The following is a 60,948-nucleotide window of genomic DNA, read 5'->3' on the forward strand; positions in this document are numbered from 1 at the left end:
CCGTAGAGTCAATAGATAGTCTCACATGTTTCACGATTATATCTCTTTTTTTAACCTACGATTATGTCTCTTGCAACAATAAAGCTGTGTTTTTTTTGCCGGCCCAAACTACTGCTATCTAACTTATATTGCGGGCTTCCTATATTGCGAGAGGCACGCTAAAGATTGTGGCCCGTGGCCTGTTATTACTCTCTACAATGGCCAAGTTGAAGGGCGCAGACTACATGGGACACATCGTCCCAAAATTCTTAGCCATTGGATTCTTCGATCAACGCTCCAAATTCACTCCACCTACTGCTACAGTGTGCAGTTAAAAATATCTCTTGGGTCACGTGTCCACTTGTACCCTGTTTGTGTTTTCTTTCTCAATTATTTGTGCTGCCCGCTGTGTACTCTGTTCTAGATAATAAAAGGGAGAAAAAAGAGGGGCCTTTTATATTTTCTTCTATCATCTCGGTGGTCAAGCGAAGTACCAACAGAAAACAAAAAAAAACTGCCACCGCTTATTTTCCCCATGATTTCTCATCTCTCTTGAAGTCATCTGAAATGTTTCATTGGCACACGCATCTTATTTATTTTTTTATCAAACAATAAAATAAATAAATCATTATAAAAATATATCTAACAACAAAATAAGTCATAAATAAAAAATAATATTTATTATATTTTTGAATAAGACGGACGGTCAAACATGAATCATAGAAGTCAAAGAAACGCAATTATTTGTGGGATGCAGGTTAACCCCTCAAACTATTTAGGGTGCAATACTTCATCCCTAAACTATAAACCGGATATTCTACACCCTGAACTTTTAAAACCGGTTAAATAACCCGTGATTTTAGAGGGTGGTTTTGTCTTTTATTTATTTATTTCCACTGAATATTTTAAAAATTGTAATAAATCACAAAAAAAATATAAAATAAAAAATTCAATTTTGTTGGGGTCCTGATGAGTAGATCTACGGAATGAATATATAATATGATATACTTTAGGCGTTGTTTAGATCTAAAATTTTTTGGGATTCTAACACTGTAGCACTTTCGTTTTTATTTGACAAACATTGTCCAATTATAGAGTAACTAGGTTTAAAAGACTCGTCTCACGATTTACAGGCAAACTGTACAATTAGTTTTTGTTTTCATCTATATTTAATGCTCCATGCATGTGCCGCAACATTCGATGTGACAGAGAATCTTGAAAAGTTTTTTGTTTTGGGGGTCAACTAAACAAGGCTTTAGTACAAAGTTTTTGTTGTAGCTTTAAATCTATGTTTTTCTATAATTAATAAGAACAAATCATATATGTACTTTATATTGTTTATTTGTGGTAAAATTTTTATAGTGGGCTCATTATTATATGTTTGAATAAAGGTAAAAGTTTCGTACTCATTGGATTAGGTATAACATTTATTTAGCTTTATTCTTGTTAAATCTATACTTTCTTCTTCTAAACTATCCACCAATACTCAAAGCCTACATGTAAGAGACACGTATTACAAACTCCCTAACCCAGTCATAAAAAAAGTAAGATCATACATCTAGATTTCCTAAATAGTTTCATATTTTCTTAAATATAGAAAGATTTTCGCCGGTGCGGAACTCAAGCGAACATGAATTTAGCTGCGAATCCGACCGCAACATGAACTACTGATCATCCTTCTATGCAGCTTGAAAAGAAACACAAAATAAACGCTATGTTTTTAGCCAACCGAAGACCGCTTTTACCTTATGCCATATCATCGCAGGTGTACAATACTTTTGTAACATATGCCTTGTTTAGTTCCAATTTTTTTTGCAAAATATGAACAATAGCACTTTCGTTTGTATTTGACAACTATTGTCCAATCATGGACTAACTAGATTCAAAAGATTCTTCTCGCAAATTACAGATAAATTGTGTAATTAGTTATTTCTTTTATCTATATTTAGTGTTTCGTGCATGTGCCGCAAGATTAAATGTGATGGGAATGCGAAAAATTTTGCAAAATATTTTAGGAACTAAACAAGGCCATACTATCCTTCCATGTACCGGTTGACAAACTCGATGATTGTTAATAAGCATGACTATGATATTTAATATTTTCAACATATATCATTATTTATTTTTAGTATTGCTCAAAGCACCGTTGTATCATTTGCTCTTGCGCGCCGGGGCGCGCACAATCCACTAGTTACTCATCATCCTCATCCCGGTCTGCTCCCGGCCAATGGCCAAGATATTTTGCAGGCAAAAGCGTCTCTTCTCGGGTCTCCATCGAATAAATGGATACGTTTCTTTGTGAGGGTTTAGTTCTGAAATTTTTCTAGTTTGGTTACTATAATATTTTTGTTTGTATTTGATAACTATTATTCAACTCTGAACTAACTAATTTTAAAAAAATTATCTCATAAATTATAACTAAACTATATCATTAATTATCTTTTATCATGTTCTATACATACATTAAAAAATTTAATATAACAATAAATCTTAAGAATTTTTGAACTAAACCAGTCCATTTATGTGCGCACATGGGGGCCGCACATGCCGACCAGCAGCCCTCGCAACTTGGAGCAGCAAGTTGCATCCAATTCAGACGGGAGCACGGAGCAGCAGCCACTGTCTCACGCGCGCTATTTGAGCAGACCTGACGGCCGATTACTAGCCACAGAACAGAACAGGTTCCGTCCGCTCGCCATGGATTATTATTACCCAATGGAAATGGAGGAGCATCCAGGATTCTTCCGGCCGGCGCAGCTGCCATGGCAGTGGCAGTGGCAGTGGCAGTGGCGCCTCTTCTCCCTCCTCTCGTCCCAGCCGCCGGAGCTGCTCCCGCCGCGGCGCCCCCCGGCCAACCATGTCCGCTGGGAGGAGACCGCCGCCGCGCACCTCTTCTCCGCAAGCCTCCCTGGTAACCCCCACTCGATCCCTGACAGACTCGCGCGTGCTGCTCGCCGTCGTCGGTCGGTGCAGCCACCACCCACCAGCCAGCCAGCTGAGCTGAGCTGAGCCGAGCAACTAGCAAGGTCGCCTTCTTCTTCGGTTTGGCGTTGACGCTCGCTCTGTCTCTGTGTGTCCCCGTCAGGCGTGCGCAAGGAGGAGATTCGGGTGGAGGTGGAGGACGCCAGGTACCTCGTCATCCGCACCGAGCTGGACGACGACGACGACGCGGGCGCGAGGAGCTTCGGCCGGAAGTTCCGGCTGCCGGGGATGGTGGACGTGGACGGCATCGCGGCGGCGTACGCCCACGGCGTGCTGACCGTGACGGTCCCGCGGATGCACACCCGGGCCAGGCCTGTTGCCGGCGTCCTCGGCGCCGGCCCGGCCCGCGACCACGCGGCCCGGGCGGCCTGATTCGTGATTTATGGGGCCTTGTTGTAGCATGTACACGTGATGATTTGGTTCATCCAATTGCAATGCAACTCATTTGCTTGTTAAATTAAAAAATAAATAAATAATCTTATGTGTCATGGATCATGGTGCGCTACCTTCACTGAGCCCTCCTAATCAATTATTTTATTCCCTCTTTTATCACCGATGCACGCGGAGCCGCACAAAGATATCGGTCTTAGGCCTTGTTTAGTTGCGACAAATTTTGGAAAATTGATAATGTAGCACTTTCGTAATTCGTTTCGTAAATTCCGACCAAATTGTGTAATTAGTTTTTATTTTCGTCTATATTTAATACTCCATGTATGCGTTTAAAGATTCGATGTGACGAGAAATATGAAAAAATTTGCAAAATTACAAGGCCTTATCTCCTCCCGTCGTTCTAGCTCAGGCCTTATTCCGACCGCGGACGTGCATCCGCTTGCTCCCCAGCCGCGCGCGTCGCCCTGCCCCTGCATCTCGCCACCCGTGTAGCCGCCTCCGCCTCCCCGCCTCGCGCCTCGTGGCTGTGCGGCCGTAACCTTGCCCAAGCCTTCGCAACTCCCCGCCTGCACCGCCCCCACCTTGGGCTGTCGTCCGCGTGCACGAGAAGGGTGTTTCGAGGAGGGCCCACACACACAGAACCTTGTTTAGATTTTTTTTGAATTTTAATATTTTCGTTTTTATTTAACAAACATTGTTGAATTATAGAGTAATTAGAGCTTTGTTTAGTTCCGAAAATATTCTTAAATTTCGGTACTGTAGCGTTTTCGTTTTTATTTGACAAATATTATCCAATCATAAACTAACTAGACTTAAAAAATTCATCTCGTGATTTATAGGCAAACTGTGTAATTAATTTTGTTTTTTATATATTTAATGTTATCCACAAGATTCGATATAACGTAGAATCTTAAAAAAAATTTGGTTTTTGGGATGAACTAAACAAGGCCTATGCTTAAAAGATTTGTCTCGTGATTTTCAACTAAATTATACAATTAGCTTTTTTTTATTTATATTTAATGTTTTATACATGTGCCACAAGATTTGATGTGACGGAAAATCTTAAAAAGTTTTTTGAGGTGAACTAGACAACCCCCCAGAAGCTTCTGATGAGTTTGGAATTGGAATGAGATGGGAATAGTGATAGAAATAAAAAAATATTATATTTAGTCATTCATTCTTTACATCTTTATTAGGTTTTTTTTTGCACGGCTCCACTTCGCTAGCGAAGGTGTTTTTTTAGACTTTAGCTCCATGAATAGCTCTATCGGTGGAGCTAGAGCTATTTTGATATTTTTTTTTAGCAAAATAGCTCTTTCCATAAAATGCGCTCTCACGGAACGTCATGTAAGATGAGGTAAAGCTGAAAGAAGCTATTATTTTTGGCTCCGCACGCCAAAGTTTTGTAAAAGCATATTTTTAGAGGTTTTATTGGTGGACCTATTTTATTTTATTCTATTTTACATAAAACAGTTCCAAAAAGCTCTTGAAACCGTGAATAAACCTGCCAAACACGGCTTTAATATTAATAATTTATATTAATTTCCTTCTTCGCAGTCTCACCCCTTAAGCCCTTGTTTAGGCCTTGTTTAGTTAGCAAAAATTTGGGTTTTTGGCTATTATAGCACTTTCGTTTTTATTTAACAAACATTGTCCAATCATGGAGTAACTAGGCTCAAAAGATTCATCTCATAAATTACAGATAAACTGTGCAATTAGTTTTTATTTTCATCTATATTTAAAGCTCCATGCATGCGACCAAAGATTCGATGTGACGGGGAATCTTGAAATTTTTTGGGAACTAAACAAGGCCTTAGTTCCCTTAAAAACTCATTTTTTTTTAAGATTCTCCGTCACATCGAATTTTACGGTGCATGTATGGAGTATTAAATATAGATAAAAAAAACTACTCCCTCCGTCCACGAAAGAGTCAATTTCTAGAGTTGTCCTAAGTCAAACTTTTTAAACTTTGACCAAATTTCTAGAAAAAAATGCTAAGATTTATAATATCAAATTAGTATTATTAGATTCATCATAGAATATATTTTCATATAATGTGCATTTTATATTATAGATGTTGTTACTCTTTTTTCTATAAAGTTAGTCAAACTTTAAAAAATTTGACTGGCACAGATTCTAGAAATTGATTCTTTCGTGGACGGAGGGAGTAATTGTACAATTTGCCTGTAAATCGCAGAATGAATCTTTTAAGCCTAATTATTCTATGACTGGACAATATTTGTTAAATAAAAACAAAACTGCTACAGTATTTCAGGCCAAAAAATTTTTAGAACTAAACACGGCCATCCCAATATATCAAACGGGGCCTACTTCTCCTTCCAAATTGCACAAAGGCCCCTCTCTGAAACCCGAATCCCGCAAATCCAAATCGAGCGGGAGAACCCCGAAATCCAAAATTCCCCAAACCCCCTTCTAACCCTAGCCGGCTAGCCCCCTCTTCCCATTCACACCTCCGATTCCTCGCGCCCTCGTCTGAGTCGTCTCCCGCCCAATTTCCAGAAGCTTCTGGAACCGGGTTTCTAGCCCTAATCCCGCAAAAGGATGCTTTCTTGCGCCTAGTAGCCTGGGACGGAGGCATGGACAGCGGCGGCGGGGAGGTTGGCTCGACCGGCGGGAGGTTCCCCATTCTGCAGGCGAACAGGGACCCCGAGTCGAATTGGGAGCTGGATGTTGCCAAGAGCCTCGAGGAGTACCTGCTCAAGATCTGCTCAGGGGAGGTCTCCGGCGAGGACGGGGCCCACTCCGTCAACTTTGCCGAAGGTACGTTGGTGCGGAGGGCCGGGGTTTCTTGCGGTCAACGTGCGGCACTTCTTTACAGCGGGTGTGCTATCTGTAGGGGTCTGGAGAGCTGAGAATTGGGTGTGTGAGGTTAGAAATTTTGACACTTTGGGTGGATTGACTATGGATGGAGGCTGGTTGTGGACTTGATTTTGGGTGGTGTTATTTCCTTTGCCTGAATAAATGTTAAAGGAAGTAGCTTCTTTCTAGTTGTTTAGCTCACCCAAGGTTTGGCCTTTCTAAGGACAATTTAATATGAGCGTTGCATCAGAATGAAGTTCTTTTCTGTTTTCAAGTCAGCAGTTGCCCTGTTAATTTGTGTTTTCTTATCTGCAGCGGCGTTATTACTCCAAGGATCGGTTCAAGTGTACAGTAGGAAGGTGGAATACTTGTACTCATTGGTGCTTCACGTGTTAGAGTTCCTCTCGCAAAAGAAGTAAGGAAAGATTGATGCTGCTTTCAGATTTATCCGTTATGTACTAATTGCTTCCCTGGACACTGTATGTAATATTTACCTGTCGAATGTGGGCCTGAAACCGACAGAGTGACAAATGCATTATACATTTTTGCGCATCTTAAATGAGTAGGCTTTAAAAATGTCACGTGGCAGACAAACATTTGCTGCTTGGTTCGGAAACCATAAAGTTTCAAAATAAGGCATCTGTATCCCCCTTATAGGAACCTCGATGAAGTATGCCTATTTCAGATGATCTCCGCATTGGCACCTTTCATTCTTCCTCTTGGCACTCCATCGTGCCGGACATTTTATTATCTTAAACTCTATATGTAGCTCCCAAGCATTAAGCTCAATTAGATGGCCCAAATCCATGTTCACTTGGTTAGATTTACTCTGTGCTCAAAGGGATCAATGCCAACATATTTCTAAACGAAGGCCTTTCTATACTTTGGAAGATAGTTATCTAATCATGGTACTAAGGCATCACCTAGGTGCAGGGGTGGAGCTACAGCTTGCCCTCGGGGTCAGCCGACCCCGACGAAGTTTGGAAATTCCGATGGAATATTACTTTTTTTTTTTCCGAATCGAGGACATCCCCATTTCCATTCACAGAACGGAAATACAAGCGTTTGTGAGAGTTTTAAGAAGAAAAGAGAGAACACAGAGTTGCGCTTAACCTCCAGCGCAAGAGGGACCTACCCAGACACCAGACTGCGCTTGACCTCCAGCGCAAGAGGAAACTAGCAGAAAAAAACATAAAAGGCAGACTTGCTTCAGCGACTATGACTTTCCTAGTCAGAACTTGCAACCAGATAGACTAACATCAAAACCCGATGGAATATTACTTGCCATTGGTCAGCCGACCCCGACGAATTTTTGGAAATTCCAATGGAATATTACTGTGTGTAGAGCTAATAGTTCCTAATGGCCATGCCATTGTCAGACAAGACCCTCATGGTCATCTGGCCCAGATTCACCCCTGCCTAGGTGTTGCTTTTGGCATATATGGTGGTCGGCAGTAACTTCCATAGTTGACGCTTTGCCTAATGGTTGCATGGAGAGAAGGGGAGGAGATGAACACATCTATGTTATTGCAATTTGGGCCTCCTTGCAATGCCAATTGCCATCCTCTGGGGCTGAAGACTCATGTGGATGGAAGGAGAGAAAAGAGATGAGATGGAGAGAAGCAAAGACGCAATGGTAAACAGGTGAGGCCGATGATTCCTATCATGGCTCACCTGTAGCTAAATTGCCAGTGTTTTATGCGGGCCTTATAAATCCTGTCCTTTTACCTTTTTTTTTTCTTTTTTTATCTGAGCCAACCTTGCCGCTTCCACAATACCAATGACTCCATTGCCTCCTCCTTTGTTTCACCATTGCTGCTACTACTCTTAATATCACTGGAAGCATGTCCTCCTTTACTGCCTTGAACCCTGTTGCACCTCCATTCTAGAGAGGAGGGTGCACATTGCCTCATGTACACCTTAGGTGCCTAGGTGTCAAGGTAGTTGGCAGGTATGCCATCTTGCCTTACTGCTTGATTACTTCAATCCTACATTGGAACACTCTTTAAGTAGTGGGAAAAATGCTGCAATAGTCTGATAAACATCTTGCAACTCTCAGCTTATAGCACTGCTGGGAGAAAAGAATTCTGATTCATCAAGTTGTCATTGTCTGTACAAGGGTGGTTCTTATGATTGTCTAGATCAGCGTGATACCTTGGGTGTTCAGCATTTAAATGATATTTTGAGGATTTCTCTAATACTATCACATGCTAATCTTTTCTTATTATTAGCTACAATAGTCTAAATCATTATAACTATACCAGGCAGGATCAACTGGAAAATGGCTTGGTTCAAGCTAATCAAAACGACCCTAGCATGATTCCCAGTGAAGAAGATGATATATTTATGGGGTTAGATGATGTCCCAGGTAAGTGGATCCTTCACTGAATGAGCTTACTTTGAATGTCATGGAGCTAAGAACATTTGTCTAACCCTTTTTAAATTTACCAGTGGAAACAAGGACATCTCTGGATAACAATGTCAATCGAGATGATTTACAAAGAAAAAATGTGAGGCCACCAGCAAATCTACTGGTGTTTGAAGGGGACTGTCTGGATAGTGAAGCGAGTGAGCTAGACACATATTTGGTAAACTTTCTATCCCTTTTATTTCAACTGCAAAACTGACCACTTTTTACTTCCATACTGAAATACTCATAGTTATATATGTATTGCAGTTAGCAACATGTGATTTTTATGGAGATTTCCTTCTGCTGGATCCTTGTGATGCACCAGCTATTTTTGACTTTCTGCAAGGAAAACATTCTGGTAAAGAAAATAGTGTGGCTCATCCAGGCAGTTCAGCACCTTCTAAAAGCCGAGCCAATGTTTTCAGTTCCCCAAATTTAAGATCAGCGGGCACAGGTCGTAAATCGGCCGCTGGAAAAGTCCTAGGAGGTCTAGATCCAACCCAGGAGAATCCGGACCAATCAACTCAAGGAACCAGTCCGGATAACAACCATTGGTCTGATCCTGTCGAACCTAGCTTTGCTGATGATGTTGAAATGCCTAACCCAGATTATATAGAGGATCCTGTTGGAGATTATTCTGATGACGAGGATCCATGGAAACCTTTGAATCCACATGAACCTGGCAACCTAAAGATCCGGCCTTACAGGAGAGGTACAGGAAGCTGTTGTTTATGGATATCTCTCTTTCGTTTAGTGCCTTGTAAAGCTATTTTGATGACCTATGTATTGATCTGTCTTTACTGATCTGTTTTGGAGCAGTGAAAGGTTCTCCACGGGGGGTTATTGGCACTCAGAAAAAGAAAACTCTCACATTTCTATTTCCTATGGCAAAGATGGATGGCGTCGTCATACCTGAACATGCTAAATCTTTTGAAGCACAGCAGTGTCAGCAGGAGGAACATTATGAAAAGGTACTCAGTGTCCATGTAAATTAGGCATGTCTAATCTTTTGATTTGACTTATTTAATTTATATCTTTTTGGTGAAATAGAAATTATTTAATTTTTTAACCATCCAACATGCAGTTTTTGAGATCATTTGAATTTGGAGAAGAAAATCCCAATGTGTTTGGAGATTTGAAAGATGACAATGGATCAAATACTGGCATTAATTTTGATGATGATGATCCAGACATGCCAAACGACATAGATGTTGATCCTGATGTTCCAGCATATCCTGACGAGGTTTATTTTATTGACATTTTTGTTTGTTGGTTGCTGTGTTAAGCTATCCAACATTTGGGTAATATTACATTTTTATTTTTCGTCTGTTCAGCCTATTGCTGCAACTCCCAATGGTACACAGGATGACATAGATACACATGCAAGCCTTGACGACTTGTGTCGGTCACATCTGGTGAGTTTTTTAATGGTTCTATAGTCCATTTACATCTATGTCTTGTGCGGTTACAAGCATCTTGGTGCCCTGTAAGTCAATATGTTAGCTAAATGTATGTTAGGAGTAAGCATGTCAAAACATGTTAGGATAAAGCTTACTATAATAGATTATTGCTGCAGTGGACAAAATTACCTGTAGGATTAGTTGCAATATCTTCCGTCTTCCCAGGTCCCAACAATTCTGATCTTGAATCTTTGTCATGTGTTGGGTTTTACAGACAAGTTTCTGGAATAAAGTGTCATGAGGAACTGACTGCGATTAGTAAATTCCAATATCAGATGTGGAGTTAGATTCTTAGTAGTAGGTCACTTTTTATTTTCTTTAGCGTAACAAGCTCTTTTGATTTTGGTGCCGCCTAAGCCCTTTTCTGGCTTGGACATGTGTGTGATCGCACTTTCTATCCCACTTAATGAAACATATACATGTTCAGGCGCGTTTGTGAAAAAAACACCTAATGTCTTAATTGTTGGTACTCACTCACAACTGACAGATAGAGGTAGAAGAACACTGAGAACAGAGCACACACAGCACCAGCACAAGTCTGAATGTGCAGCAACTGAACTGCTTTATTAATGGCATGATGTTAAAGCGAAGCTCTACTAACTTAGCTATATTACACATCCACCCACACACATAAAATCTCCAAAACATACCTGGAGGTGATGCTTCAAAGCTTTTATATGATTGGAAACTTCATTTTGCCTGCTGATTTCTAGAATCCAAATTGCAATTGAGAACTTTAATTTTTAGCTGCGTCCTGGATTTGCCTTTGCTCTTCAACTTCCAAAACTGACAGATAATTCTTCATACAGAATGCTCTCCTTGCCAGCATCGCTGAGGTTGAAAAGCAGAGTGAGATGGATGCTCGAGTTTCAACATGGAAAGAAAGAATTGAGGATGCCTTGGAAGAGCAGGTTTGTTGCTGGCTTGAACTGCTTAGGGCGTCCGCAATGGTATTCAATTGCTAGCTATTTGATCTCTAGGAAGAATGTTGTTGGCTCTCAATGACAATTTGCAAATAGCTAGCTTAGAAAGTCACTAGCTATTAGGAAGTTACTAGCTATTGTGGAGAGTATTGTGAGAGTTATTTCTAGAAGATCGTGCTAGATTAGCTATTTATGAGTCGCTAGCTATTAGGAAGTCGCTAGCTATTTGATCTCTCTCCTCGATAGCCAATGAGAGTGCTACTTTTTTATTATTTTTATACATCATCTCGCTAGCTATTTCTAAAGTGCTATTGAGAGCCAATAGAATTCCTTCTAGCTAGCTATTTGATAACCATTGCGGATGACCTTACAATTTTGCATCTATGAACTTGTTTAGCGCTCACCCCAATATCCATCTCTTGTCAGGATAAAAACCCACCTTTTGATATCGGTTCATATGGGGAGCAAATTCTTGACACACTTTCATCTAGAACTGACAATACAGGAACTGCATCTTTTAGTGAGATTGTTAGCGGCAGACCAAAGTATGAGGTTGCCAGAACATTCTCTGCCCTTCTCCAGCTGGTAAACTTCCCTTTTCTCCCAGTTTCATAATCTGGTCGTCTGGTGCAACCCCAAGCATTTCTTAGCCATGTGAATGTTACAGGTGAATGGCAGAAGTGTTGATCTGGACAAAGGACAAGCCACAAATGAGTTGGTGTGTTACACAGCAGAGAATCCATTCCATGTAAGGCTCATTGGTCCCAACCGGAGGCCAGAAATGGAGGCACGCTTTGCTCGGAAGAGAGTCAAGTCGCCACTGCAAAATACAGGCAAAAGCGGTGGGTCCTCCCTGGCACAGCATGAGTGCTCCAAGAAGCCGTTGCATAAAAATGGCAAGATTCCAGTCAAGACAGCGATCAGGCTTACTCCAGATGGGAAGCGAAGGCGAAGGTCAGCCACTCACCTAATGCAGCCGATCAATCTGGAATACAGCGGATGAACGCCAATGGCAGACTGACTCATGGGCATCTAGAGTCTGATTCTTCTAATTGTTGTGACTTCAGTGGCGGCTTCATAGGCAGGACGAGCTGTGACCTGTAAGTTATGACATAGGCGTAGCTAGCAGGTGTACATGTACAATAGTTCATTGTGCTGTTTTGTATGTATATTGGTATCAGCTCTCAAGTGTAATGCTAACAGGGCAAGAATTGTTGGACGGACTTGCCCTTTCATAGCGGTACAGACATCGATAGATTCATTTCTATTTCTAATTCAATAAACTAGCACTATGCCGAGTCTATTTTATGCCAGTTGCTGGTGCTTTTATACTGTTGTTAAAACTGCATGATTCAACCACTGGTACCTGGCTACAATGGATGCCCTCCCTCTGCAATTTCAGATTTATGTTATTCTAAAAAATCTATGCAAAATCTACTTTTTTTAAAAAAAAAATCCATCTGTATCCCTAATCATCTGTCGTCTAAAGCAGCCATGAAATGGCAACCAGAAAGACACAGAACACGAATAAACAATTTCTCTCATGCACATTCAGGGGTGTTTTGTTTGCACTCGTTTTTTTGTTTGGTATGTGAAACTCATAAATACTAAACACATCAAAAGCTGAAGCTGAAACTCATAAATACTAAACACATCAAAAGCTGAAGCTGAGGACGACTCAGTGACAAATGGACTTCACTCTTTAAGTCTTTTTTTTTAACATCACTCTTTAAGTCTTAACCAAGACATCAAGCCGATGATTCTCACACCTGCGATACAAAATAATCACAAAACAAAACCATCCTGGCTACCTAGAAAGATTTTCGACAGTTGCACCGTAGTCACCTCCAGTTACATGAAAACCTTCTACGACCAAATGATTGTACAACAAAACGTCAGATTAGCCTTTCAGCTAGCTATACTGCCGACGCGTTAAGTACTAGTGAGTGAGGAGATGATAGAGAGTGGTGGCCTCCCGAAGCCGCCGCAGGTTGTTCGCCTTCGCAGCTCCGGTGCGTCCATTCCTTGCAGAAACAAGAGCCCGTTCAGCGGATCAGACATCGGCAAGGGCAATTATGATTCGAAAAAAAAAACCCAACAACCTAGCATCAACGGAAGGTTACGAACTGATGCATTGCATTACCTCTTGTCGAGCTCCACCTTCTTTTCCAGGTCTTGCACCAGATTGTGCAGCCTTTTGATGTGGTGACTCAGCGCTTGGACTGTTTCATGGCCTTCCTTGGATTCACATAGGCTTTTTAGAATATCAGACGCGATGAAGAACACGTCTGCTTTGTTCCTAAGCACATCCATCCCACCATATAAGAATGGCATGCCCCAAAACACAGCTTATAATACAGACAAGTATATGATGCTCACAAACCAACAAACTCTAAGCTGTATCCATTCTTAATCTAGTATATGCTCAAGATCTAGAAGAACAGAGCTTTGGAGGGAGGCACTAACTACAGCTAAGCCTCTGTTGAGAGAAAAAACACCAAGCAGATCATAGTGAATTAGTGACACGAATATGCAGCAAGAAACTAACCAGGCAACGTAAATACAGCATGTGAACTTGAGCATTGCATAATGCATACTACATATACATACCTCAGTAATTCCTGGAAGATGATTTTAGTAAATTCTGGAGTGCTGGATAACACCTGTCTAAGATTTGCACAGCGAGCAATGTTCCTGAGAGTAAGGAACACTTGCTTCAAGACTTCCTGGTCAGCAATCCCACGGTTCAGCAAATGGATTTGCTTCAGCAATATATCTACAGCACCAGCAGTGACTAGTGTCTCGCAGCATTTCTTGGAATACTCTGTAGCACTACCTGTAGGAGAAAGAACATATAACCTCTTAGCTCTTGAACATATAACTGGCAAGTTGATGGCTAAACTGAGACAACTGGGAGTATGATATCGCAATCTTATGCCCCATGAATAATCTAGGTTGGAGGAAAAAAATAGAAAAGGGAGCACAGGGCTGTATTTACTCAATGTTGCACAAGTTTGACGAATGCTGTGTATGCTCCGACAGTGATGGAGTTGTGACAGTGCAGACACCAGTCTGTTGATTAGGCGCATACTATCATCAACTTGTGAAGAAGACTTCTGCAGTCTAGATCTTATCTGTGCAACTGCTTGCTTCGAGGCCTTCCTCACAAGGTAGGCTTTGACATAGGACTGCGACAATCAGTTAGATAAATGTCAATGAGAAAAGTGAACTTAATTACAATTGTTTTTCTATGAATAGAAGGATTTTTGCGTAATGAAATCATGTTTCATACATTTGGTATCTAAATAGATCCATGAATTTGATTTCCATATATCCAACTAACAAAAACACGCATACAGTACCTGTATTGTAGTAATACTTTTTCTAGTTCTAGAAGCAACTTGCCGTGCTATCCAACCACGGAAATGAGCCTGGATAACTAAAACAGCTTGCTTCCTCAATTTAATGAACAAAACCTTTCTCCACCATCTCTGCAAACAAATTTATCAAGTATGAAATCATTTAGTAATCTGTGTATATCAAATAATAAGAAAAGAAATTTGCAGAGATCAGTCATCGCCTCTTTGTGTACCTGTATGTTACTAATAGAGATTCTAGTTCTGATAGCATCTTGTCGTGCAATCCAACTACGGAAATGAGTCTGGATAACAATTGCAGCTCGCTTCCTCGAGTGGAGAACCTTTCGCCACCATCTCTGCAAATAAATGGACCAGATTAAAGTAACTCTTTTGATACTTAAATTATGGTACTACCCAGTCTACAAGCATTTTGAAAAAATAGCATACATACTTGAATAATGTTTATGCAGCAGAAAGTTTGATTTAGTTTTTTCCGTGCCAAACAGCCACGGACAAAAGACTGGATTGAGATCACAGATGTTTTGACTGACTGATGCATCAGGAACTTCCTCCAGCACCTTTGTAGCCTTATGACAGAATCTAGCACAATGTTCAACTCAAGGCTTTGATAACATTTTCTCTTTTGACTTTGGTCAACTACACAAAGTCTTGTGTAGGTTCGCAGTGAAGAAGAACCTATATAAGTAGCATCAGTCAGTAATACTTAGATAATGCAATACAAATCACATCTTAGCAACTCTACATCCATAACACAAATGCCATAACAAAGGTCAATATGCAACAAAAATATATCAAGGACAATCTAAGATGTACAAACTAACCTAACAGTCTCTTTCTAGCCAACCATCCTCTGACAACTCTCTGAATCAGTACTGCAGCGAGTCGGTGGCTTTGCAAAGCTTGGAGGCACAAGAATACTCTTATTGATGTTTGGATTCCTACAATAGCCTGAACTTGCTTTGTGAAGCCCTTGCGTACTGAATAGCAACGCCACTGGCTCTGGATTTTAATTGCAGCAGTTATCCTGTTTCTATTGTTCAAATATCTTCGGTATGCATTTTGTATCCTTTGAGCAGCAACTAGTTCCTTGCAAACAGGGAAATAAATACAGGTAGATACAGGCTTTAAGAATTCCTGAGAAGAAATATTACTGCTGCACTCCATGTCATCCACACTCACAAGCATACTGATGGAAACTGCATTGGATGTCTCAACCACACATGACTGACAATTGCTCTCAAACATATCCAATGGAGATTTGGGAGGAGGTATAGACTCATGCCCACTTTTCCATAGCTGAGTGGTAGAAGTTATAGAGTTGCGTTGACTGCCGCTAAGCTGCAGTGGAGTTGTTGAGTCTAGACTATCCATGCCATCAAAACATAGAATATGAGGAGCAACAGAAGCTCTCAATGTATCCTCATCCTCACAGTGCTCCACTGCAGAAAGAAGATAAGACAAATTTCACTAGATTGCGGAAAACTGTTATACTACCATCATAATATGGTGGAATTCACAAAATCATATTATGTACAGTTATGGTTATGGAGAATAACATTTGACAATAATATTACCAAATTTCATTTCAGCAGAAGAAACTTACAAACTAAAGAATAGTTAAAGAACAAACCCTGGTTGGTGCATGCACCATCTTTTTCATCTGTCTGAGAGGGATGATACTTCGTATCAATCTTTCCTCGAGATCTACGCCTTGCTGAAACCTTAGTCTCCGCACACTTATAGTCCAACCTCATGTTGATTAAATTCTTTAGATGGCCCTATATGAATTAAAGAAGATGTTTTATGCATCCTGAACAGGACTTTAACACAAGGAGGGAAAATTTGAAAGTGACAGCAACTATTACCAATCTTTCGTCATTAGTCAGATGTGAAGATAGGAACGCTAGCAAAAGAATGGTACTCTTCTCATCAAATAATACACCATCAGCTAAGATGTCACTTGCTGGAATATCCTGCACATTGCAGAAAAAGGTCTGAGAAAGAAACTACTGATTTTGCAAAAAAAAAAAAAAAAAAAAAAAAAAAAAAAAAAAAAAAAACCACTTACCACCACATGAAGAACATCGGTGAGTATTTTCCCCATCTTGCTGGATGGACAGCTAGTGATATCATCAGTTATAGTATCAAGTTGGTGACAGGTGAACAATTCCTTTCGGCATCCAGTTAGTGTTTCCTAAAAACAATAATCAACAAGAAATGTTGAGCATGTTGATATCAAAGTGGCACATAAAGATAAAGGTGTAATTACAATGCAAACACAACACAAAAAATTATGACGGTTCAGGAGAACCTTGGGGGGTAACATATCAATGTTCAAATAATAGTTGATGAGGCAGTTCAATGCTCTTCTGTCAAACTGAGATGAGTTTTCAACAGTCATGCCATACTTTGAGCATATTGCCTGCAGAAGACAAAACAACATAGGTAGCAATTAGACAATAAAGGCAGGGTTGTACGATTAGCACAATACAACTTCAAAAATAGTATGCTTAAAAGGATACTAGATCAAAATGACCAAAACATTTAAGATTAACAAAAGATCAATGCTGTTACTGTGTTGTCTTTGAGCTTGCAATATATTGAGGCAGTGGTTACATCAAGAATATCGTATACAATGTGGTGCACGGAAACCCAGGCATGAGCATTTTCAGCAGAAAGGATACAATGAAATGGCAATGACAACAGCCTTTTTACAAACAAAAGAATACTTAATAAGCATTTTTTAACAGTCTTGATACTTCTTAATGCAATGATACACAACACTCCTGTGCTTTTGAGAAACAAAAGTCTTGATACTTTGTTCATGAATCAGGCTGAGGAAAGCAATCGTTACAACTTCAAACAAATCATGTAATCCATGGACTCATTTACTTTTTAGCACACAACTATGTGAGCAACAGATAAAAGAAACAAAGGAATCCTTACCTGAACCCAATTGTAAAGCAAACCCATGTGTGGCTTGTTCTCAGACATTTGTTGTTCCTGAAATAAAAGAAACTCCTTAATAGTAAACGTCCTCAGCACGTTCTCAAAAAGAAATAGAACCCATCCTTAAAAGTAACCAACAAAAGTCTCAGATCAAAATGATAAGCACAGAAGCAAACATATACGGTAGGTCGGTAGCTTCATCAAGGAACTTTTGTCTACCGTGAGCAAATAAAATACACACTGCATGGTATGTTGTCCCATTCTATCCACATATTTTTAACTGTTTATTAAGACAGATGAACGGATCACTCACCATTACATGTACATTTAGCCTGGTTAATTCACGAGCTAGTGAGGCTGTGCTTGCTAACAATGGTAGCTGCACAGGAGCAAAAGGTAACAAGAGTCAATGAAACATATCAATTATTCTGGAATCTGAATGAGTTAGATGAAAACATTGCCTTGACCAAAAAAAAACATTCAGAGACGTTTAGTTTACAAATTGCACAGTAACCTATAAAACCACTATATGAATAATATAATTTAACAGTTTGGGGTGAGAATAGACATTACGATGATAAGATTAAATAATACACATAACCACTAAGTAAAAGCAATTAACGAAACCTAATGAGAATGATGTGAAACTGAAGGTTGGTTAACTCCTACAGTGAGCAATCTAGAACTCTATATCTTAGCAATAAAAATTCAATAGCATTATATTGAACATTTGACCTGCATATGGATGAACATATTCCACAGCAGTGAAAGAATAAGCTCCTTATCCCCAGCAGCGATGTCTTCCGCCGAAATTGTGACTCCATCAGAATCAGATAATGGAACCTGAGCTTGTTTGATATATTGTATAGCAGTGCTGCAGTTACTTAGCCTCTTCTTGTTTGTATCTGAGGGAGCAATTACTTTCTGAAATGAAGCGATTGGCACCGTAAATCAAATGCTAATAGGATCTGGCTGATTAGTGTAGCAAAAGGAAATTTTTACCGAAATGATTGATGCATCTGCGAGGAGCAGCTGAACAACTCTACAAAGAATTATGCCATCTTGGAGATCTTCAAATAAACTCCTCATAGTGAAATCATATTCTGACAGAGCAGGCTGGCGAGAAAAAGAAAATCAGAATAATCTGACAATATTCAAACAAAATTTAAACTATACCATTACTGAAAGAAACTTATACAACCAAAAACACAAAACCAAATTGTTTGGTAGCAATACAGCAAATACGGATACCTGTTGATAATTTAGCTTATATCCCATAGTTGTGAGGTGTATCAGAATGTCACCTTCTCCATGCATGGTCTCCCTCAAAGACTCTAGAATTAAGTAATCAGTCAAAGAATAGAATGGCAACTCAATATAACACTTGCATGGCACAGAAAAACAAAAATAAAAAGCGATGGATTCAGCTATATTACCCTGAATGATTTGACGACTAGATTTTATTTGACCTTGGTGAGAAAATAAAAGAGGGGATCCACCATCAAGGCCATCGATTCCAGCTTCGAGAGGTAGAGCACTTTCTATTTTGGCTCTGTCTAGTGCAACAACAAGCAGAAAAATTCTTTTCAATATAATATTGCCCAGCACTTCACTGTAACCTTGTACATGGTGCTTTTCTACCACATTCTTGTGACCAGATGATTTTGCAGTCATCATTTGAGAAAACATATACTTCTCCAGAATTAGTTTTAGAAAATGAACCTCCTTGTCCCATTTTCCTTGTCCAGTCTGCAGCAAGGAATCACTGCCAAGGACAATATGCAAGCCAATCCTGAGCCAATATGGGTTGTAGGACATGAAAATCCTAGTTGCTTTCTCTTTGAGCCTAAGGTCAGTAACAAGGGGGCACTGTGCTTTCATCTTCAATCTGCCTTCGTCAATGTTCTGAAAAATGTGGGGGGAAATACTGTGCCGGTTAGAGGGTAATGATTCTACTGTGTAATATATGCTGAAAACTTTTTGCCATTTATAAGAACTAGGTATAGTTTAGAAAATAAGAAAGTGCATGAGAAGTACTCTCTCTCTCTGTTCCAAATTATATATTGTTTTGACATTTCTAAATATATATATAGTTTTTATTATATATCTAGACATAAGGTAAGCAAAAGCTATGTACAAAAGCAAAATGACGAGTACAGTTCGGGACAGATGGAATAAGAGTTTAAGATACTATAATCGTTGCAGTCTCTGATTTTTAGCATATCTTCTTGTGGAAAATACTGCAGGCACTCTTATACAGATAACAAAGTGATGCATAATAAGTCACCATATATGTGTCATATACCCATATCCAATTTTCACATCTTACATAAGTTATTTTCAAAGACGAGGCTATACTTTTCACATCTACACTCGTAATTTAAATGTTACCATGTCCAGCTCTTCAAATACAATCCAAAAAGAAAACGGACAACACATATCAGTTTAGCAGTTTGGACTCAGTCTAAAGACAGGACGAAATTGGATAATTCATTATTTCAAATTTCTAACCTAACAATCCAAAATTAGCAGAATGTTAAATGCCAAAGCCGTAGAGTTTGAACCCTCGAAAATTTCTCACCTTACAAATTTGAAACATCATGAAGAGCACCTCCTCACACGCACCCTTACTCATGTAGTTCTCCATCCTCTCCGTAACATCCTCTAGGCTGCACGCCTCCCTCAGATATTCCCTTAACGCGGCCACCATCGCCGGCGTCATCTCCTTCCTCCTCTCCCCGCAGCGATCACCAGCACCGCGGTGCCTCTTCGGGCTGCGCCCCCCACGCGGCCTCTCTCCATCGAGCGCGCCGCGCTTCCCCGCAGCGCAGGGCTGCGCGGCCGCGGCGGAACCGGTGACCGCCGGGGAGCAGCCGCAGGCGGAGGGGTCGCGTAAGAGGAGCGACAGCCATGACGAGGCGGAGGCGGCGAAGGCACGGAGTGCACGCTCGCGGCCGGACTCGGCGCGGCGGGCGGAGCGCGACTGGTCAACCTCGAACGCGCGGAGGCGGCGGCCGAGGGGCGTCAGGGTCGGGGCGCCGTTGCCAGGCCTCCGGCGGCCGCGTGGCGTCGGAGTGGGAGCATGGAGTGGGGTTTTGGAGGCGGTGAAGAACTGCGGCGAGGGGGGTACGTCATTGGGGTTGGGTCTCGGGGTGCGGAGGTTGGAGAGGTCGCGGAAGGGGGAGGCGGCGGGCTCGCCGCGGCTCATGGCGGACGGGGAGGGACGTTCTAGAAGGTTTGGGGGGCGGCCTCCATGGATTCGGGAAGGTTCGAGGGGAGCGCGGGGGATTGGGGGGAAGGGGACCGTGGCGTTCGAATTACTGGGGACGGGGTCAGTATTTGGCGTTTGAGCGGGATTCATGGTTTTGGATGTCGAACGGTCGAATTTCGAAATGCACGCTCCTCTGTTGGGCCAGGCTTACATGGGCCTCAATCTATTTGCAGTGGGTCCATTTCGAAATGCACGCTCCACTGTTGGGCCAAGGCTACTTGAGCCTAGGCTGTGGGGCACCAAGGCACACATCAATTTTTTTCAAACTTTTTCAGGTGATGTCTCGTTTTTCTTTCGGTTTGAAACATTTTAACCATTCATTCATTCATGCAGAGCAAAATCATTAAATCGTAGCAGAAAAGTTGTACTGTAATAAATACCTAGAATATATATGTCTATTGATTGAAACTTTTGAGAATTTTTTTTCTAATTCTACTGAACACTTAGTACCTTTGTACTCTCTCGGTCCTAGCCGCTTTTGCACAGCTTACCATTTGAAATAGAGGGGTATTTGCTTCGCCCTTGGAGTTATGATTTGTACTGCCTATACCAGAGACCACACCAAAATCAGTTGCGTGCCCCAAGCGACATCTATAACTCTTATAATCATAAACTCCACTAACTATTTCTCTAAACATACAAACTATCAACCTAAGCAATACACTACCATATTTAATTAAAATCCACTAAATAAAACCGCAATAACTATTTATCTCAACATGCAATGCACTACCACATATACAATTAAAATTTTTTTTTGCAAAATGGATACTCTATTATTTTAGGTATCAACATAAAGTTTGGATCAAATGATAGACGAGTACTAAGGCCTTGTTTACTTACAAAATATTTTGCAAAATATGAATAATACCAATTTCGTTTGTATTTGACAAATATTGTCCAATCATGGACTAACTAGACTCAAAAGATTTATCTCGTCAATTCCGACCAAACTGTGTAATTAGTTTTTATTTTCGTCTATATTTAATACTTCATGCATACGTCTAAAGATTCGATGTGACGGAGAAATAAAAAATTTTGCAAATTTTTTTTGGAACTAAACAAGGCCTAAAAAAATACAAACCATTTCCCCCACTTTGTCCAAAAAATGAGTTTTTTTAGATTATGGAGTTTGCATTTATTAAATTAGTTCTATCTTTTCACCGGTTTCTATCCCATATATTATCACAGACAAGCAAAAAGGCACGGAGACGCGTGATAGGGCGAATTAGGAAAGGAGGCGGCAGACGATGCCTTGGTCGCTTTCGATGTTGGGAACAAGAACAAAATGTATAGTCGCCTTTCGTTTCTAGATCGTGCAAAAGCATCGCCGGCGCTTGCATGCACCGAGCACTGTGCATCGCTGTTGTTGCTCCTTCCCGTGCTAGGCGCACGAAAGTACCCGCCTACCCGGCCGTGTACCCGCTTGTGTTTTGAGCAGTGGCAGTGGCCAGCTGCGGCGGACAAGAAGGAGCCAGTCGTGCGTTGGTTCCCGGCGGCGGCGCTGCCCAGGGCACTCCCCACCTCGAGTCCTCCACTCGCGTCCACCTCCATTTTCTTCGTCTCCCACTCGGAGTCAACTCGATCATGCATCGTGGTCTTCCCTTGACGTGCAACGGTGCAATGCGACCACGGCCCACTCGCCCAGCACTGGTCGTGCTCGGTGTCCGACCGTCACGTACCCGTACGACGGCACGCGATTCGGGCAAGGCGGCAAGGCCCAGTTGGCGACTTCGCGGAGCGAATCCTGCAGTACAGTGCGTGGCTGACGAGCAGGCGCACAGGCTTTTCTGACCGGCCATTGCCCGTCCGCCACGCACGGCACACAGGACGGAGGCAACAGTGGCAGGCAGAGCGGCGCTCCGCTTCCCCGTTCCTCCCCGCCCGAAAGCACGATGAAAAGGTGCTGCCATAAACGGAAAAGACTTGGCACTGCGCACCAGCTAACCTCTCGCATCGCAGTCTCGCCCGACCGACCGGACGGATAGGAGCAGAGCCAGCCTCTAGGCGCAAGAGGCAACACGCAACGCAAGGAGGTCGAAGCCAACCAAAGAACCACTGCGGATGGAGCCCATGGAGGCGGCGGTGGGAGGGAAGGCGGTGGACGCGTACCGGAAGGCGCTGGCCACGGCGGCGTCGGCGGCGGCGTACGCGGTCATGGCGCGCAGCATGGCGCGGGAGCTGCTCCCCGAGGAGCTCCGCGCCGCGGCGCGCTGGGCCGCGTCGGCGCTGGGCGCACGGGTCGGCTGGGGCCAGAGGGACCGGCGCACGCTCGTCGTCCGGAGCCAGCCGAGCAGCACCGGCGCCGGCGCCGACGACAACCTCCTCTTCGAGGCCGCGCGGACGTACCTGGCGTCCAGGCTCGACCCGCGCGCCATGCGCCGCCTGGGCGTCACGCTTGCGCGCGCCAGGGACGACGCCGGCCGCGCCAGCTGGCGGAGGCTCCTCTTCCTGGAGCCCGGTGGCTCCACCTTCGACGACTTCGAGGGCGTCCGCTTCACGTGGACGTGCGTCGAGCCGACGTCGTCCGGCGGCGCCAGCGGCGGCGGGAGCAAGAAGAAGGCCAAGAAAGGAGGCGAGCCCAGCGCCGGCGGCGACCGCGACTTCGTGCTGGAGCTCAGCTTCGACGCCCAGCACACGGACGTCGCCATGGACCGCTACGTGCCCTTCGTCATGCACGCCGCCGAGGAGGTGGAGCAGCGGGAGCGCGCGCTCAAGATCTGCATGAACGAGGGCCGGATGTGGTACAGGATGAGCCTCCACCACCCGGCCACGTTCGAGACGCTCGCCATGGACCCCGCGCTCAAGCGCTCCATCGTCGCCGACCTGGACCTCTTCAAGAGCAGGAGGGACCACTACCGCCGCGTCGGCAAGGCGTGGAAGCGCGGGTACCTGCTCTACGGCCCGCCTGGCACAGGCAAGTCCAGCCTCGTGGCCGCCATGGCCAACCACCTCCGCTACAACCTCTTCGACCTCGACCTCTCCCATGTGCAGTTCAACACCTCGCTGCAGTGGCTGCTCGTCGGCATATCCGACAAGTCCATCCTCGTCATCGAGGACATAGACTGTTGCTGCGATGCCGTGTCGAGGAAGGACGACAAGGCGCCGCCGGTGCGTACCTGCGGACGTAAAGAAGACGATGGTGGCGACGACGACATCGACGACGGCCCTGCACCGGAGTCGGGCGCTCCCCCACCGCGCACTGCTCCGCCGCCCAACAAATCAAACAGCAATCAGGTAACTAAACTACACCCGTTTAAATCAAGCTGATCTTCGCAGCGTTCACTGTTGTATTGTATCATCATATGACTGACTCGACGCCAACAATGGTGTCCGCCGTGCGCGCGCGCGCTCTGCCCGGGAACAACCTCAGGTGACTCTGTCCGGCCTGCTCAACTTCATCGACGGGCTGTGGTCGACCATCGGCGAGGAGCGCATCATCGTCTTCACCACCAACTACAAGGACCGCCTCGACCCGGCGCTGCTGCGTCCGGGGCGCATGGACATGCACATCTACATGGGCTTCTGCGGCCGAGAGGCTTTCAAGACGCTCGCCCACAACTACTTCCTCATCGACGACCACCCGCTGTTCCCGGAGATACAGGAGCTGCTCTCGGAGGTGGAGGTGACGCCGGCCGAGGTGTCGGAGATGCTGCTGCGGAGCAATAACGCCGACGTCGCGCTCCGGGGGCTCGTTGAGTTACTCGAGGACAAGAAGGAGAAGAAGAAGCAGGCAGTGCCTACTGAAGAGAAGCAGAGTGAAGAAGAAGAAGCTGGGAAGGAGGAAGCGGCATCAAGGGAACAACCATCGAAGTAACTCGATCGCATCGAGAGCTTGCTAGGGAACAAGATGAACTGCTTTCTCTTGGTATTTTGTTTTGTTTGGCAACAAGTGTCATGTTGTCAAATTGTCACGCTACTGCTTACTAGCAAGACACTGCTGGTATACTTGCTGGTCTATGCATAACATTGTAGTGGATGGTAGCAGCTCGTCATTATGTTGCACTCTTTAGGCCTTCTTCCATGTCATGATATTTTGCATGGTGAGGAATTGATGCCCCTCTTCGGAATGGTGATTTATTGGAAGAATATGTATGATCTCTGATCTATGCTATGCTAAATCGCTAATCCAACAGTGATTAAGGCATTGAACCACAACTCTTACCGCTCCTACAACGGGGCCCGTTCCCGTTACCTGCAGAGGGAACCGGGGCTCAGCAGCAAGTCCAATTTGTTTTTTTCTCGAGAAACACCAGCAGCAAGATATATCGTGCTGCAGATCGATACCAAGCCTTACCATTGACTGAGTTTGATTGATTACACTGGGTTTACTTAACTAAAATGGTGCTGAGGCAGATACTTTGAAGCTCTTACGTAGTACTAGAGTTCTGTTTGAAGCATTAATGTCGAATAGCATTTTATAAATGCTTCATCATGAACCATTTATGTCTGTAATGCTAAACGTTTACTAAAACAGACTGTTGTCTAATGAAATGTTTCATTTCTGCCTTTTGTACTCGCTACCTTTTGTCCTTGGCAAGGCCTTGCAACGTTATTCTTTAGAAAATGTTGTTGAGTTATGTTGGGTCTTCGGCTGGGTGTGCAATGGGCCTCCAACGAGCTTCTTGCTCCCAGCTTGTCGAGTAATTTCCACAAAAATCGGTCAACTTGAACATGTACCACACTTCCATAAACCATTACGGTTATAACTACTAAATATAATTTGTTGCTTACGCTCGGTCTAAATAAATAGTTTTCGTTTAATAAATCTTATTAACATATTTGCTCCAAGTATCAAAATTTGTTAATTTTCATTTCATAAAGTTTGAAACTTCTTTTACCTATAATAAGAGGACGTCGCAAATATATTTTCTAACCAAACACATTTTGTTTATATAATGTATCATATCTTCCAAAAATGAAATAATTATTGTGTGTCTGTTGTAGGATTTAGTATAATATAATTGTATTAGGACGTCAACTTTGTTAACCATAAACGTGTGTATGCTCGTACGTGCAGGTCTACTACGAGAAAATGGGAATTCTGCCATTATGGAAGGTGAGTTTCGCTGTTTTACCATCCTAAAAATGGGTTTCGCTCATTTTTCATTATAAAACATGTGCAACCCGCTAGAATATTATTTGGTGAGTTTAGAGTTTAGAGAAAATAAAGAACAACATTTTCTTCTAGATTTACCCCTCCCCTTTTTTTCTTCCAGATATTTTAGTAATGGGAGTTCTCTTGCTTCATACCTTGTAGCAAACTATAGGCTCTTTATTAGGGATATGATCAAAGTAATTTTACTAACTATAGTTTGGTAATTTTTATGCGTAACTCATAGTTCACAATTTTGTTTCGCCGGTGCCTATTCTATGATTACTAGGAATAAAAATGCTTACTCTAGGAGAGGAATGCATTGTGCTTAGTAATGTAACAAACATACATACTTAGATACATACATACACACCTATTACCACAAGATAATATACAACACCATGTCAACATCTAGCAACGAAGAACAACACAATTTGAATGAATCTTAATGAATATGATTACTCATTTCAATAAGGTTATATGGACCATAACACAACCTATCAGTAAATTGTTGTTCTTATCTCGAAATAGTTTAGGGATTCTTGGAAGATGGCTGTAGCATCTGTCTGGCACATCTATAGTAACCATTGATATAGATCTTTAATATTAAGTATAAATATAGATATAGATATAGATATAAATTTTTAATATTATGTATAGATATAGATTAAATAGATCGTCAATCTATTTTTATAATAAGCTCTTTAGAGATACAAATTGCTAGTATTTTGCACAATCCTAGTCAAGTTTCCCATGTGAACAAATATAAGGGCACTACTAATGGATGCTAACACTCATAGTGGTTTTAGTACAAATAAAGTGATCCATGTAGACTAAAATTGTTCAGACTACTATTCACACAATGCAAACTACCCCTACTTGTGGTTTGCAAAGAAATCTTTTTCCTTTCATCAAGCCTCACATTCATTTGCTCTCCCTCTTCTTTTTTTAAAGTATGGACCACCTTCTCTTTCCTTTAAGCATATATACTGCAAGCAACTATGACAAGTGTTGCGTACCTATTTTTTATCTGATCTTAAGGCCTTATTTAGTTCATGAAAATTTTTAGTTTTAGCTATTGTAGCACTTTCGTTTGTATTTATATATTGTCCAACCATAGACTAACTAGGCTCAAAAGATTCGTCTTGTAATATATAGGTAAACTGTGATTAGTTATTTTTTATCTATATTTAATGCTCCATATAGATACCGCAAGATTTGATATCACGGAAAATTTTGAATTTTTTTTTGGATTTTAGGTGTAACTAAACAAGGACTAAATGATACTCGAAGCTCTAAGTAAAAAAAAACAGTGTTGAAAAAGGCCTAAATGGACACAGGGAGTATAAGGTCTTGTTTAGTTCTTTTTTTTTTTGCAAAATAGTTACCGTAGTATTTTCGTTTGTATTTAATAAATATTATCCAATCATGGACTAACTAAGCTTAAAAGATTCGTCTCGCAAATTACAGACAAATTGTGCATAGTCATTATTTTTATCTATATCTAATTTTTTTTACAAAATTTTTGGAACGCCTTGTTTAGTTCAAAAAAATTTGCAAAATGGACACTATAACACTTTTGTTTGTATTTGACAAATATTGACTAATCATGAACTAACTAGACTCAAAAGATTCGTCTCGCAAATTACAGACAAACTATACAGTTAGTTATTATTTTTATCTATATTTAATGCTGAATGCATGTGCCATAAGATTCGATGTGATGAGAAATCTAATTTTTTTTGAACTAAACAAGGCCTAAACTGGGCCTAAGTACAACATGTTCCTTAGTCCTTAAGCATGTTGACCACACTAAACAGTGAACAGGGATAATGGAGGCAGGTAATTATGTTTTTCCCGGCAAAAGCCAGAAAAAATCCCAAGAACGGCAAGCCAGACTGCAGGGTTGACTTGACTAGGCAATGGTCATGGCCGGCAGACGCTCTTGCTCGACCACCGCGTCGGATGCGCGGCTTTGACCGTGAATCCACTCCCCTGAGCACACGCATCGGTTATTATATCAGTATTGGTGCACAACTGTCTCTTGTGCTTTCTTTTTTAAAAAATAAATCTCTGGCATAGAGTTTTATTAGAAACTATTAATAATAATTTTCGTTAAAAAATCTCACCGGACTTGGATAGATCTGCATGCCCGGCTGTTGCGATCCCAATCCCAAGCGTACACGATTGTGTCTCTCCCTCCAATACAACACGGGGACGGGGGTGCACAGCACATTGGTTGTGGCTACATATACGAGCGCACCCAGACTGTATGCCGCTTGGTGATTCTTTTCAGATTCTCTCGTCCCCTGCACAGACGAGACGAGACGAGACGACGTCGGAGCGGGGTGGGCGATGGATCCGTCGAATTCGAAGGCGGTAGCGGCGTCGTTGCCGTCCTACGGCAAGGTGCTGGAGACCTACAAGAAAGCGGCGGCCACGGCCGCCACGGTGACCGCGTACGCCGTGCTGGCGCGCGGCATGGCGCGGGAGCTGCTGCCCGACGAGCTGCGCGAGGCCGCGCGCTGGGCCGCTGATTTCCTGCTGCACGGCGGCGCCAGGCTGCGCGCGCCACCGCAGCGACGGACCTTCGTCATCAAGCGGTTCGACCAGGAGAGCCCCAGCGGCGACAACGGGCTCTTCGCGGACGCGAGCGCGTACCTCGCCACCCGGATCGACCCGCACACCACCACGCGGGTCTGCATCGCCCGCCGCAGCGCCGTCGGCCCCGGCGGCGGCGGCGGCGGAGGAGGAGGAGGCTACGACTACGACTACGAATACGAAGACGCGTACGGAGACGGAGACTGCGGCGGCCGCGAAGCCGAAGCCCGAGATGACGGCGGCGGCGGCGGCGGGAGGCACGTCCTGTCCTTGGAAGTCGGCGACAGGATGGCGGACATCTTCGAGGGCGTCAAGTTCACGTGGATGACCGTCGGACAGGGACAGGCCAAAGGCAACAACGACCACGTGACGTCGCTGGAGCTCACCTTCGACGCGGAGCACACGGACATGGCGCTCAAACGGTACATCCCGTTCATAGCGGCGACCGCGGAGGCGGCGCGGCTGCGGGAGCGCACCCTCAAGATCTTCTCGAGCGACTTCGGGTCGTGGCGCGGCAGCAGCTACCACCACCCGGCCACGTTCGACACGCTGGCCATGGACCTGGACCTCAAGCGCTCCATCATCGCTGATCTCGACCGCTTCCTCAAGCGCAAGGATTACTACCGGCGCATCGGCAAGGCGTGGAAGCGCGGGTACCTGCTCTACGGCCCGCCGGGCACCGGCAAGACCAGCCTCGTCGCCGCCATGGCGTGCTACCTCCGGTTCAACCTCTATGACCTCGATCTCTCCAAGGTGGACTCCAACTCCTCGCTGCAGCGCCTGCTCACTTCCATGTCCAACAAGTGCATCCTCGTCATCGAGGACATCGACTGCTGCTTTAGCGCAACAAGCCGTGGCGGCGGCCCAGTGAAGAGCGGCGACGATGACGACGATGAAGACGACCCATCTCCACCAAACGATGAGGACAACTACTCCAATAGGGTAAGAGATTAGATTAGATTAGATTGTGAATTACTATAATCGTCATTATAGCACCAGAATTGTCTTTTTGCTTTTTGTCTGACCTATGTAGTATCTTTTCAGCGTCATCAGAGAGAGGGCATAACACTGTCCGGCCTGCTCAACTTCATCGACGGGCTATGGTCGACCAGCGGCGAGGAGCGCATCATCGTCTTCACCACCAACTACAAGGACCGCCTCGACCCGGCGCTGCTCCGGCCAGGCCGGATGGACATGCACGTCTACATGGGCTACTGTGGCTGGGAGGCATTCAAGACGCTGGCTCGGAACTACTTCCTCGTCGACGACCACGTGTTGTTCCCGGAGATGCAGGAGCTGCTCTCGGCAGTGGAGGTGACGCCGGCCGAGGTGTCGGAGATGATGCTACGGAGCGAGGATGCCGACGTCGCGCTCCAGGGACTCAAGGAGTTCCTCGAGGAGAAGAAGCAGGGCAAGCAAACAGGAGATGCGGGAAAGGCATGAAAAACAACAGACGATATTTCACAAATTAAATGATACTATAGTATGATGTTTATCTACCACTCTGACAGTGTGATCTTCAGTTGTGCAGCCGATGGAATTTTAACAATATTTATTAAAAGCATCTACTACAAAAGTGTCGATTTTATTATGACAAAATGGAAAAAAAGTCATGCAACATTTTTTAAAACAACTCCCTAAAATCGTTGCTAAATCTTCCACAAGCACTTTGCATATTTTGCACACCCTCCCACGTGTTTTCGACACCCCCACCCCACCCCTTCCCAAAACTGGGAGCTTAGTGCCCCTTCCAAGTGGAATGAGACTCCACAAAAACGTTGCTCCATACCTGTGGATTTGGCACGGCACGACACAACACAAAGAGCTCATAGGGTCATATGCTATCCTGATCCCCGTAGGGCCATGCGTTGGTTGAGCCCGTGGGCCGGGCCGAGCAGTCCATTTGGACACCTATAGCAGGAAATTAAAAGAAAAGTTTATAATCCGTAGTTGTAAATAGACCCTGTAGGATTCACACTACAGCATTCCACCTCTATTTTGGTTCGCTTTTGCTGGATGTAAGGTTCGACCCTAATGTTGTAGCTGCCCTGATGCAAAGCTGAGGCTGGTTTCCAACACAGCCTATTTCTTCTTTAAAAAAAAAACTATCTAGGAGAGCTAGGTGGACCAGGAAAATTTGTTACCACTTAAGGTGTGTTGATATCCAAATTTTTATACAAACATTTTGGATCTAGATTCTCTATAAAAACATTTCAGGTGATGAATCAAAATGACTTTATGAAACTATTTGGATGTTAGCCTCAATTGTAATTCTTGAAAGAGCATTTTTATACAAAAAAAATCATATTAATGAAATATGCTTTAAAAAAAGGACCCCCGAACTTTTTTTGGGTGAACACCACCTTCAATGCAACCCATTGTAATTTGTTGAGTTGCACTAAGAAAAATAATATATAACCGAAAAAACTACGATTATCAGTACACTATCGCGAAACTAGAATCCATGTGAAACCTGAAACGTTTCGCTGTTGCTGTGTTTGGCATGGTTTCTGCCGCTTTTTTTTGGTAGAATCAGAACCGATTGGGTCTTCCGAACGGCCCCTAAAACCTAAAATTTTTTCAAAATTCATCATCACATCAAATCTTTAGACACATACATGAAGTATTAAATATAAAGAAAAATAAAAACTAATTATACAGTTTAATCGAAATTGATTTTCAATTGAGAAACTAAACACGGCCCCATTGTCCATTGGAGTAATGGAGTTTTGGAGAGGTTCACAAATTCACCCACAACAGAACGACCATAACAGCAGCTAACAGTTCGCCATCGAAGATAGAGATTAAGGCCTTGATACGAAAAGATTTTGGATTTCGCTACTGTAGCACTTTCGTTTGTGTATGTCAAATATTATCCAATTATGGACTAACTAGGATCAAAAGATTCATCTCGCGATTTACAGTTAAACTGTACAATTAGTTTTTATTTCCGTCTATATTTAATGCTTCATGCATGTGCCGAAAGATTCAATGTGACAAGGAATCTTGAAAAGTTTTTGGTTTTTGGAGTGAACTAAACAAGGCCTAACTAATTACTAGGAGAGCTAACAAAATACTAACCAGAAAGCATCAGCATTGGCTCTTGATGCAGACGCACTACTTGGACGTGCGCCTCCCCTGCTTCTTCTTGTCCTGGAGGAACTCCACGAACTCCTGCAGCGCGACGTCGGGGTCCTCGCTGCGCAGCAGCATCTCCGACACCTCGGCCGGCGTCACCTCCACCTCCGAGAGCAGCTCCTGAATCTCTAGTTGGTGGTGAAGATGATGATGGCGACCACAGCCCGTCGATGAAGTTGAGCAGCCCAGACAGGGTTATGCCCTGCCGCGGCGAAGGTCCCTGGATGGCATTGGCATTCATTCCGGGCACAGAAATGTTGTCAGAAAATTGTGTTTGCTCTGCAAAAGAATCAAGGCCTTGTTTAGTTCCAAAATATTTTGCAAAATGGACACGGCAGCTCTTTCGTTTGTATTTGACAAATATTGTCCAATCATGGACTAACTAGGCTCAAAAGATTTGTCTCGTCAATTCCGACCAAACTGTGCAATTAGTTTTTATTTTTGTCTATATTTAGTACTTCATGCATGTGTCTAAAGATTCGACGTGACGGAAAATCTGAAAAATTTTGTAAATTTTTTTGGAATTAAACAAGGCCCAAAGGGAAATGAAATATCTTGTAGCTATACGGGTACCGTGTAGTAGCGAGCTCTTGGTGGAGGCTCATCTGCTGAAGAACAGTCTTCTATCGCCATCGTCGTCCTTGGTGCGCTGGTTGGTGCCTTCCCTCGACTTGGTGCTGAAGCATCAGTCAGGCCTTTTTAGGGTTTAGGGTTTAGTTTGCAAAATTTTTGCTTTTTGGCTAGTATAGTATTTTCGTTTTTATTTGACAAATATTGTCCAATCACAGAGTAACTGGTCTCAAAAGATTCATCTCACAAATTACAGGTAAACTGTGCAATTAGTTTTTATTTTTGTCTATATTTAATGCTCCATACATGCGACTAAAGATTCGATGTGACGGAGAATCTTGAAAATTTTTGCGAACTAAACAAGGCCTCAATGTCCTCGATGACAAGGATGGACTTGTTGGGCATGGCCGTGAGAAGCTTCTGCAGCGAGGTGTTGGAGTGCACGTGGGAGGGGTCGAGATCGTAGAGGTTGAAGCGGAGGTAGTTGGCCATGGCGGCCACCAGGCTCGACTTGCCGGTGCCCGGCGGTCCGTACAGTAGGTACCCGCGCTTCCACGCCTTGCCAATACGCCGGTAGTAGTCCCTCCTCCTCAGGAAGCGGTCCAGGTCAGCGATGACGGACTCCTTCAGCGCCGGGTCCATGACGACCTCACGACCATGCCGAACGTAGCCGGGTGCTGGTGCCTGATGCCTTCCCAGGACCAGTCATTGTTCATGAAGATCTGGAGCGCACGCTCCCGATGCCGCGTCCCAAAAATTAACAAATACACTCTCCATCTCAAATTATAAGTCATTTTAAAAATCTTAAAGAGTTAAAGCATTTTCACGTTTGATCAAAATTATAGAGTAAAATAGTAAGATTTGTAACGTAAAGTGAGTATACTATGAAAATATAATTAAGGAAGAATCTAATGATATTTAGTTAGTATCATAATAATTATTATTTTATCATATAAATTTGGTCAAACTTTGAAAAGTTTGACTCTCCAAGATTTTTGGAATGAGTTACAATTTGGAATGGAGGGAGTACAAAAGAAGGTGTTAAGGTATCTAAATTTTTTTCACCCAACAACTAAACAGGGCCTAAACAAGACCTAACAGGAAAAAAAAATCTGCTTGTCAGCTTAGGCCTTGTTTAGATATGAAATTTTTTTGGATTTCGCTACGGTAGCACTTTCGTTTGTTTGTGGCAAATATTGTCCAATCCGAGACTAAATAGGATCAAAAAATTTATCTCGGGATTTATAGGCTAACTGTGTAATTAATTTTTATTTTCAGCTATATTTAGTGCTTCATACATGTGCCGTAAGATTTGATTTGACGGTAAATATTGAAAAAACTTTTTGAATTTTGGTGGAAACTAAACAAGGCCTTATCCAAACTCAGCCCAGTGAATTGTTGGAAGCTAGTACCTCGTGGGCTCTCGATCGCACAGATCGTTCCCCCGGCACCGACCCGGCTACCGTGTTGCCTGCCATCGCCGTTTTATTTGCCATTGAAAGATACTACAAGAGTTGATTTTTTTTAAAAAAAAAGAAACAGAGAGAAGGATGCAGCAGTTGCAGGAGCAAGTGGTGCGCTAGGCAACCCGTGCAGCGTCATGCCTCGGTTTGCAATTGCAAATGCAACACAAGAAATTGTTGATGGTGTATTGATGTCCCCGTCTTCGCACAAAGGCGTCGATCGGGACATTGGAGTCCGGACTCCGGTCGCGCGATCGCCGGACGCCTCACACAAAAAAAAGGCAGCCGGACCCATGCTCGCAAGTCGCAAATCGCCATCGGTCTGTTGCATGGACTTGTACCAGTGCAGTGCTTGCCTGCTGCGTTCTGCAAAGTGCCAAAGCAGCTATGCCGCCAGTGCACAATATGAACCTGTGTCCTAGTAGTGGCAAAACAGCTATGCTACCGGTACGGCGTGGCCTTGTTTACTTCCTAGAAATTTTTGCAAAATTTTTTACATTCTCCATCACATCGAATCTTTAGACGCATACATGGAGTATTAAATATATACGAAAATAAAAAATAATTGTACAGTTTGATCGGAATTGACGAGACAAATCTTTTGAATCTAGTTAGTCTATAGTTAGATAATATTTGTCAAATACAAACAAATATACTACAGTATCGATTTCGAAAAAAAATTGCAAAAGCCGGCGCTGCCCGAGTCCGACTCGCACCAGTGACCAGTTCATGGCTGGCCGCCTGGCCCGTGCGACGTCACGCTTGCCTGAGGTCTGTGGAAGTGGAACAGCCAATTGACTGGAAGTCCAGAGCCTGCCTTTTTCTCTCGTTGAACTACCGTGCCATAGAGAGAGCCCTCCCAGTCAGCCAGAGGAAGGCTCCAAAAATTACCACCAGTAGTATGGTCAGTACCATTTCTTTCCCGTGCCAGAACCCTTTTCTGTGTTGCCACTACAGTGTTTGTCCATGAATTCCTGATGACTGTTGGTGAAAGCCTGCAGTAAAAGCATGGGACCTAGTACGTGAAGTAATGCTTCACTTTAATTTTAAAGTGCAAACGGATTGGTAACTCAAAAATGATTGATAGTTAAAAACTCTATCTGAAAAAACGACGACAGTTAAAAACAAGATTTAAGAAAAAAGAAGAATATATTATTGTTGGATACGATAGGTTTTCACCTGGACCAAAAAGTCATTAACTCAGGCCTTGTTCAGTTCCGTAATTTTTTAGTTTTTGAGTTCGGTAGCACTTTCGGTTTTATTAATAATTATTGTCCAATTATAAATTAATTAAACTTAAAATATTCTTCTCACGATTTACAAATAAACTGTGCAATTAGTTTTTATTTTCGTCTATATTTAATGCTTAATGTGTATGCCACAAGATTTGATATTACAGAGTTTTTTATTTTTGGGATGAGCTGCCTCCTAGAAACAACAGAAGTAAACAAGGCTAAAATATAGGGTAGGGAAAGTGGGAGAAAGAGAGAAAAAGAAATGAAAAAAGCAAGCTCACCGTAAACTTGGGCTTTCTTCTGGATACTGTAATATTTTCATTTTTATTAAATAATTGTTATTTTATTGTGGACTAATTAGGTTTAAAAGATTTATCTCATAAAATATAGATAAATTGTATAATTAGTTTTTATTTTCGTTTATATTAATATTTTATATATGTACCGTAAGATTTAATTCCACGAAGAATTTTGAATTTTTTTAACTAAACAAGGCCTAGCCTGTTATATGTATGAGCCAAAAGAACGATGACCTTGCCGTAAAAAAACAAATCACTATCAAGAACTAGGCCTGGTTAAAAAAATCAAAAAATTTTCAAGATTTTCTATCACATCAAATCTTACGACATTTGTATAGAATATTAAATATAGATAAAAATAAAAACTAATTGCATAATTTGTCTGTAAATCACAAGATGAATCTTTTGAGTTTAGTTGGTCCATGATTGGACAATGTTTGTTAAATAAAAACGAAAATGCTACAGTACCAAAATCTAAAAACAAATCGTAATAGCAAATCAAAAATGACATGCTATATAGGCCCAGCAGGAAGAACACGGAGAGTGCTCCCTCTGCCAAGTGCCTACTACAACTCTGTATCTTGCAGCCTTGCGGTTGCAACCACTCGGTCTCAGAGCCGGGCTGCCGGGGAGATGGCGACGGATCCCACCTCGGCATCGGCGGCGGGGTTGCCGTCCTACGCGAAGGCGGTGGACGCGTACCGGAAGGCGGTGGCCACGGCGGCCACGGCGACCGCGTACGCCGTGCTGGCGCGCGGCATGGCGCGGGAGCTCCTCCCCCAAGACCTCCGCGCCGCGGTCAGCTGGGCCGCGTCCCTCCTCCGCGCCCGCCTCGAGCCCCGCACCGCCGAGCGCCGCACCCTCGTCATCAAGCGCGACCAGGAGTCGCACCACCACCACCACCCTTGCGACGGCGACGCGGCGCTCTACGTCGACGTGCGCCAGTACCTCGCCACCCGGATCGACCCTCGCTCCATGCGCCGCCTCTGCCTCAGCGGCGGCGTCTCCGGCTCAAGGAAGGTTCTCTCCATGGAGCCTGGAGACTCCATGATCGACAACTTCGAGGGCGTCGCGTTCACGTGGGCGTCCGTCGCGGGTGAAGGCCGGCGCGGGATAGTGGCAGAGTCGCTGGAGCTCAGCTTCGACGCCGAGCACACGGACATGGCGCTGGAGCGGTACGTCCCGTTCATCACGGCGACGGTGGAGGAGGCCCGGCGCCAGGACCGCTCGCTCCTCATCTACATGAACGAGGGCTCGGGGTGGAGCAGCATGACCCACCACCACCCGGCCACGTTCGACACGCTCGCCATGAACGGGGGGGCTTCGCGTCCGAACAGCCGGACTGGAGACGTCGGCCGAACAGCTCCCGCTCATTTTTCCCGCCCAAATTCTCGGTCGATTTGTTCCAGATCCGGGTCTGACGCGAACGAGCGCGCCCCAATCACCGAGCCACGCAGGAATCGGCTGCATATCAGCGTTGCTGACCCGCTGAGCCATGTGGGTTACGTTAATTTCCTTTTCCTCCCTTTTTTATTCTTCTTATTTCTTACTTTTTATTTTTATTTTTATTTTTCTTTTCTTTTTATTTTTCTTTCTTCTTTTCGTGCTTCATTTTTTCATTTTGTTTTCTTTTATATGTTTTACGTGATTTTTATTATTATTTCCATTCTTATATTTTTATGTTTCTTTTTTCTTTTCCTTTCTTTTTCTTATTATTTCCTTTCCTCTAGTTTATTTTTTATTTTTGTTTATTCTCCGTTTCATGTTATTTTTATTATTCTTTTCATTTTTAGTTTGTCTTATTTATTTTGTTTTTCTATTTTATTCTTTTTTGTTTTTCTTCTTTTTTATTTTCCCTTTGACTTTATGTTTTCTATAGAGTTTTTTATTTTTCTATTTTACCTTACTTAATTACTTTATTCATGTTTATTTTTTATTTTCTTTTATTTTTGTCTTCTATTCTTGTTATTTTTCTTTCCTTTTTCCAATTTATTTTTGGTTTTATTTTTCATTTCATGTGATCTTTCATTATTCTTTTCATTTTTTATATATTTTTATTTGTTATAGTTCTTTTTTCATTTACTATTTTGTTTGTCATATTTTATTTTATTTTAATATTTATTCTTTCTGTTTTTCTTTCTTTTTCTCTTTGCCTTTATTTTTTGTATAGATTTGTTTTTCTGTTTAACCGTACTTTAATTATTTTCATCTTAACTTTTTTTTTATTTTTCTATATTCCATGAGATGTTGTGATGTTTATTTAATATTCTGTAATAAAAATTTTGTGATGTTCACATAATACATATATGATGTTCTATGATATATTTTGTGATGTTCCTGTAGTATAAATATGATGTTCTATAATATACGTTGCGATGTTATATGATGTACTATGTTATTACGTCCACATACTATGATGTATTTTGTGAGAGCACCCCCCCCCCCCGACGCCGGGGGCTCTTCCCGTCCGCCCGTCGGACCATAAATTCGCGCCGATACTTTTTCCCGCTTACTTTTCTCGCCCACATAGGTAACTTCCGTAACCTCCACTCAAACGTGCAGACAAATAATAGACTATCCCATCGCATGGGACCTACTCACCTATGCATACTAATAAATTTTAACAAATTAAAAAAAGTTATTACTCATGAACCAAATATCAAAATTAAATTCTAATTACACCATTAGATTTCTCGGAACAAATACTTCAAAACAAGATCTCGCATGGATATATTTAGATAAAATTTAATTAACGAACATTTATCTTATAAGGATAGAACATTTTCTTTTATTGAGTAAAGACAATATTTTAGGTTCACATAATAATGTTTCATCTTCATAAAAAAACTCGGTTTAAAAAAATAGTGTTCTAGTTTTAGATTTGTGAAATTTGTAATATGATATACATAAAAATAAATAAATAAATAAATAAATAAATGGCGTATGTATAAATAATAAGCTCTAGAGTAAAACATAAGAAAAAAATAAAACATGTAACAAAAAATTGAAAGAACATCGGGAAATATACTACAGAACATCACTTGTGTAGTAAGTGAACATTATTAAATACACCATAGAACACTATTAAATATATTTAGAACATCACATATATATTACGTGAACGTTATTGAATAATCATAGAACACCATATGTGTACTAAGTGAACATCACTAAATACACCATAGAACATCACTAAATACATTATAGAACATCGTATATATTATGTGAACATCACTAAATACACCATAGAACACCATTAAATATATTATAGAACATCACATATATATTACGTAAACATCACTAAATATATCATAGAACATTACAATACATTGTGTGAACATCACAAAAAATAACATAAAACATCACATGTATACTATGAAAACATCACATATTTGGAACATTACATGTATATCACGTGAACACAAAGAAAACATCACACAACATCGCATGTATAAGACATAAACATAAAAAAAACATCACTACATGAACATGAAAAGCAATATAGAACATCTTAAAAGATAATATAAAAAAATAAAAGAAATAAGAAATAAAAGAAAGGTAAAAGATATAAAAATATAAAAATAATAATAAACACATAAAAACTAAAATAAAAAACAAAAAAAATAAATGAACCACAAAAAGGGAAAAGAAAAGACAAAAAAAAAGAAAAAACATGAATTGAATAAAAACGTATACAGAAAAAAATTTACTAAAAATAAAATATAGAGCAAAGTATATAGAAAAAATAAAAACGTGTAATTAGAGAAAATTTAAAAAAACACCATATAGATACTTTTCAAACATTGTAAAATATACTAAAGAACATCACATATACCATAGAGCATAGCCAAAATATATATACGTGAACATCACTAAATATATCATAGAACATTACATATATATTAAGTGAACATCATAAAAGACATCATAGAACATCTAATGTAGACTAAGTGAACATTAATACCGAGTAAGCAACACAAAAAACATCTTAGAACGTTATATGTATACTAAGCGAACATTATTAAATACACCATAGAACATCACTGAAAACATTATAGAACATAGTGTGTGTGTGTGTGTGTATATATATATATATATATATATATATATATATATATATATATATATATATATATATATATATATATATATATACACACACACACACACGATAGCGCTATTCTACACCGCAAGTCAAAACTGAGTAGAAAAAATACTAAGCAGTACTGGAGAGTGTTCAGTATCAACTTGTCCAACACTCAGGACCATGAAAATACTAAACAATACTGAAACACGAATACTGAGCGATACTGAATTTTGCTCAGTATAACAGTTTGGTGTAGAATGATATTATATATATATATATATATATATATATATATATATATATTCAGAGAACCTCACATGTATACTATATGTACATCAAATGTATAATACGTAAACATCACATATATATAAGAAAAAATAAAAAGTAAAAAATAAATCATTAAAAATAATTTGTTATAGTAAAACAACAAATTACATGAAATACATAGAATAACTTAAATACACATATTTTGTTAGAAACATGATTAACAAATGATAAATACATAAAGCACATAAAACAAGTGAATAACTTAAATAAGGACAAAAAATTACAAAGAATAATGAAAAATCACATGAAATAAAAAAAATTTAAAAACTCAGAGAAAAGAAATTAAAAATAATAAGAAAAGAAAGGAAAGTAAAAAAGAAACATATAAACATAAAAAATAAAAGAATAATAAAAATCACATAAGCAAAAAACCAATAAAATAAAAAATGAAGCACGAGAAGAAAAAGAGAAAGAAAAAAGAGAAAAATAATACAATACAAATAAAATAACATTAAACAAAAAAAAGCAGCAACACTATAAAAAAATATAATAATAAAAGTCACGTGAACTAGAAAGAAATAAATTTAAAGAAGTAAATAAAAATAATAAGGAAAGAAAAGAAAAACTAGAAAAAGAAACATAAAAAGTAAAAGATGAGATGAAAATTAAAATCATATAAAACGAAAAAGAAATATAATTAAAAAATAAAGCATGAACAGAAAAAAAAACTTGAAAAGAAAATAAGAGAAAAAAAAGAAAAAACAAAAGAAAAAAAAGCATACGTATACTTACCTATACGTTGGGGAATCGAAACTGTCATACGGCAAGCCGCGGCGGCTTCCGTCCGCAGCGGAAACAGCAACTCCAAACCGCAGCTCACGCGTGAAACATCGATGGCGCACGCGGGAAAGCTACCGCGCGGGAAACATCGGCGGAACGTTCCCGTCCGAACATTCGGACGGGAAGAATCCCGGCCATGAACCCTGACCTCAAGCAGTCCGTCATCGCCGACCTCGACCGGTTCCTGAAGCGGAGGGACTACTACCGCCGCATCGGCAAGGCGTGGAAGCGCGGGTACCTGCTCTACGGCCCGCCTGGCACTGGCAAGTCCAGCCTCGTCGCCGCCATGGCCAATTACCTCCACTTCAACCTCTACGACCTCGACCTCTCCGAGGTGAGTGGCAACGCGATGCTGCCGCGGCTTCTCAACCGCATGAGCAACAGGTCCATCCTCGTCATCGAGGACATCGACTGCTGCTTCAGCGCCGCGTCGCGGGATGATGGCAAAGATCTGGCCGGCCACGACGTGGCGGATGATTCTGACGACGATGTGGGCAAGGTACGCTACACGGGAACAAGACATGATTTTTATTCTTCACCGCAGTGTGCTCTGTGTTAGTTTCTGACTCTGAACTGCTAACATGGGAGCTCGATCGGCTGCGCAGAAGATAACTCTGTCCGGCCTGCTCAACTTCATCGACGGGCTGTGGTCGACCAGCGGCGAGGAGCGCATCATCGTCTTCACCACCAACTACAAGGACCACCTCGACAGGGCGCTGCTCCGGCCGGGACGCATGGACATGCACGTCTACATGGGCTACTGCGGCTGGGAGGCTTTCAAGACGCTCGCCCACAACTACTTCCTCATCGACGACCACCCGCTGTTCCCGGAGATACAGGAGCTGCTCTCGGCTGTGGAGGTGACGCCGGCCGAGGTGTCCGAGATGCTGCTGCGGAGCGAGGACGCCGGCGCGGCGCTTCTGGGTGTCACCAAGTTCCTCAGAGAGAAGAAGCAAGAAATTGGCGAAGGGAATTAGCGCAGTCGCGCGCGCTGAGGAAGAAGAAGCACTTTTTTGTGTTGCAAGCTATGAATTCTGCAATGCTGATGATCCACTCCTGATTTCTTTGCTCCACAGTAGCTGCAACCGCAACCTGCAAGTCTGCAACTGTTGTCCTGATTGTTCTCTTGCAATTGTATCTTAAAAGAATAGGAACTGATCTCGCTAATCAGTCTATGATGACCCCCTACCATGTGTTGTTTGTTTTGTAACATCAAACTCCCTTATGTGTCATTTGCTACTGTGCTAATGCTGGTGTCTGTCAACATTTTGTATTTCTGGTGCTTGTGCCTAATGGACGTGGTAGTGCAAATGATGGATTCGTATGTGCTTAGTAGTTAGTTCTGATCATCGAGTGCCTGAAGTGGTGATCAAATGAACTTGATGCCTCTGATCGTTTTTCTGTCTAGATCTACTTGTTGACTAGGTTGTCTGAATTATATTGACTTAGTAGAAAAGCGTAGTTAGCTGATTCTGAACTTGTCTTTTGCTAGCTGATCAGATTATGAATACTACTATGATAATGAAAATGGGGAATGCTTCGATTCGGGTGAAAAAATGAACTTGATGCCTTGAAGTGATGCTTTGTTTCAGTGTTCGTTGTGGAGGTACAAAATCTGAAATTTCAGTGACACTTGAATCTTCTTTTTTGTCCTATACTCGTATCTTTTTCCTTGTAGCTGATGTCTAGAAGATGGCTATTATATAGATCCCCACCCACTTAGACCCGTTCGAAAGCTAGTGTATTGGGGTGTATCGGGCTTCAAACCCTGCCTCCCGTGGATCACAGCCCACGTCGGGGTGAGCTCTCACGTTGAGTATTGGAATGGATCATGTCGCGATCCACGTCAATCCATGCGTGAGAGAAAAATCTATATTCGAGGTGTGGGATCACGACCACGCGCGCGTTGCGGGCGCTCTTTCGAGCTGTTTGACTGAAAAATTAATCTGATGTATTCAGTGTTAAATCAAAATAGTGTGTACCTGTGTATAATAGTTATCCGTTGGCTATGTATTCGGTAGTCCACGTGGATCAACTCTTCCCACGTGGAATCGCCTGTGGATAATAACTTCATGTAGCCAAATAAAGCCTCAGGTCTTGTTCCCTTCTCCTGAAACCATGAGATTGAAGGAGATTAATCCCCTACAAGTCAAAAATTCCTCAATTTTCTCTAATCCTCTCCATCCGCTTTGGTTCAGAAAATAAACGAATAGGGCCTCAATGGCTTGACACAATTTGATCCGCTTTTTGTAAATGGCTGGTGTTGCTAGAATGATCCAACGCGTGAAGGGTAGTTTTTTTATAAGCCTGATCGCTTAAGCTTATCTATCGAATCTGTCAGTCATTTAATAGTATTTTCTCTAACAATAAATCAGTGAATAATACTTTCAGCTATAGCTTTTCAGCCAAGTGAACATAGTACGTCTAAATTTTCGAACATGCTTTTGTCTTATGATGATTTAAACTTCGAGTCATAGGTATTTATGGACCTATGGTAAAAGAAAAGATACCAGCATTACAAAGAAGCACTAACACATGATAGAGGACCCTTTGTCGAATATTTATATATCCCTTATCTAAAAAATGATAGAGGACTCGAACTTCTAGCTACATAAACTAATTTAGGCCTTGTTTGGGCCTTGTTTAGTTCCCAAAAAATTTTGCAAAATTTTTCAGATTCCCCGTCACATCGAATCTTTAGACACATGCATGGAGTATTAAATATAGACGAAAATAAAAACCAATTGCATAGTTTGGTCGGAATTGATGAGATGAATCTTTTGGGCCTAGTTAGTACATAATTGGACAATATTTGTCACGAACAAACGAAAGTGCTACAGTACCTATTTTGCAAAAATTTTTGGAACTAAACAAGGCCTTGATAAGACTTTTTTTAACTCTAGCTTCTCCAGAGCAATTGGAGTCAGTGAAGGCAAAATAAAATAAAGTAAAATAAAACAAAGCAAAGTAAAATAAAAAGCGACTTTTATTCATTTGTTGAAGAGAGAGGGAGAAAAGAGCTTCCTTGGTCTATTTGGCACGACTCTTTAGTCCTAAAAAAACTTTAGTGAAAGAAATCGTTTTCTGATAAACAGCAAATAAATACTTAAAATTTAACTTGGGCTACATACACGGGTGACAGCATGGATTAGCGGTGGCGGCAGTGTACCGCCGAACCCGTGGGGGAGGGGTGCACTCATGTCAAACAGGTTACGGCGCCAGGGCGCGGCGGCGGCGGAAAGTGAGAAATAGCAAGCAGGGTGGACGATGAAGTTGGTGACGGCTTCGTGAGCGAGGCTGCGATGTGGAGATTGAAGATAAGCTGAGCCCTTACGAATGGATGGATCTGAGCCATTGATGTTCCAACGTTTGTTAAAAATCTCAACAGATTATCTCTAATTAAAATCTACTACTTCCTCCATTATATAAGTCATTCTAACAATCTTGGAGAATCAAAATATCTTAAGTTCAATCAACATTATAGAAAAAATTATAAAAATGTATAACATCAAATAAGTATACTATAAAAATATAATTAAGAAAGAATCTAATGACACTTAGTTGATATCATAAATATTATTATTTTATTATGTAGACTTGATCAAACTAAGATCCTTTGACTTCTAAGATTCTTAAAATGATGCAGATTTACAATGAAGCGAGTATCACATAAAAAGTAACGAGAAGTTAAAAAAAAAGCCCCTCCAAAAAAATCAAATATATAGAAAAAAAGGTAAAAAACCAACGTCCATAGGGAAAAAAACAAATACGGTAAAAAAAACATCTTCCACGTCCCGTTTCTGAAATAAAATACATCAAAAAAAAGTTTCCCAAAAAAATGTCAAACACAACAAAAAAAAAACATCAAACAAATTTATCCGTGCGTGCCCTACCTCCAGCATGGTGATTTGCTTCATACCCGCATATAACAGTGTGGCCCATAAGTCTACCACGTCCGCATTGGAGAAGGAAAACCTGTGGAATTTAGAAATAATTTATGGTTCCAAATGCAAAAGTATTTATTAGATTTTTGTTATTTTCTAAAAATGTAAAATAATATAACAAAAATAATAATGATAAAATTAAAAAGAAAACCAACTGTATCAGGTTTCTAAAAACCAAATCCACACTACATAGGTCATAATAAAGATCATAAAATATACTTTATGTAACTAAATATGTATATTTCTTAATATGTTGGTCTAAATTGTAAGCCATTGTGCATCGTCATAGACATGGATAAAAATTTGTTAATATGTTCATCTAAACTATAAGACACGTACATCATTGTAGACATAGATACAAATTTGTTAATATGTGTTACGTACGGGCTACTCTTTCTATATCGGATTTAGAAGTCGTTTAGGACAGTACGGTCTCCAAAATACAACTTTGACATCTTATTTTTATAAAAATATTTAGAAAAATAATATATATATACTTTTATGACAATATTTTTTAAGACAAATTTATTCATATAATTTTTATATTTACAAACTTAACGATTTAAAAATTATTAATGATTTATATGTCCAAAATGTTTGATCCAAACCTTTAAAACGCTGTGTCAATCGGTGGCTAGCAAGACCTAATAATTATATAAACCCTTGGGGGAAAAAAAAATAAACCCCTGGCGCTCCGCTACAGCCTTGCAAACCCTCCTCTGATCTCGAGCAGGGGATGGCGTCGGATCGCTCCTCGGCGGCGGTGGCGTTGCCTTCCTACCCTAAGGCGGTGGAAGCGTACCGGAAGGCGGTGGCCACGGCAGCCACCGCGACCGCGTACGCCGTGCTGGCGCGCGGCATGGCGCGGGAGCTCCTCCCCCACGACCTGCGCGCCGCGGCGAGCTGGGCCGCGTCGCTCCTCCGCGCCCGCTTCGAGCCCCGCCCCGCCGATCGCCACACCTTCGTCATCAAGCGCGCCCTAGGATCGTCCCTCCATAACGACGGCGACGGCGGCGAGCTCTACGATGAGGTGCGCCAGTACCTCGCCACCCGGATCGACCCGCACTCCATGCGCCGCCTCTGCCTCAGCGGCGGCGTCCGCGGCTCCAGTAAGGTTCTCTCGATGGAGCATGGCGACTCCATGGTCGACATGTTCGAGGGCGTCGCGTTCACGTGGGAGTCCGTCGCGGGTGAAGGCCGGTCCGGGGCGGCGGCGGTGGCGGAGTCGCTGGAACTAAGCTTCGACGCGGAGCACACGGACATGGCGCTGGAGCGGTACGTCCCGTTCATCACGGCGACGGTTGAGGAGGCGTGGAACCAGGACCAGTCGCTCCTCATCTACATGAACGAGGGCTCCGGGTGGGGCGGCATGAACCACCACCACCCGGCCACGTTCGACACGCTCGCCATGAACCCGGAGCTCAAGCAGTCCGTGATCGCCGACCTCGACCGGTTCCTGAAGCGGAGGGACTACTACCGGCGGATCGGCAAGGCGTGGAAGCGCGGGTACCTGCTCTACGGCCCGCCAGGGACCGGTAAGTCAAGTCTCGTCGCCGCCATGGCCAACTACCTCCGATTCGACCTCTACGACCTCGACCTGTCCGAGGTGCGCGGCAACACGTTCCTGCAGCGGCTTCTCACCAGAATGAGCAACAAGTCCATCCTCGTCATCGAGGACATCGACTGCTGCTTCAGCGCCGCGTCGCGGGAAGACGGCAAAAAAGATCAGGCCGGCGGCAAAAAAGATCAGGCCGGCGGCAAAAAGGATCAGGCCGGCGACGACGTCGATTCGGATTATTCCGACGACGATTATTCCGACGACTATTATTCTGACGACGATGCACCAGATCCCTGGGGCATGGTACGCGACGCTGCAGCAACATGAGATTATCTTTATTCTTTACCGCGGTGTGCCCTGAGTTTTATTCTGACCCTGCTAGCTAACATGGCAGCCGCAGCAGGAGCAGAAGATAACTCTGTCCGGCCTGCTCAACTTCATCGACGGGCTGTGGTCCACCAGCGGCGAGGAGCGCATCATCGTCTTCACCACCAACTACAAGGACCGCCTGGACCCGGCGCTGCTCCGGCCGGGACGCATGGACATGCACGTCTACATGGGCTACTGCGGCTGGGAGGCGTTCAAGACGCTCGCCCACAACTACTTCCTCATCGACGACCACCCGCTGTTCCCGGAGATACAGGAGCTGCTCTCGGAGGTGGAGGTGACGCCGGCCGAGGTGTCGGAGATGCTGCTGCGGAGCGAGGACGCTGACGCGGCGCTCCAGGGCCTGTCCAAGTTCCTCGGAGAGAAGAAGCAAGCAATTGGCGAACAGAACTAGCACAGCGGCGTCATGAAACCAGCGAGCTAGCGAGGAAAAGAAGCCTTTGTGTGTGTGTGTGTGTTTCCGTGCAAGCTATGATTTCTGCAATGCTGATTGTTCCAGTCCTGTCGTGCATTTAGCTGCAAACCTGCAACTTTCGTGTCATTTGTGACTCTGCTAATGCTGGTGTTTGTCTGCATTTTGTGTGGTGCTTGTGCCTCATGAACGTTGTGGCTGAGCTTGCTGCTGCCGTGGTGGAGGCTGCAGCTTCAAAGCTCCAGTTAACCAGGGCCAACAGGAACCATAAGTAGCTGCAGCAGCCCCTGACCCCTGTTACTTACTGAATAAAAAGACCATAGGTTTCAGATTCGTCGTATTCGACAATAATGCCCTCGCTAACAGCATTTCTCACCCTCTCAAGAGGCATCACAGAGTTATCAGTAGCATTAGCAGTATAAAAAACCCAGTGCAGCTAATCCCCCCTTGTCACTTCAATCTCAGATGGATATCTTCTTGGTTGAGTTTGCTTCCCGCCAATACTTTTGATTCGCACCATCCTCCTTGTTGCAAAGATCTTGTCTTTTGCCATCTGTATTCGTCAAAAACTTGTCTTTGCCATCTGTATTCGTCAAAAGCATGTTCACATCTCACCAGCATTCCCCCAAAGCACAATTTGTTTCTTAGTTTCCAAATCACCCATATAACAGCTGCTGACAGCACGTTCATTTTAGCCATCTTTTTATTACAAATCCACCATTGCAGAGGCAAAGTCTGAACCCAGGCTTAGATCAAATATGTCAGCAATCACGTTCCAAGTTATTTATGCCACACAACACTCAGGCCTTGTTTAGTTCCTAGAAAATTTTGCAAAATTTTTCACATTCCCCGTCACATCGAATTTTTAAACGCATGCATGAAGTATTAAATATAGACGAAAATAAAAACTAATTGCACAGTTTGGTCGAAATCGACGAAACGAATCTTTTGAGCCTAGTTAGTCCATGATTGGACAATATTTGTCAAATACAAACGAAAGTGCTACAGTGTCGATTTTGCAAAAATTTTCGGAACTAAACAAGGCCTGAGATAGCAAATGGTGCACACTTTCAGGTTCAGGAAAAAAAAACTCATATCATCGACTTTCCTTCTAATAGTAGAGTACATATATCTAGGGAAGGCAACCATTTACCAGTTTTCCATCTGTTGAAGATGTCTATAAAATCTGCACCCGACTCAATTGTTGCAAAAGGATGATTCAACGCGCAGGGTTGTCTTGTTTTTTTTTTTTTTTTTTTTTTTTTTTTTTTTTTTTTTTTGCGAACGGGGGTTGTCTTGTTTTCTGAAACCGAGTATTTCTGATCATGATCTCTTTTTTTTTCTACGTTATTACTGGTGTATATCTAGCTTGGATTCTCACTTTTCCGACGGATACTGCTTCGTACATAGACTTGTTCTCTAATTTGGCACTTCTTTTCAGGAGGTGCTTAAATTTTTTTCAGTGGTTGGTACTTATGGACAACGGCGATGGACAATAAACAAGAACTTTGTGTGGCACTTGGTTCGTTTGGTTCAAATCTAGCCTGGGATGCTCTGGCCAGGCAGGTCCATCCGATCCAGGCACCCAAAATCGAATGTTTGGGATGGATATCTAGGCTAGACAACTTTGCCATTTTCGAACAAACACATCCATATGTTTTTACGGTCCTCCCTCGTCCGTCAGATAACTCCAACAAACTTTCTAAATTCTTCCTAAATATAAGAAATAAAGATTTTATTGAAAAACTGCTATCCAACAGCTTCTATAAATGATTATCTAAATATAATTATCTTCTATTTCAGATTTCTTGCTAACTAAAAATATAAGACAAGAGTAACTCTTTAGAAAGACCGTTGGAGAGTGAAAAAAATATAGAGAGTGATTTTTATACAATTGACTCTCCAATATGAAGTGACTCTTCATTCTCTAATATGATTTAGAGAGTAAGATTTAGGCCCTTGTTTAGTTCCAAAAAAGTTTTAGATTTCGATATTGTAGCATTTTTGTTTTTATTTGACAAACATTATCTATGGACTAACTAGCCTCAAAAGATTCATCGCGTGTTTTATAGACAAACAGTGTAATTAGTTTTTATTTTTGTCTATATTTAATACTCCATGTATATGCCGCAAGATTCGATGTGACAGAGAATCTTGAAAAGTTTTTTATTTTTGGATGAACTAAACAAGGCCTTAGAAAATCTCTTAAGATGCTCTCGACCCCCCTAAGCCGGATCCACCAATCTAGCATTCTGGCAAGCCCTAGCGGCTGCCGAACCCTCCCGATGAGATTAAAAATTAATATATATAGGGAAATTTCCTTCTACACCGATGCGTGTACAAAAAAACTCATCCTATACGTATTATCCCATAAAAATTAGTAGATAATTTTATTCATCTGTTCTAATTAAATAAAATTCTAATTCCACGAGCAGTAGCATTGCCACTAGTAATTTCAAATCAAACGAGCAGCACTAGAGACTATAGATCTGAAATAATCGACACTACTTTTTTATTTTACCTTGTCTGTTCTCATCATCCCCAAAAAATTGCATATCTCATTTGGGAAATTATTTTAAATTTTGACCAAATATTAAAAACTAATAATAATTTTATATGCAATAACTATCATTGGATTTAGAGTGGAATATATATTCCATATATACATATTATGAGATTAAAATATTGATAATATATTTTTATATATCTAGTATAGAGTGGAATATATATTATGAGATTAAAAAAATCTCGAGAAATAAGATATTTATTTTGTGATGGAGTTGTAGAAGAAGACCTTCGGTGTTCCAGTTTGTTTTGTTATTGTTTTTTCTTTAACAAAAAAAGGCGAAAAAACCGACTCGAGGCGCCGCGGGCTACGTTAAAGCCGCAGACCTCGCCGCAGCAATCGTTTGCGGTTTGCCTGCCCTACTCCAATTCGTCGGGATGGACCCCTCGGCGTCCAAACCCTCATCAGGGTTGGTGGCGGCAGCTACATCGGCGTCGATGGAGGCGGCGGCTACGGCCGTGACGCTGCCTCCCTTGGCGAAGGCGGTGGACGCGTACAAGACGGCTGTGGGCACGGCAGCCACGGTGACCACGTACGTCGTGCTGGCGCGCGGCATGGCGCGGGAGCTCCTCCCGCACGACCTCCGTGCGGCAGCGCGCTGGGCCGCGTCCCTCATCCGCGCCCGCCTCGAGCCCGCACCCGTGGAGCGCCGCACCCTCGTCATCAAGCGCTTCCCGTACTCGGGGGGCCAACTCGACAGCGGCGGCGGCGGCGGGCTCTACGACGAGGTACGCGAGTACCTCGCCACCAGGATCGACCCGCACGCCATGCGCCGCCTCTGCCTCCGCGGCGGCGGGACCAAGAAGACCCTCTCCATGGAGGACGGTGACTCGATGACCGACGTCTTCGACGGCGTCAAGTTCAAGTGGGCCTCCGTCGCGGGGCAGAGCAGCAAGAGCAAGAACGCGAACGCGAACGGGTACGGGACGCTAGAGCTCAGCTTCGACGCGGAGCACACGGACATGGCGCTGGAGCGGTACGTCCCTTTCATCACGGCGACGGTTGCGGAGGCGCGGCGGATGGATCGCGCGCTCCAGATCTTCATGAACGAGGGCTCGTCGTGGCACGGCATCAACCACCACCATCCGGCCACGTTCGACACGCTCGCCATGGACCCGGCGCTCAAGCAGTCCATCGTCGACGACCTCGACAGGTTCCTGAAGCGCAGGGGCTACTACCGTCGCATCGGCAAGGCGTGGAAGCGCGGGTACCTTCTCTACGGCCCGCCCGGCACCGGCAAGTCCAGCCTCGTCGCCGCCATGGCCAACTACCTCCGATTCAACCTCTACGACCTCGACCTCTCCGAGGTGCGCTACAACATAGCACTGCAGAGGCTGCTCAGTGGCATGCCCAACAAGTCCATCCTCGTCATCGAGGACATTGACTGCTGCTTCAGCACCAAGTCAAGGAAGGAGGAAGATGACTTATCTGATCAGAGTCGCCTTCGATCGTCCACTCACTCGCAGGTAAGTTGCATAGAATCAAGGAATCCTGATTGTTCTAGATTTTTTTTTCGAGAAAAAAGAAACTGAATTGCTAATAAACACGGGAAACCGATCGGCCGCGCAGCCCGGCATAACTCTGTCCGGTCTGCTCAACTTCATCGACGGGCTGTGGTCGACCAGCGGCGAGGAGCGGATCATCATCTTCACCACCAACTACAAGGACCGCCTCGACCCGGCGCTGCTGCGGCCGGGCCGGATGGACATGCACGTCTACATGGGCTACTGCGGCTGGGAGGCGTTCAAGACGCTGGTCCGGAACTACTTCCTCGTCGACGACCACGCGCGGTTCCCGGAGATACAGCAGCTGCTTTCAGGTGTGGAGGTGACACCGGCTGAGGTGTCAGAGATGTTGCTAAGGAGCGAGGACGTCGACGTGGCTCTCGGGGTGCTTGCGGAGTTCCTCGGAGAGAAGAAGCAGGCAATGTGTGAGGGGGGATCAGTGCAGTCGCATCAAGAAGCTGAGGGAGTAATTTGTGATAGAACGGTGATGCCGTAGTAGTCCTAGATGCATTGGTTTAAAATATATATTATTGTTCAGATAGTTCTCTGTTAGAAATCAGGAACTGATTTTGGGCCAATCAGTCTATCTATAAATTAAATTCTCTGATGATGCTACTTTCTCATAGTGTTGTCAAAATCTGGTAAGTGGTCTATCTGATACCTGATGAAATAGAATTTATGCACTTCCATGTAGGCCTTATCAATTATGGGATTTTTTGTGATAGATTCTTAAATACTTAGGTAGTTTTATCCTAATGACTGTGGAGGTTACCGGCAAATGAGCTAGATATAATGCCTTTTTCAGTGATCATGTAAGATTTTTAAACTAGGATTAAGTCCCTTTTTGGATACCCCTCCGATTATAGTAATCAGATTTTGTAGTCGAATTTTGATCCAAATAGTAATGATTATGCAATGGATTATTATAAACAGAACTCTTGATTATCATAATCCTACAATTCAGGTGAGACTATTGGGGATTACGAGTGCTGAAAGTCTAACTTGCCCCCAACTGATTGTCCAACTTGCCAAACTATAAAGGATTAGATAGGAATTATCACTTTAACCAACCATAATCAATCACCACAATTCACTTCCCCAAACACTCTGATTATCATAATCCATAATCTTTGTTATAACAATTCTATACATAATCCGAATATAATAATCAAGTTATGATCCAAACAGGCCCTACGGGTGTCTGGTGACTTCGCTTTTTGGTAGTATTGGAGTATTTTTAGTAGTTGATGACTTCTACAATTATCTGCAAGTGACTGAATGAGATTAATTCATGTAATTGGACCTCTGTTGGTGAGTAACTCTAGCATTCCTTAGAGGTTAGTGGCAATTCTGTTGTGATCTTGCTCTCCAATTTGTTTCTGCTATATGTCTGAACATGCCTACAGGTGGTATTGGATTTCCATTCCCTTTTATATCAGAAGATGCTATTTTGGTACTTCTCCAAACAAATCTGTTCTTTATTTGTATGGCCCAATCCAAAGTCCACTTAAGGTAATTGAAACTTCAAACAGAGGCCTGGTTTGTCCTCTACCTCTAGAGTTCAGATCTAGCAAGATCTTCTCCAGGGAAGTCTTGTGCCCAGTTGGGGTAACTGGGATGTTAAAGTGTCCAATCCATTAAAAAACTTGGGATAGCTGGCTTGTGGTAGTGCTACAACCAATGAACCACTCGATTATGGTTTAACAGTGTCCGAGAAACTCAGGGGCACACATGTGTGTCTCCCACACACCATTCACTATCTCTATAGGCTATAGCACCAATGTAGTCATGAACTTGTGCTACTTTCAGATCTGAGTACATGATGTGTTCGGGGGGTCAACTTTGGCCTAACTTTCCTGTTATTATCGCTTCCATTCCATGGATGAGTGTGGATGCTTTTGTACGTTGAAGGATGACACAATGGGACAACTGAACAAATTACGACTGAATTAGGCACGTACTAGCGTTCAGATAAGCAGACGAGCAATAAAAACATGCAGCAACCGGGGATAGGATAACGCTACTGGCTTGTACTCCTAAAAGGCCTAGCTATTTATTCTCGTGCTAATCACTCGATTCTTTGCTCCAGAAATAAAAATGATCCATGGAGGAACCTGAAGAACACAGTACGCTACACATCTTTCTCTGCCACCTCCTCTTTGTCCTCTGCCGCGTCCTTCTTGTCCTCCGTTTCTCTGCCCTCTGTTTCTTTCCTCGTCCTCCGTCTCTTCTCCCGGAGGAACTCCGCAAGAATCCGGAGAGCCACGTCAACGTCCTCGCTCCGCAGCAGCATCTCGGAGACCTCGGCCGGCGTCGCCTCCACGGCCGAGAGCAGCTCCTTTATCTCCGGGAACATCTTGTGGTCGTCGACGAGGAAGTAGTTTCTGGCCAGCGTCTTGAACGCCTCCCAGCCGCAGTAGCCCATGTACACATGCATGTCCATGCGGCCCGGCCGCAGCAGCGCCGGGTCCAGGCGGTCCTTGTAGTTGGTGGTGAAGACGATGATGCGCTCCTCGCCGCACGTGGACCAGAGCCCGTCGATGAAGTTGAGCAGCCCGGACAGAGTGATGCCCTTCGTCTTCGTGGGAGCGACTCCCGGCTGCTGGGCCCAGTTGTCGTCCGAGGAATCCGATGTGTAGTCGGGGTCCATGCCCAGGTCGTCAACCAGCTCCGGCGCCTTGACGGCTTTCCTCGACGCGGCAGCGTCGTCGAAGCAGCAGTCGATGTCCTCGATGACGAGCATCGACTTGTTGGGCATGTGGATGAGCAGCTTCTGCAGCGCCGAGTTGAGGCGCACCTCGGACAGGTCGAGGTCGTAGAGGTTGAAGCGGAGGTAGTTGGCCATGGCGGCGACGAGGCTGGACTTGCCGGTGCCGGGCGGCCCGTAGAGCAGGTACCCGCGCTTCCACGCCTTGCCGATGCGGCGGTAGTAGTCCCTGCGCTTCAGGAACCTGTCGAGGTCGTCGACGACGGACTGCTTGAGCGCCGGGTCCATGGCGAGCGTCTCGAACGTGGCCGGGTGGTGGTGGTTGATGCCGTGCCACGAGCGCCCCTCGTTCATGAAGATCCTAAGCGCGCGGTCCCGCAGCTGCAGCTGCTCCGCCGTGGACATGACGAAGGGAACGTACCGCTCCAGCGCCATGTCGGTGTGCTCGGCGTCGAAGCTGAGCTCCAAGGACTCGCGCGGGTTGCCGCCGCCGCCGCCCTTGCCCCCCTTCTTCTTGTCGTCGCCGCCGGTCTCGACGCAGGCCCAGGTGAACTCGACGCCGTCGAAGACGTCGACGGTGGAGCCCCCGGGCTCCATGCACAGGAGCGTGTTCCACCTGCCGCTGCCGTCGGGCTCCTTGGTGCGGGAGCGCGCGAGGCAGAGCCGGCGCATGGCGCGCGGGTCGATCCGGGTGGCCAGGTACGCGCGCGCCGCGTCGAAGAGGTGGTTCTCGCTGTAGCCCGCGTCGAACTGGTGGCGGATGACGACGGTGTGGCGCTCCTTGTCGCCGCGGCCGAACCGGGCGCGCGCGGCCGCCGCGCACCACCGCGCCGCGGCGCGCAGCTCGTCGGGCAGCAGCTCCCGCGCCATGCTGCGCGCCATCACGGCGTACGCCGCGGCGGAGGCCGCCGTGGCCAGCGCCGTCTTGTACGCGTCGAGCACCTTCCCAGCGCCCTGCGATGGGGACAGCGACGCCGCGGCGGTGGCCGGCGAGGTCAGTGGCAGGTGTTCCATGGCTAGCTGTCACTGCCAGCCAACGCAACGGCGGTGCGCTGTTTGCCTGTGCAGTGTGCTGCTTCTGTGTAGTGGAGGGCGGGCAGAGTGCCGAGTGCGCTAGTGAGATGGGCGCAGAGGTGTCGCGCGTGTGCCCTCCCCGAAAGGTATATAGGGCCTCAAAAGCTGAAGGCCCAAGTCCAATGCACTGCATGTTCATGCGAGTTTCCCGGAAAAGGTCCGGGGTAGGTCCTATGAGGCCTCGTTTAATTATGAATTAACTAGTTCAAAAATAATTATATAATTAGTTATTATTTATTTTTAAAATTTGATATGATGATAAATCTAAATTTCTGTTAAAAAAATATTAAGAACTAAACAAGCCATGAATCTATGATTAGTGACGTTTCCTTTATTGACTCCCAAGTCTCCTCTGCGGTCCTTCCTTCGGAAGAAAGAATAACGGGTTAGCGAACAACAGCTCGCGGTGCCTTTCTCGAATGTTCTGGTTGGGATGTCTCAATGTCTGCGTCCTGCCCGGTTCCGTAACGAAGACCAGATCCACGTATCCATTAATCCATATTCTATATGAAGTTCTCAGAGCTTAATAGTAGTACTTCTCTGTCCTCTTCAGTCGTCGGTTACTCGTGTGCTTTTTCTTATGCATGCATCCGTGCACCTCTCTGGAGTGTGAACGTGACGTAAAAGATGGAACCACCCTCTTGTACTCATGCATGCATAGCAACGCGCCTCCACTCATTGTGTCTTCTTTTTCCTGTGTTTCGTTCATCACTCAACAGATTCTTCATCGCTCGCACATTGTTTACTTGGAGTAGTGAGTCGTGACTGGACTGGAGGTGCATTGCACTGGTCCGAGTTCGAGATTGGTCGATGCACGCACGCCGTCACCGTCACGCTTGGATCGCATATTCGCAGTCGCAGGAGCGCCACGTCAGGCTGGCGGGCCTACGCTACGTCCTCGTTCTGTCACGCTGCCTTAACCGCTAAGCTCTCTCTGTCAATTAGTGAATCAACACGTATAAGCGTTGGGCCCACCGCAGCACAGCTGGCCGGCAGTTTCTTCACTTTCCAGTGTACTCCTCGGTCTTAAAAGCTTTAACTTCTATAATCTGTCAATTATTTTTTTAACTTTAATCTACTTTACAAAAAAAATCATCAATATTTATGATATAAAATAAATATTTTTTGAAAATATATTCTATAATAAATCTAATAGTATTAATGTGATACTATAAATCTTAACTTTTTTTCTATATATTTAATTAAAACTTCAAAAATATGTCTTAAAAAAACTTTAAAAATTACAGCTTCCAAGTACTCTAAAAATTTTATGCACGCACACCGTCGGTAGTAAAACCGACAGGCTGCTAGTGGCGGATGCAAAACGACTCCACCCACCGGCCTTCGCCGTGGGCCATTTTTTTAAAAGTTTGATTAAATTTATAAAAAATATTAGTAAAATCTATATCTCTAAATATAATAAAATAAATTCAAAAATCTATCTAGTGATAACAATTATTTAACATAAATATCAATAACTTTTGAGAATATTTAACTTCTTTGAATGTGAGAACCACAGATAGAAAGAGAATGAGGAAGTAGAACTCATAGACTAGATTTGTTATTTTTTAGAAAGTTATAAAACTACACTCACAACTTTATGTAATATTTTTATATCATAACTTTTTCAATATGATTTTTTATAACTATGAGTGGAAATTTTATCATCATAATTCGTAATAAAAATTTCCAACATAAGTTTTATATGACAAATTTACGATTAATATACTTATGCATGCATTTTTGTTGTCCAACATAATTTATGTTAGATAATCTTTTGAACCTAAAAATTGTTCATAGCATGTAGAAGAAAAAAACTGTCAATTGACATGAATTTTTTTATAAAATAGGAAATTAAAGAAGAAGAATGAAAGAGAAAAAAAATAAGTGAAATTTGCAAAGGACGTGGGGTTTCAAACCATCATCAAAATGGAATTGTTGGTCATTAATACATAAAGATCATGGTGAAAAGTTGTCGTCAACATAGGTTAATACATATAAGCTCTCTCTTTTGATTAAAAAAAGCGTCATGATAAAAGATTATTTTGATAAGATTGTCTATGTCAGAAATTGTATTAAATATGTTCCGATAAAAAGTTACGTTGATAATTTGTTTATGAAAATATGTCAAGAAATGTATTGGAAAAAAGTTACGATAAACAAATATGGTAATAAGTCCAGTGGTTCTGCAAAAAGTTACACGCAAAAAATATGATTATAAGTGTTTAACTCTGTACCTTTGATAAAAATAAAAACTTACAGAAATGAAGCTTTCAAAAAAGATTCAAAGAAATTGATGCCGTCGTTCCCTTTGCCTTTTTCTTAGCACTCGGTCGTTCCCTTTTCTGGTTTTTTTCTTCACTAGGTGAGTGCCCGTGCGTTGCGACGGGAGAACACTCATATCCAGTTGATACCACATAAAATCAATTCAAACAAAGTATTCTATTGAACTTTATGGGAGTACTTTTGTTGTATAGCATCATACACATGTATTTGTTCAAATACAATGTAGCATCATTTGCCTGATTTCATGAGATGATACTAATTGCACAACAGATCCAATGAACACTCTGAACATGTTCGGTTACATCAAACCAAACATAGCCCGTCTAATAATTATATTACCTAAAAAAGTATACAACTAATTACATATATTCTAAGATGACTTGCAATTACAATTATAGTTATAACTACCGGTTATGATATAATAATAATCTTTTCTATAACCGGAGAGAAACGCTTCATCCATGATTAGCTAGTCGTGGCACCTGCAGACTCCAGTAAATTGGAATAAGCAACTTTTTCTTTGATACCCGTATTGTCATCCAGAAATTGTATCATGTGTCCTTTGCTTTACTGCAAGTAACAAAATAAATTACTTCAAATCTAGCTAAATTGTTATGAATAAAAATAGGTGAAAAACCATGTTCGAACTGAAGTAAACTCAGTGTAAAAAAGTTGGATAGGCTAAGATGACATAGACATCATTTGTCTGTGTTGTTGGACACCATGCCAATATGGTTGGCATTTAGTGGCTCTCAGGAGCAGTTGGATTGGATGCCACATAGTTCAATCATACCGAAATCCTAGCAAAACCGTATCCTAAAATAGAAGTGCATCTAACATGTGCATAATGCATGAAAATAGAAGATCATAAATCGACAAAATCAATCACAATAACAAAAGAATTGGTGGAGTTCCCATACTTTGAATCCCGTAATAATATCTACCTCTTTAGTACCAATATATATATATATATATATATATATATATATATATATATATATATATATATATATATATATATATATAGTAAAGAGATATATGCATGCATCATTGGAATGTCTCAGTGTTTTCAAATGCTGCAGTATATCAAAATTGGATAGACCATATATGCATACAAGGAGTGTCTTTTTTAGAACTCAACTGATTGAACATTTTTAGGAAAACACATATTTGTTTATGGCATATTTCACCTTCATGTTCTGGCAGTTCAATTTGTACAAGGAGTTGCCAGTTCCTTCTTACTGTCTGAATCTCGATCATATTGGCAACTAACTTGAGGTCCATATTTGGTGCCACATTTCTCGGCTCTATGAGTTTGGAAGGCTCACCACTATTCTAACAATAAAAATTAGTGCCAACTACCAAGAATTAGCTAGAGACAGTAGACATAAATCAATCTCAGTTCAGGGGCCAATAGAAGTTTACCTGCCAGAACAAAATTATAGGTTCTACCTCTTTAGTACCAAACCAGCCCTATTTACCATAAACTTTTTTATTATCAAACAACATATATTCTTATTTAACCTACATGTTGTTCTTTTGTTATCAACTTTAAAGAGGAAACAATAATGCTACTAAATGATGTATGTTTGAGGGTAGTCATCCGAGGGCGACCAATTAAAAGATCAATTCATATGTGGTCTTTGTGTTATTGCTTTCTTCAGGTTCGTGCATACAGACAAGCTCTATATACAGTAGCAAGAATGTTTTTCATTAAATTATTACAAAACCTCCTAAAAAGCAGCAACATCATTGTGAATAGTCTGAACTCTATTTTTTATTTAATCTGCATGCTTGTAGTCCCACTAAAATAAGAAATTTGTCTAAAGAGGGAGGGAGAGTTCATGCAAGTGGAGTTTAAGAAACCTGCACGATAGAAGACTCGCATTCAGTGGTCCTACAACTATATGCACCCTAGTGAAAAATGTCAAAGAGCCAATACCTTAGTTTGTGATTTGCCTGAAGCCTGGAACTCTAACATCGATCACCGATCATATCAGGCTATTCAAACAGAACATACACCCCATCTTGACAACAACCCATTTAAGATTTAACATGGTCGGGGATCATGAATCATGGAAAAAAAAATAATAGAAACAAGACATGGACATGTGTAGACCATTGAAAAGAATTCAGCAAGTCATCACTTATATTTATACTGAATATTTTCTTAATGTTTAGGTCTAGGACTATAATGGTATTTCACAAGGGAAAAATGTATTGGATGGGAAACGGTAATATTCCACTTTTCACTGAGGACATTGTCTTGCTTATATTATATGCTCAGTTCGGGAGATGAAGATGTTCATTACATGTGCACAGGCAATAGTAAAAAAAATACTGCTTACATAGTTGGCTATCGCAAAACAGCTATGTCAAAAGCTCTCGCGCGCTAGAATTCGGCCACAGCTCTGAACAACAGTAGGACGCAATCATGTTCAAACATTTGAAATGCATGGTAAATATTAGGATATTATCTTTCTAATAAAGGTGTGCAGAGAATGCAAATATTTAAATATTTTCTAGTGCTGAGTAAAATATTTAGCAGTAGTACTCTTTAGCATTTCAATTTTAAAGAATCAACTGTAAGCAAGCAAGGAACCCAATTCTAAATCCCATACCTCAAGATGCAGAAAGGATTGAGCCTAGGCCTTTCCTCAGTGGAATACCACCTACACTGCATCCAGAAGGGCTTGAATTTGATGTCCAAAAGGAATACCATCAAACACCTACACCTTTCAAAGCTTGTTGCAAGGGACGGATTCTGAATCAAATGATTCTAGGTGAGTACATAAATGGTCCAATATATTAACATCATGTACGACTCATTTCAGAAACTCAAGTAGTTGGTGAAGTAATGACATAAATGGTGGCAAAACTGATGCTTAATAGATAAATAACCATAGAGTGCAAACAATATATACTAAAATTCAACACTAAAAAAAATGCCAATACTTTAGGAAACAAAAGCAAGTACGCTGTTGTTGGCCTATAAAAGATAATTTGGATTTTGGAAAAAAAAAACTAAAAAGAAACTTCTGAATGAAACATGAACTCAGATAACCCATTACTGTAGTATGGGCAGTATAACATTGCCCACGTATTAAATCAAACATTTAGCTATATCAATGGGGATTTGTCACATTGCACATTTCATTCATACACAGAATTGAAATTGTGTATGGCACACTGAAGCATAAAAAATAGATGTAAGATTTCTTTATTCCTCAAAATGTCTAGCATGAAAAGAAATGTTATCTAGAAAAAATGCCAAGATAATAACCTCAAAGCCTAATCAAATAAAGGATATTAGTGAGGTAATCTCTCGTAGCCTCTCCTTCCAGCTGAAATTCTGCCGAACTTTTGCCACCAAATGTCTTGATTGGTAGCATGTAGCCCACATCGGAGAGCTAGCTTCAATAGATTGTGCTCTCAAAGAAGGCCTGCATCAACGAATTGTAGGAGACCGCAACATTACTGAGCATCACATTGGGGAGAAACGCCAGGTTGGAGGGGAGCCGTCCATGCCCCTAGGCCGCACCGCCACTGGGTGGAATGCAGGGGCCGCTGCTGCCGCCTCCATGGAACACAGTCCTCATGGGGCTCGCCACGTGCGTGGCCTTGGGGTGCCCTCCATGCGGGCGAGCAGCTCCGTCGTGGGGCGTCGTAGGCGAGAGCAGCGGGTGATGGCGATGGTGGCGGTGGCAGGCGATGGAGGAGCGAGTGCGACACACGATGGGATCGGGATTTGTAGTGGGGAGCTGCCGAGCTGTGACAAATCAATATCAATAAAAACAAATCAATGGCCGCACCTAGAGGAAGACAAAGAACTTGAAGAAGCTCGACGGCCGCGCGCCCAACGGCGAGGACGACGGCGCGGGCCGCGATTGCGCTCCGGGGACTCGCGTAGGGAGCTGTCGAGCTGTGCAGCGTTGGGAAGCTGGGCGACGGTGACGGCTAGGGCGAGGGCACAGGGGCAGGGGCAGGGGCAGGGGCTACGATTTCTTGGAGCTCTCAGCTGGGCGCGTGGCCAACTGAGAGGGCGACGGCGTGGGCAGCGATTGTGCCCCGTTGCCTCGCGCGGGGAGCTGCGGAGCTGGGCGGCGGCGGCAAGGGCGCAGGGGTCGTGGTTTCTTCGAGGCTTGGAGCTCAGGTCTCAGGTGGATTGGATCTCAGGCCTCAGGTGGACGACGTGGGCGCGTTAACCATGAAAGGGGGGTCGCAACCGAGGGGTGCGGGGGCGGGAGCAAAGATCGCGGGAGGGGGGCGATAACCGCCCGGTGACCTTCGGCTCTTTTTAGTTGTAGAGAAAAGGAACGATCGCTTTCTTTCAACGAACCATCGCTAAAA

General features: G+C 42.8%; 7 protein-coding genes across 8 annotated transcripts; 5 read left to right on the forward strand and 2 right to left on the reverse strand.

The window, feature by feature from the left end:
• LOC8084045 (18.8 kDa class V heat shock protein) lies at positions 2,509-3,453 on the forward strand. The gene is made up of 2 exons (XM_002460733.2): positions 2,509-2,890; positions 3,065-3,453. Exons 1-2 carry the CDS (start codon positions 2,524-2,526, stop codon positions 3,331-3,333), a joined length of 636 nt encoding a protein of 211 aa, XP_002460778.1. The 5' UTR covers positions 2,509-2,523; the 3' UTR covers positions 3,334-3,453.
• On the forward strand, positions 5,725-12,277 carry LOC8080125 (condensin-2 complex subunit H2). Its single transcript, XM_002460734.2, has 11 exons — positions 5,725-6,132; positions 6,487-6,586; positions 8,436-8,539; positions 8,623-8,759; positions 8,849-9,293; positions 9,401-9,552; positions 9,666-9,824; positions 9,916-9,996; positions 10,851-10,952; positions 11,391-11,549; positions 11,632-12,277. The coding sequence occupies exons 1-11, from the start codon at positions 5,949-5,951 to the stop codon at positions 11,965-11,967; spliced, it is 1,959 nt and encodes a 652-aa protein (XP_002460779.1). The 5' UTR covers positions 5,725-5,948; the 3' UTR covers positions 11,968-12,277.
• Positions 12,629-20,600, reverse strand: LOC8080126 (abnormal spindle-like microcephaly-associated protein homolog). 2 transcript variants are annotated; one of them, XM_021454083.1, is made up of 19 exons: positions 19,875-20,600; positions 18,730-19,198; positions 18,545-18,627; positions 18,296-18,409; positions 18,029-18,217; positions 17,607-17,672; positions 17,291-17,347; positions 16,656-16,766; positions 16,413-16,538; positions 16,210-16,338; positions 15,975-16,122; positions 15,166-15,783; positions 14,775-15,019; positions 14,557-14,679; positions 14,327-14,455; positions 13,963-14,152; positions 13,575-13,800; positions 13,108-13,263; positions 12,629-12,988 (listed from the first exon to the last, which is right to left on the reverse strand). In XM_021454083.1, the coding sequence occupies exons 1-19, from the start codon at positions 20,499-20,501 to the stop codon at positions 12,904-12,906; spliced, it is 3,891 nt and encodes a 1,296-aa protein (XP_021309758.1). In that variant the 5' UTR covers positions 20,502-20,600; the 3' UTR covers positions 12,629-12,903. The 2 variants fall into 2 exon arrangements, with proteins under 2 accessions (XP_021309758.1, XP_021309759.1); XM_021454084.1 differs by having other exon boundaries at positions 12,659-12,988; positions 16,210-16,317; positions 19,875-20,599.
• On the forward strand, positions 22,533-24,667 carry LOC8084046 (AAA-ATPase At3g50940). The gene is made up of 2 exons (XM_002460735.2): positions 22,533-23,801; positions 23,938-24,667. The coding sequence occupies exons 1-2, from the start codon at positions 22,629-22,631 to the stop codon at positions 24,379-24,381; spliced, it is 1,617 nt and encodes a 538-aa protein (XP_002460780.2). The 5' UTR covers positions 22,533-22,628; the 3' UTR covers positions 24,382-24,667.
• Positions 27,847-41,340, forward strand: LOC8080127. Its single transcript, XM_002460736.2, has 5 exons — positions 27,847-29,202; positions 29,305-29,697; positions 35,581-36,287; positions 40,310-40,658; positions 40,768-41,340. Exons 1-5 carry the CDS (start codon positions 28,015-28,017, stop codon positions 41,134-41,136), a joined length of 3,006 nt encoding a protein of 1,001 aa, XP_002460781.2. The 5' UTR covers positions 27,847-28,014; the 3' UTR covers positions 41,137-41,340.
• LOC8080130 lies at positions 44,806-51,218 on the forward strand. Its single transcript, XM_021453591.1, has 5 exons — positions 44,806-45,964; positions 46,056-46,441; positions 46,565-46,616; positions 49,305-50,492; positions 50,596-51,218. The coding sequence occupies exons 1-5, from the start codon at positions 44,840-44,842 to the stop codon at positions 51,025-51,027; spliced, it is 3,183 nt and encodes a 1,060-aa protein (XP_021309266.1). The 5' UTR covers positions 44,806-44,839; the 3' UTR covers positions 51,028-51,218.
• On the reverse strand, positions 52,453-54,389 carry LOC8080132 (AAA-ATPase At3g50940). The gene has a single exon (XM_002462888.2). The coding sequence runs from the start codon at positions 54,250-54,252 to the stop codon at positions 52,663-52,665; it is 1,590 nt and encodes a 529-aa protein (XP_002462933.1). The 5' UTR covers positions 54,253-54,389; the 3' UTR covers positions 52,453-52,662.

Source organism: Sorghum bicolor, chromosome 2, assembly GCF_000003195.3.
Source record: "Sorghum bicolor cultivar BTx623 chromosome 2, Sorghum_bicolor_NCBIv3, whole genome shotgun sequence".
Lineage (NCBI taxonomy): Eukaryota > Viridiplantae > Streptophyta > Magnoliopsida > Poales > Poaceae > Sorghum > Sorghum bicolor.

What these genes read in the sequence shown, in the direction of transcription:
- LOC8084045 (XM_002460733.2), top strand. Translation starts at nt 2,524, where the DNA reads ATGCCGACCAGCAGCCCTCGCAACTTGGAGCAGCAAGTTGCATCCAAT. An exon ending in CTTCTCCGCAAGCCTCCCTG is followed by an intron (nt 2,891 to 3,064) that starts GTAACCCCCACT and finishes TGTCCCCGTCAG; the next exon opens with GCGTGCGCAAGGAGGAGATT.
- LOC8080125 (XM_002460734.2), top strand. Translation starts at nt 5,949, where the DNA reads ATGGACAGCGGCGGCGGGGAGGTTGGCTCGACCGGCGGGAGGTTCCCC. An exon ending in GAGTTCCTCTCGCAAAAGAA is followed by an intron (nt 6,587 to 8,435) that starts GTAAGGAAAGAT and finishes TAACTATACCAG; the next exon opens with GCAGGATCAACTGGAAAATG. An exon ending in GTGAGCTAGACACATATTTG is followed by an intron (nt 8,760 to 8,848) that starts GTAAACTTTCTA and finishes TATGTATTGCAG; the next exon opens with TTAGCAACATGTGATTTTTA.
- LOC8080126 (XM_021454083.1), bottom strand. Translation starts at nt 20,501, where the DNA reads ATGAGCCGCGGCGAGCCCGCCGCCTCCCCCTTCCGCGACCTCTCCAAC. An exon ending in TAGTCGTCAAATCATTCAGG is followed by an intron (nt 18,628 to 18,729) that starts GTAATATAGCTG and finishes ACTTAATTCTAG; the next exon opens with AGTCTTTGAGGGAGACCATG. An exon ending in TCTCTATTAGTAACATACAG is followed by an intron (nt 14,456 to 14,556) that starts GTACACAAAGAG and finishes ATTTGTTTGCAG; the next exon opens with AGATGGTGGAGAAAGGTTTT.
- LOC8084046 (XM_002460735.2), top strand. Translation starts at nt 22,629, where the DNA reads ATGGAGCCCATGGAGGCGGCGGTGGGAGGGAAGGCGGTGGACGCGTAC. An exon ending in ACAAATCAAACAGCAATCAG is followed by an intron (nt 23,802 to 23,937) that starts GTAACTAAACTA and finishes GAACAACCTCAG; the next exon opens with GTGACTCTGTCCGGCCTGCT.
- LOC8080127 (XM_002460736.2), top strand. Translation starts at nt 28,015, where the DNA reads ATGGATCCGTCGAATTCGAAGGCGGTAGCGGCGTCGTTGCCGTCCTAC. An exon ending in AGGACAACTACTCCAATAGG is followed by an intron (nt 29,203 to 29,304) that starts GTAAGAGATTAG and finishes GTATCTTTTCAG; the next exon opens with CGTCATCAGAGAGAGGGCAT. An exon ending in CTGACGACGATGTGGGCAAG is followed by an intron (nt 40,659 to 40,767) that starts GTACGCTACACG and finishes GCTGCGCAGAAG; the next exon opens with ATAACTCTGTCCGGCCTGCT.
- LOC8080130 (XM_021453591.1), top strand. Translation starts at nt 44,840, where the DNA reads ATGGCGTCGGATCGCTCCTCGGCGGCGGTGGCGTTGCCTTCCTACCCT. An exon ending in GCAATTGGCGAACAGAACTA is followed by an intron (nt 46,442 to 46,564) that starts GCACAGCGGCGT and finishes TCGTGCATTTAG; the next exon opens with CTGCAAACCTGCAACTTTCG. An exon ending in CTCTGCTAATGCTGGTGTTT is followed by an intron (nt 46,617 to 49,304) that starts GTCTGCATTTTG and finishes TAACAAAAAAAG; the next exon opens with GCGAAAAAACCGACTCGAGG.
- LOC8080132 (XM_002462888.2), bottom strand. Translation starts at nt 54,252, where the DNA reads ATGGAACACCTGCCACTGACCTCGCCGGCCACCGCCGCGGCGTCGCTG.